The sequence below is a fragment of the Lactuca virosa genome, chromosome 8, assembly GCF_052849685.1.
Source record: "Lactuca virosa cultivar CGN04683 chromosome 8, Lactuca_virosa_CGN04683_v6, whole genome shotgun sequence".
NCBI classification, from domain to species: domain Eukaryota; kingdom Viridiplantae; phylum Streptophyta; class Magnoliopsida; order Asterales; family Asteraceae; genus Lactuca; species Lactuca virosa.
This window is the reverse complement of record NC_136433.1, coordinates 28,400,824-28,472,912: the sequence shown is the minus strand read 5'-3', so window position 1 is coordinate 28,472,912 and position 72,089 is coordinate 28,400,824. Positions and strand designations below refer to the sequence as shown.

Sequence of the window (72,089 nt, the reverse complement as noted above, 5' to 3'; positions counted from 1 at the left end):
ATTACCTAAACCACAATAAACATTCGTGTAATTTACCATTTATATTTTATCATTAAATATTTGATTGTCTTCGATAGACTAGTAAACGTTTTGAAGGGCACGTAGGGTATTAAGCTAAAAGAGATGGACATGTCAATAAAAACAAATGGTCACGTGGATATTAAACCAGTTGTATTAGGTCAGGTGACTAAGGTGCTGTTTGTTTTTTCTGAGGCAAAATGTTTACAGTCTGCGGACCACATCTGTAGACCTCTGCAGTAGAAGAGGCGGGCCAAATGTCTGCAGTCTGAAAAAAGAAGACTGTTTGTTTTTTAACATCTGCGGGCTACTAAAATAAACTGAAATCTAAATAAACTTCAAAGTGATTTTTTAATATTTTTATGATTTTGTTATAAATAATTAACGAATCTAGATCAACTTTTATGTATTATTGTATAAAAAATAAAAATAAAAATGGTACGAATTAACGTATATATTTGATAAAAACCAACAACTTTGGTTGCAAAGTTATAACTAAACATTACAATTAGTGATCGAAGAATTTGATACATAAATAGTTGGAAATAAACTTCGATTTTTCAATTATATCCATTAAATACGTACCATAAATATTTTATCGAGAAATTGACGATACTGTATTAAATAATGTTTTATAAAAATTGGCAAAAAAATATAAGAATATATTATGATTTTTTTTCATATTTACATAGACAACTTCAACGACTATTATATTGTAATAAATCTTTATTTATAAATTTGTCAAAAATATCATGTTTGTATCGTCGAACGTTTTTTTTTATGTTTTGTAATTTTTTTCAAATTGTTTATCATTAATAAAGTTGAAAAAAATATAAATTAAAAAAAAAAACTTAAAAAAATAAAGATATATATGTTTTTTTTAGGCTAGAAGATGTTAGAAGACTCTGGTCCACATCTGCGCTAAGAAGAGGGCGTGCAGACATTTTTAGGTCTGCAGTCTTCAAAAAAACAAACAGTCTGCGAAGGCTAATGTCTGCGCGTGTCTGCGCGGCGCAGACAGAAGAGACCACGCAGATCTGCAGACAAAAAACAAACACTACCTAAATGAACATCTCAAAAAACTATTTTGTTCCCTCATAAATCACGAAAAATTCTTAAGAGACTGAATGACAAATGTGCAAAACATCATAAAGCTAATATGTCATTTTTCCAATAACAAAGTTAGAGATCAACAATGCAAATTACCTAAACCACAATAAACATTCGTGTAATTTACCATTTATATTTTATCATTAAATATAATATTTGATTGTCTTCGATAGACTAGTAAACGTTTTGAAGGGCACGTAGGGTATTAAGCTAAAGGAGATGGACATGTCAATAAAAACAAATGGTCACGTGGATATTAAACCAGTTGTATTAGGTTAGATGACTAAATGAACATCTGAAAAACTATTTTGTACCCTCATAAAGCACGAAAAATTCTTAAGAGACTGAATGACAAATGTGCAAAACTTCATAAAGCTAATATGTCATTTTTCCAAAAATAAAGTTAGAGATCAACAATGCAAATTACCTAAACCACAATAAACATTCGTGTAATTTACCCTTTATATTTTATCATTAAATATTTGATTGTCTTCGATAGGCTGGTAAACGTTTTTCTGTTTTTCTTTACAACATTATAGTGCATTTCAACCGAGTATTGTTGCTAATATCGGATGCCACATTTGTCAAAATATTAACGTTAAGTCGACCTAAATGAACCTTCTCGACTATTGAATGTCATATGTCATAGTGGACAGTTTACTTTGTTTACTTTATTGAAATATATTCAAATTATGTAATAAGAATTATAAACATTAATATCCTATTAAATACAATTAAAAAAATAAACAACTTAATGAACTATTATCGGTTGTTAATGTTATAACAATAAACAAATCAAAAGCTTGTTGCATTTTTAATAAACCTTGAATGTTAAAAATCCCATTAAGCGGAAAAGGACGCCGTTTGTGTTTTGACGACAACTTCTGGCGGGATTACAAGTTTTTCCCGCCAAAATCCCATTATCTTCTACCCCTCTCCTTCACTCGGCATAGCTTCTGTACCCCTCTCTCTCTCTCTCTCTCTCTCTCTCTCAAGAATCAACATCAGTTTCTCTCACAGACGAGAAAATGTTGGAACTAAGGTTGGTTCAGGGCAGTCTTTTGAAGAAAGTGATGGAATCCATAAAGGATCTGGTGAACGACGCCAACTTTGACTGTTCGGCGACGGGATTCTCACTGCAGGCCATGGATTCAAGCCATGTAGCGCTTGTCTCACTCCTACTCAGATCTGAGGGTTTCGAGCACTACCGATGCGATCGTAACCTCTCAATGGGAATGAATCTCGGTAACATGGCAAAAATGCTAAAATGCGCCGGCAATGACGACATTGTCACCGTCAAGGCTGACGACGGCGGTGACTGCGTCACCTTCATGTTTGAAAGCCCTAGTAATACTTCTGTTCTCTAGTTTTTACCTTTCATCTATTCGAATTTAGGGTTTTTTGAAGGCGATTTTAGGGTTTTTTGAATTTAACAAATATCTGCATCAATAATGCGCTTTTAGGGTTTTTTGAATGCATTTTGTTGAATTTACAGGGGACTATTAGTTATTTTTTCAAATCAAAATTAAATATAGAATTGTCGTTTGGTATTTCGTTCGTTACATCTAATTGATAAATCTATTACAGTTATGTCATATATGCTACGATTTTATGATGATTCGCCGCTCATCTTCTGTTTATTTTTTAAATTTGGTACTTGTATGTGCTTTTGATAGTGAATTAATCGACTGAAATGTTTCAGATCAAGATAAGATTGCTGATTTTGAGATGAAGCTGATGGACATTGATAGTGAACATCTTGGAATACCAGAAGCAGAATATGAAGCCATTGTCCGAATGCCATCTGCAGAGTTTGCAAGAATCTGCAAAGATCTCAGCACCATAGGAGACACTGGTATTCTTTTTTTCATCATGGTTAAAACACTCCACTTCTATTTACTTTTCAAAATCTAGTGCTAATTCATGATCAATTTGGTGTTTGTAGTTGTGATATCTGTCACCAAAGAAGGCGTAAAGTTTTCCACCAGAGGTGACATTGGGACTGCAAACATCGTCTTAAGACAAAATACTTCCGTTGACAAGGTACGCAAGACTAATTACAGACCTTTTTTGAAAACAAATGATATGAAATTTTGCTTACTTTTTGTGTAAAACTTATATGCAGCCAGAAGAAGCAACTATAATCGAAATGGAGACACCAGTTTCCTTAACATTTGCTTTAAGGTACATGAACTCTTTCACAAAGGCGACTCCATTAGCAAGCCAAGTGACAGTGAGTTTGTCATCTGAGCTGCCAGTAGTGGTGGAATACAAAATTGCGGAAATGGGTTATCTGAGATTCTATTTGGCTCCAAAGATTGAAGAAGATGAAGAAATGGGTGGTGGTCATCAGGCTGAGCCAGTGGCGGAGCCCAAGAAACAACCGGAGAAGAAGCCAAAAACTGAGCCTAAATCAAATGGAGAAGGGGTGCCTAAACGACGTGTCTTGAAGGTAGATCTTGATGAAGAAGAAGAGGAAACTAAACCACAGGTTGTTAAGAATCCTGGAAGTGAGAATGGTGTTAATGGTGATTATGTTGAAGTTTTGGATGTTAAGACTGGAACTGGTGTTATTGAGCCAAAAACAGAGGTTGAAGTAATGGATGTTGAGTAGGTTAGTGATGAAAAGTCTTATGAAGTTAAGTTGTTGGGGTTAATTTTGTTTATGCAATATGAAAGTATGTATGTAAACCCTTGAGTAGTGTTTTCAAGTAGAAATGAGCATTTGTGTCTTGTTTTAACATTAACTAAATCATTTTATCCAGAAAGGGTTAATGCCACTAAATAGCTATTCACATTGACTAATTAAGTTCATAGTCCTATTTTTGGCTTCATAAACCTGTCATTAGTCTTTCATAAAGTGGTTGAATGGGAAAGATATTTGTCTAGATAAAGAACTGTATAACTTTTGATATTTTTAAGACCAAATAAACTGCTATATAACATGTTTGTTTCTTTTTTAAACCAAACAAACTGTCAGAATAAAACTAAATTACCGTATTACTCTTAAAAGTCAAAGAAATATTATTCAAGATATTCTTTTTTTCAGTTTTAACTTGAAAGAAGCTATGAGGAAAAATAAGTAAAGATATAGCGTCTTAATATAATTAAAGCCGTGTTATTTGTGGCTTAATCCATTAAGTTGTTCTTTTTAGATTAAGTCAAAAAGTTTAATAACTATTAAGTCCCAAAATTACAATAACCGACTAAATGCTATTAATTGACATTAACCCTATAAAAATGTAAGAAGTCACACAATGAAAGGATAAATGGGCATAGCCTTGAATAAATAATCTATAAGAAGTTTGAATATAACATAATTCATAGCAAAATAATTCTACAATTCTTATACTATGAACCCTAAACACAGATGTAACTAATGGCTTACTTTTGATTTTTCATGTAGCTGTTACACATATGCAGCTTCAATGTCCCCAAGCCCAAGGTTTTATGAGCATAAAAAATATGAATTTAGAGGGCAAGATCAGCAGCAACAAGCAACAGCACATAAAGCCTAACCTGCTTCAAGTTGTCCATGGTGAGCTTGTAATCTTTAACTAATTAAGTTATAGTAATTAATAATTATGGGTCTCATTTATTGCTACGCTTCTTGGCTTCACTATAAAGAATAACTCCAATCACTGTCAATGTGTATCCCGCCATCCCAGTCACAGATACCGGATTTCTAAAAATTAGTATCGAAACAACCACTGCAACTGCCCCCTTTGCGTTTCCCAAAACCTAAAATATCAAACCCTAATTTGTTACAAACAAGATCATGTTTTTCTTTGAAGGTAGAGATTGAATAGATAACTACAGACATACCTGAAGTGTAAGAGCGCTGGTGTGTTTTGTGACCAAAAAGTTTGTCAAATTCACGAAATATGCAAGCGCAGAGTTGAAAAGCAATAGCCAAACAATCCCAAAATCTTGTCTTGCAAGTGCTATTGTTATACCAACGACATTCCTTTCCATGTATAATGTTGCAGGAAGCAGGAATACGACAGCAATAGGAGCCATGTATAGAAGGAGATTCATGGAGTTCAACTTCTCCCTGAAGTAAAAAATGACATGTAATGTTAGTTGAATAGATGATGGAAATCTATCATGAATCTCGAATGGTTCCATACCCTTCAGAAGAAAGCAAGATCCCTTGAACAACTGTTTTTAATGCTCTTGCAGCAGTAGCACCAATGCACATTATAAACCCAAACAGATGAAAACTAGGCTCGCCCTAAAACCAAACATGAATAATTAGAAAAAGGAAACATAAACTGGAAACTAATATCTGAAAGAAGCATACCCCACTAGCGATAATAACACCAGTCACAACAGGAATGAGGGTGATATAAGTAAGCCAAGCTTCCTTCTTCAAAGTCATGAGATACGCGAACACGGCAGTGAAAAACGGCGTCGTAGCACCAATCGCTTGATTAAACGATACAGGTAAATACCTAAGCGAAATGTTGCCACTTACAACGGATCCACAGAAGATTAAGCTCAGAGCAGAGATCTTAAAGAACTGAACACGAGATCGGATAGTCTGCATAGGAACCATCTTCAGCCATGCGATAGCGATGTAGCTTAGCAAAGCACAAGCTGTCATATGGCACATAGTGAGGAAGATCGGGTACTTGAAACCGTAATTGCTAAGCAAATACTTGTTGAGCAATAAAACCCCAATGTTGGATGAGTACCACGACGTTACAAGTCCAATCGTGAAGAACCGGGTGGGAGACGGGCTCTTTATTGCCGACATTTCTAAACAAAATCGAAAATGGACCAATTTTTTTCAATCTGATTGATGATAATTGATTCTTCTCCCTCTGGTTCTACAATTAGAACAAGGACGGCATTGGATCTGAGGGAGATCTAGGAAGCATTACGGAATCTGGACAGGGGATGAACTGAATCGAAACAAAACCGCGTGTTTACCAAATTGAATATAGACAAGAAGATAGGTGACGCTAGCGTTCTGAGGAGGACGACCGGCGATCGACACTCGACGATCGACGACCGGCGACTATTCTGCTTAATTAGTCTGTCTCCTAGCACAGGGAAGAGAGAGGGGGTTTGGGAGGAGGCAATTTATATACGAGTGTAATAAGAGCTAACTTATATTTATAGTGCACTAAAGTGTAAATATTAATTCTTCTCTGGTGAATTTACATAACAAGTACTTTATAATTACGAAATTTCATCTAAAATCCCACATGTAATAACTTTTATTTAAGTAGTCTCTAAATAATGAAAAAGTTTAGTCTTGACAACTTCATATTCTATAACTCTTTTTCAAAACAGGCAAATCTAATGTTAAAGACGAACCATTCAAAGGATGTTATACAAAATTAAAGTATTAATAGTACAAAGTTTTGGCAAATTGATGGTGTAGATTTATGTATACTAGATAACTAGATATCATTTTAATGCCATAATAGAAATATATGTGATTCTTCATGTACTTGATCATCGAATGTTTATTAGCATGACACAACAACTAAATACAAACATAGAAGAGTGGAAACAAGGGATACCATCACAAAAAGTTAATAGCCTTTTGTACATTATAGATATGTACATTTGTACGTGTATATAAAATATAAAATATAGGTAAATGGTTTATATATATATATATATATATATATATACAGTCAAGATCAAATAAGAAGGAAATTTTTGGTAGGAAGGTAAAAAGTTTTTTTTCTATATATTTTTTTGACGAACAAACAAAATGAATAATTAGATGATTCATTTGTAAGATGATTCACAAGAAAAAATTCTCAAAAAAACATCTCGATGATTCATTTATATAATGATTTTGTTGTTATTCACTAAAATTGTCATAAAAGTGAATTTTTTCTTAATTTACTTAAAAATGAATCATAAAGATGTTTTTTTGGAAATTTTTTCTTGTGAATCATCTTACAAATGAATCATCTAGTGATTCATTTATTTTGTTCGTCAAAAAAATATATAGAAAAAAAACTTCTTACCTTCCTACCAAAAATTTCCTTCTTACCGGATCTATATATATATATATATATATATATATATATATATATATATATATATATATATATATATATATATATATATATATGTTCAAATGTTTTTAACAACTATTGTGTTCCTAAATGCACCAATCACAAATTAGCAAATAATAAAATAATTAATTAAATAAAAAAGGGTATTTCTGGTTTTTTGCACTTGTAATTAAGGAAACAAGATAAATATATGTTGACCTAATATCTCTTCTTTATAACCATCGACCATTCATCATCGTCCCAGACATACCTGTGTATCCCTCATCTTGCCACTGCCGTATCTTCTTCTTCCTCCCTCTTCTTTCGTCGGCTTCGTATTCCATCACCGAAATCGGTCTATAGCTGACGCCGTACACCAACATCCTAGCCCTGGTATGTTCTTGAACTCAATTTCTAATTTTTAAACCTAATTTCTGATTTTACAATCAAATTTCTTTTGAGAATGATGATGTTCGTTCTATGTTATTACTACGATAAATCAATTTCCCTCTAACAAACGAACGATCTATGTTATGAAGTTCTGTTGAACATTTCACAAACAATTTTCCTAACATTTGGTTCATTTATGTTTATTTTTAACTGAAAGTAGTGCCTTTTGCGTTAATGAAACAAAATCAGAATAGTAATTTTATAAGATAATAAAAATGAATTTTCCTGTGATGTATTTGCCCATTAGTTTCTTGCTTAGGCTTTTTTTTTTATTAATATATATTGCATTTGCTGCTTAAAAATAATGAATTTTAATGTTAAAATAAGACTTGCATACACAATACTTAATTTAAAATTTATCTAAAAAGTAGAATAAAATAAGTTCTAGAAAGCGTAGACAACATAATTGTTTTGGGTTTTCAATGTGAAATACCGATTTCTTGAACAAGTTTCAAGAAAACTTAACAAACCATTTGCTGCTGCAAATTTTATAACCACATTGCACAATATTGCTTTGGATTTTGGTTTTATAAATCAATTTTAAGACTAACATTTTACAAATCAATTTAAAACGAACTTCATTTTCATCATTGTGTATTTGGAATCTAAAATTATATTAGCTGGAAATACAATACTTTTGAATGTATTCTATGTATTTTGTCAATTTTGTCAGAATGTATTCTGACAGAATAAAATCTATGTATTCTACCAGAATAATACATTCTGTCATATTCTATGTATTCTACTAGAATATATAAAGTGCTAGTTAATTGCGAGTAACATGTTTTTAACCATTATTAGTTTTTGTTGTATTTGTGATAGGAATGGCTGGAAGAATGCGTTGAAGACGTAATAGAAATATCTTGAAGAAAGAATAAAGTTCAACCTAATAGGAATATCTTGAAGAATGAATAAAGTTTGATCAGACTCACAATTTAAGAATGTTGTTATTTTTTAAGAATTTTATTCATGTTTATTGATATTCTTTTAGAATATGTATAATTATATTAAAATGTATAAGGTTTTTAGTTTGTAAGAATATATATGAATTTGTATTTAAGTTCGGATGTATAAGAATATGTTACAATGTTGTTATTTTTCAACCTCGGATTCAAGAATTTTGTTATTCTTCAATAATATTTTAATAGAATAAAATTCTGGAAGAACATCATTCTAGAAAAAAAAATATTCTGATAGAATAAAATCGGCTATGTTTACAAATTACGTTAGAATTAAAATTTAATTAATTAAAAAAATTCATATTTTTAAAATTAGGATAATTAATTCTCTCTAAAAATCCGAAAATTTCCTTTTATAGATGTAGTTAATTGTCTAAAATACCATTTTATTAAAATTTGTGCGATTATATGATAAATGTTACCCCATTGTAATATCATACACTCTCAAATCATGTCCATTGATTAATTACATCCGTTGGTCCAGATCTGTGCATTCTGACACACAATAGTTAGTAAAAACAAAATAACCTAAGCCTATATATATATATATATATATATATATATATATATATATAAATATATATATATATATATATATATATATATATATATATATATATATATATATCATACTATCATACTATTATATTATACTATACTTATAAAAGAGATATTTTTACTTGCATCATATGCATTTGAAACTTTCATACCTTTTCACATTCACCTAATTAAGACCAAACAATCAAATAGATTTTGAACTTATGAAACTTACACACAATTTTAATTAACAAGCAATCAAAGAGTTTTTGAATTTATGATAACTATAATTACTAACATCTCCTACTTCTATAAAATCTTATTTCAAACTTCAATGTGGTATTTCATCAATAGCTTCTCCAAACATGACATTTACGTATTTAGTGGAAAAGAGAGAAACCACCAAAGAATTTATCGATTTGCTTTTCCACATTTTCTTCTTTACCTCTTGACACCCTCAGTTCTTCGGCGCCAAACAAATGATCGCTTGCTTATGTGAACTCAAATAAAACGTTGAGACTTTAATCAAGCATACATTAAACAAAAGCTTTGGTACAGAGCATTTGAGTCGACTTAAGTAGAAAACAATGTATTTCAGAAAGACAATGTACTATTTTCATATCGTTGTCTTATTTTATTCGATGGATTAATGTGATTTTTGTTTGAGCTTTTGTAGGCATCGAAGTTGGATTAATGTGATTTTTTTGTTTAAGATTATGTTGGCATCGAAGTTGGATAAATGTTTTTTTTGTTTTAGTTTTCGTAGGCATCAAAATTGTTGAAGGCATATTTGATGACTTTTTTTTATGTCAAATTTAAGAATCATATAGAAGATTAATCCAAGTAAACATGATTGTATGTTTTATTTGATTATGGACCCTGAAGTTTAAAAGACTATTTAGAAGTCTCTCTCTCTCTCTCTCTCTCTCTTTTTTTTTCTCTCTCTCTCTCTCTCTCTATATATATATATATATATATATATATATATATATATATATATATATATATATATATATATAACCTGTAAACTATTTTAATTTTTTATGGTCACTTCTTGGATCTGAGTTTTGACATTTCGATATATTATAAAAAGTGATTCCTATAATTATTATTTTGAAAAGAAAATTTGAAATAATGACATCAATGTGCTAAAACTATTAGATTACATTTAAATCAACATAATTATATTTATAAAACTACATATTTTTTTATTGACTCAAACAATTAAACCCAACAAATAAATATATTTTAATAATTTGTGTATAAACAATTATATTATTATTATTATTATTATTATTATGTCTCAAAATTATAAAAAATATTAATATAGGTCAACATTTCTCTTATTCATAGTGAAAAAAGTAATGTACCTAATACTTTTCAATAAAGATAAATTCTTCTAAATAACTAAATAATTTTTGTTAGAGAAAACAAATTTAACAACCAAAAGCAACTAAAAAAGTGGTTGAGTAAATAAAAAAAATAAAAAATAATTTTTTAATTAACTAAAATAATAATAGTTATCAATAATAAAATCTCTTATCATATATTTTATTACAATGTATAAACATTATGTTAAAAGTTATTATTTCAAAGTTAATGACAATAGGATATTTACTTTTAAGAACACGTATTTTATCTATAATTATATTATTGTATTATGCACAACGCGCATATATTCAACTAGTATATATAAATCAAACATTTTTCTTGAACCTTATGTATTTGAAACTCCCAAAACTATTCAACTTATACGAATTAATTTATGATTATTTGAAATATTATGATTGAACTCCCAAAACTCTTCAAATCATGCTATGTAATTGATGAGTTAAATGAAATATTTAGCCTATATAAGAATTTGTAGATTACATATTGCATGTATGTCAACACAAAATGATAGATTATATTTGTAGGGTTTGAAGAGTTACGTGAGTGGTTCCATGGATATATGAAAACAATTGTAACTTTTCCAAATAGAAATTTATATAAACTCAAATTGAGTGCACGTAGAGATATTAACAAAGGTTCAAATTTAGATATGTTTGTAAATATATACTTGAGATCACTTTTTAGGTTTATGTGTTATGCATCTTTCTATAATCACAGGATGATGAAGTGGAAATGAAAATTACTTCTCATGAGCTTTTGATAAATCAATTTTCAAGCTATTTATCAGTTAGAGCAATGAACTTTGCTTACATGTATGTATCTTTATGTTGTCATTCTTTTTTTATGTTAAGAAAATATAGGTTATGTCCAAGAGAACATTATTCAACATGTATTTTATGCTATTATAAATTATATATTATGTTAGTTTATATCACTTATTTTGTTGTAAATAACATCGATGCAGTTTTTTATAATTGATTTTGATGAAAGGAGTTTACAATTATTATTCCAAATTGTTGGTGATAGTGATGAATTAGAACGAATGATTTTTAATATGACATGACTTTATTGTTGAAAACTAATGATTATGTGTGTTATAAAAATGAATTCTTTATGTTCTACCAAAACTTATATGGATGTATCCATTTTAAATGTTTTTATAATAATAAAAATAGTTATTATCTTATTACATTTGTCAATTACTTTTTTCCCTATTCGTTTTTTATCGTAAAGGAAAAGTAAAATAAATAAAATATTAACATTTTCATAAGAAAATATAAGTGATAAAAATATACCTCAAGTGTAACATTCTTTCTCCGCAAACCCACTCTTAACAAATTTTTTTTTAAGATTGGTCGGTGTACATAACAATTACTATAGTTTTGAAATTCAAATCACCATTTGATTTGGACCGCTCATTCTCTTTCAATATTTCATAACTTTAAGGTCAAAAATGTAAGTACAATACAAAAGTACGATAGTTTTTTTTAAATATAATAATGAAAAAATATCAAATAAGTAGTTTTTAATTAAGTAAAAAATAATAATTGTTTAAAATAACCTAGAACTAAAGAATAGATTATTGTATATTAAAAAATTATTGTTATTTGAAATAATAATAATAATAATAATAATAATAATAATAATACAAAATATTCAAATAAATTATTTATAAATTAGTTAAAAATACCTATTGTTTAAAATGATTTTAAGTCAAAAACTTAACTCAATTTGATTCAAACACAACTTTTTATATCTTTCTTATTGTAAACTTAAAATTATTATAATATTAGTTACAACTTAGTATAAAAATTATTATTTCAATGATAAATGTTTATAATATTGTTTTTATAACATATAAATGTTAATATTTATATTATATTATTGGGCACAACTCAAGAGTTTAAAACTCCCACTACAACTCAATAGTTTTTTAATCTAAATGTAATTATGATTTCAAATTTAATGTAATTAGCCATGCCTTTATATTTTCCACTACATTCAAAAGTTTTTTAAACTTATGGTTATTAATGTTGAATGCCTTTTTATTTTCCATATATTTGTTATATAAATTGTAGCTATATTAGTAGTATATATTTAAGTTTTGATTAAAAAATCATATATTTGAAAAGATTTGTGATTCAAAATGAAAGAATTGAAAAAAATAAGTTTTGTCGCATCTATGTTTATTTAACATGAATTTTTTATAACAATGTTTCTATATATCAAATGTATGTTGATTTCTAAATATTCATTTTGAATGATTTATAAGTGTTTAATAAGTTTTGTTTGATGTAAATGTTATAATAGATGTTGTAGTGTTTTTATTTTATTAAAAACTATAGTGTTTTCCATACTATTTGTTATTTGTTTTATATACAAATCGGCATATATTTTATATATAATTTCCACAACTTAAAACGTCACTACAAGAAAAAGTGGTATCGAAGACTGACATAATCAGTCTCCAATGGTCAATAATCAGTCTCCGATGAGAATCAGAGACTGATTTAGCTAGTCCCCGAGACCTAGTCTTAGATAGTTGATTTTTTATGTATCTGGGATTGAAAATTAGTCTCTAATACATCAAAATATTAAAGACCGAAAACCAGTCTTCATTAATATCTCATTCAGTCTCTAATTTGTTTTTTTTTCAAATCCCCAATTTTATGTCATATCAGTCCCTAATACTATCTTTTAGAGACTGAATATCAACCATTTATAATATATCATTTAGTCTTTAATATGTTTCATTAAAATTTGTATTTTATGTCGTATCAGTCACTAATATTCTCTTTAAAGGACTAAATATTAGTCTTTGATACTATCATTTTCAGTCTCCAATATCATTCCTTTAGTCCCTAACCTAATTCAGTGATTGAATATCAGTCTCGAATATAATGTCATTTGGTCTCTATTCTAATTTTTCAAGATATCAGTCTCAAATACAATGTCATTCAATCCCTCATTTGATTTTTCAGTTGGTGAATATCAGTTTAGGATGCCAAGTCATTCAGTCGCTAATATTCGACTAGCAATATGAACTTCAAATTTTATATCTCTAAATCAAAACATTAACATTCAACTACAAAAATAAATATTAATATTTGACCAGAAAAATGAAAAATCATATTTGATTTCAAAGTATAGAAACTAAATAAAAATAATATATATGAAAGTCTAATTCGGTGGGTAGGTTATTTCCATGGGAGAACTTTATGATTTCGTTATATATCTTGGCAATTTCTTGTTTTTTGGCCTCACTTTCTTCATGTTACCCTAAATCTCTTCTTTCATCTCCTCATGGATTTGATAACCAATACCATACAAAGAAATAATAACCAAGTTTACAACTAATTAAACCTCAAGTAATATCATTCAATTAATAGCAACATACTTTCAACTTGAATAAAAAAAACTATAAAGATATAATAGCAACATACTTTCAACTTGAATAAAAAACTAAAAATAATTAATAACAACATACTTTCAACTTGAAAAAAAGATATAAACAATTGAAAACAACAATAAGTACACCATTTATTGAACTAGTTAAGTTTATGTCACAAAATATCAAAATGCCAAAACGAAATACCAAATTGCTACCTGTGTTGGCAATTGTGAGTCTCTTGAACATGTTACCTATTGATCTGAATAAGATTAAAGCACATACAAGATGAAAGTACAAAAATTTAATGAACCGGATTACGAAACAAAATGTAAACTTAAATTGCCAAAACGATGAAAGGCATAAACTACCCTATTTTGTACACATTTTTTTCTTCTATCTTTTGCATTATCAGTGCCAAAACGGATGAAAAAACCACAAAAGTAGTAGCTCAAAGTAAAGGATAACTTATTAAAATACAAGTACACTTGATAATTTTTTTTTACAAATCGATACCTATGTCATGATTATTGTGAAAACATAAGCTTTGTAACTGCCTGTTTATGCTCCTTTCCAGTTATAACAACGTGAATTTCTATTCCTGTATGGAAGTAGGTTGTATGTAAGCAATATAATTCATGATGCTTGAAGCCAGTAACTACCTGTTACTGAGTATGCATTATATCAATTATTGAAGATAACATACCATATGTGAAAGAAAAGGAATGTAAAGTATGTTACTTGGATAAGGTTTAATTGTGCAGATGCATAAGGAGAGTCAAGAATGAAAAAGCATCAACATAGAGTTGTAATCTGACCTCTTTATTTATAGATTTTCTAGGGTTTCAAACCATGGTTGCAGTATACATAACAAGAAATAAATAAATCCAACCCTTTATTAAAAATCAAGAATGACAGTAATATCAACATAGAGTCGTAATCTGACCTACTTACCTGTAGTTTTTCTAGGGGTTTCGATGTAACGCCCGGTTCCCGATACGTATTTTAAATATGAGTTTTTGCATTTTTACACTAAGACTCGACGAGTTGAGTCCCCAAACTCGTCGAGTAAGGGCGAATCTTGGACGTAGGTGGAAAAGTCTACTCGACGAGTCGGAAGCCCCGACTCGACGAGTAGACCTGTCTGAATGAAACCCTAACTTTTAGGGTTTACACCCTATTTAAACACCCTATATGGGGTAACGCCCGTAGATTAGGGCTAGTCAATTAAGAGACGATAAACATCAAAAATGACTTTTTTTATGGAAGATTATTTAGAAGGATTAATCTTAACTAAGTTGTAGTATATGTTACAAGGATTCCGTACATATAATGAACGTCAAAATCCGAGTTATAACAAAGAAGTTATGACTTGTCGAAGTTTCGCGACAAAACCGGCACGGTGCCGAATGTCGTAAAAAGTGAGTTTTTGATAAACTACTTTTTGGACTTAGTAATCTAAATGAAACTCATAGTATTCGTTAAACCGATAGTAGGTATAAAAAGAACGCACAAATCTGACTTCGTATGAGGAAGTTATGATTTTTCGAAGTTTCAGCTTAGCAGTAGACAGCTAAAAACTCGAATTTTAGATCGAGTGATTTTTAGCCGACACAACCTAAACGAGAATCGAAGGTCTCGTAAATAGTAGCACAACGGTAAAAAGACATACGAAAACGGACGTCGGATGAAGAAGTTATGAATTTTTAACGGATTTCCTGTCCCGGTCTGTTAAAAATAATAATATAAAAATTAAAGTCAAAATTAGCCGACGAAGTCTAAACGAAAGTTGTAGAACGTAATTTTACCTACGCGTGCATATAAAGAACGTAAAAAACGGAGCTCGTATACGAAAGTTATGGATTTTAGAAGTTTTGGCGCAAAAATCGAGAAAAAATCCCCAAAACCGAGGAATCTCGCATACGTGGACTTCGGCCACGTCACCTCGCTCAAATCGTGCCACGTGTCCGAATCGATGATGTGTCCGATGCGCTGGAAGCTTGCATGCGCGCCCCGTGTCGCTTCTGATCCATCCGAGCCTCACATGAGCCACGAGCCCCCCACCTCGGACCCGGACTTCGGTCCAATCAGAGCCCTCCAGCGAGGCCCTCGCATGCGTAACCCACGTGCGAGCAGGTGCTGCCTCCTTCGGATCTGCTGCCGCGTGGCTTCTCTCCTGACCGTCCGATCACCAGCTCGCACACTATAAATAGGAGGGTGCGAACCCTCCCGGCTAGAATTTTAAAATTTGGCAATTTTGGCCCCTTTTTCAATATTTTGGCTATTTTTACGTCCCCCGAAGCCCCGGTATCGATTATAACCCCCGGAATACGCCCCGAAGTGCCCGAAGACCCGGAAAATTTATCTTTTTGGTTTCGAAGCCCGACCTTCGCAGAGCCCGGTTTCTCAATAAAACTCCCGGTTTTATTAGAAACGATCGTTTTAGGAAACGAATTGCTGCCCGATTTTCATTAAATCAAGTGAGTGTGTAGTTACTTTCACCTTACACATAGATATGAAGTATTTTATATAAAATACGTGCTATGTGTATATATGTTGTTTATTTATTTGAAATGGATGTTGAATGGATGTTTTATACATGTTTAAAATAATTTAAAATGTATATATATTTTATCTTCAAATATGTTGGGTAAAACATGGGTAGATAAAGGATGAGGGATAATAGTACAGTATAGATGTACGTTGGTAGCTATGGATTTAGTACGTTGGCGACTATGTGACGTAGTGCCTATTGTATAAACCCTGGCGACTATGAGACTTAGTGCCTATTGTATAAACCTGGCGACTATGAGACGTAGTGCCTATTGTATAAACCCTGGCGACTATGAGACATAGTGCCTATTGTATAAACCCTGGCGACTATGAGACGTAGTGCCTATTGTATAAACCCTGGCGACTATGAGACGTAGTGCCTGTTGTATAAACCTTGGCGACGATGTGACTTCGTCCTTTTTGACATAAATTGCTGAGGGAAAAGCAATGTTGTCACCCTTTTGACATAAATTGCTGAGGGAAAAGCAATGTTGTCACCCTTTTGACATAAATTGCTGAGAGAAAAGCAATGTTGTCACCCCGATGTTTGTTTGACATAAATTGATGAGGAAAGCAATGTTGTCACCACATTGGTTGTCTTATTTGACATAAATTGCTGAAGGAAAGCAATGTTGTCACCTTATTGGTTGTTTTATGGTAGGTTGTTTTGTTTGACATAAATTGCTGAAGAAAAGCAATGTTGTCACCCTGATGTTTGTCTTGTTTAACATAAATTGTTGAGGAAAGCAATGTTGTCACCTTATTGGTTGTCTTGTTTGACATAAATTGTTGAGGAAAACAATGTTGTCACCCCTAATGAAAATCCTTAGGCTAGGTCCCTTGTGATAGTTGTTTTCGGGACGTAAAGTGAGGATAATGGGAATGGGTAATTAGGGTTATTTTTGGTTGATGAAATTAATAAATTTATTGTTGATTGAGAACTTAATAAGTTTATTATTTATTGTGGGTTGAAAACCCTATATGCTCACCAGGCTTCCAAGCCTGACCCACTTAGCTTTTTATATTACAGGTAGTGGACCCCGAGCATAGTCGGATGATGATGAGTGATTTATGGATTATAGGCCAGTAGTTGTAAATAACAGTTGTAAGGCTTATAATGTCTTGTTTATGCTTTTGATCTGTATCGGAACATGACATCCCGAGGTTTTGATATAAAAGGAAATTATATATTTCTTAAAGAAAGGTTTTGATAAATTTTTATCATGTTTTGTTTTGGAAACAAATTCCGCAACATCTTTTAAAAGGGTTTACTCTGATTTTATTTTAAAAAGCATAAACGAAATTGGTCTTTTCTGGCCGTGAAATTGGGGATGTCACATATGGCCTCCACTCCAGCCTCCATCACCCTCAGACCCTATTCTCGAAACCCTAATCAGTTGTGAGTGTTGTTGAGCTATTTTGTGCCATTTTAGTGATTTAAAGGTTGGAGAAGGAAGGAAAGGCTTGGAGGTCCAAGAAGAAGGCAGTAGATCCAGAGTTTTGGTTGCATTTCCAGCTTGTTTGAGGTAAAAAGCTTAAACCTTGGCTTTCCATCAGTTAGATCTCCTTTAGGGCTTGCTTCTTGTCATTTTGGGACCTTTCTAAGTCACACTCGGGATTTGAGTGTATATGAGAGTGATGACTTCAGATTTGGGAAAATTGGAGCTCAGGAAGCTCAAAGTTGCCACCTTTATTGAGCTATGGCCCTATCCCATGCATTAGAACTCCTTTATGGCTTAGTTTTGGTGTTTTAGCTTCATAACACCCATGCATGCACGTAAAGTTTGTAACTTTACGTGTTATATCGACCCTAGGAGGCCAGATATATGCTTTGGATGCAATAAGCCCGACTGAAATCGACTGTATGGACTTGGACTTTGGGGGACTCGGCGAGTCGGGTCATGGCTCCCCAACCTTTTCTGTTTTTGAAGCAATCTGGTTGAGTCTAGAATAAGACTCAACAATATGGACATGAATATGGACTTGAAGATCAAAGAACTCGACGAGTTCAAGACAAATGTCCCAACTGTTATGAAGCAGGACTCGACGAGTTCAAGGATTAACTCGGTGAGTCATGATCAAAAGGTCCCGACTCTGTATGAAGGAGAACTCGACTAGTTCAAGGAGAACTCGACGAGTTAGGAGTAAAAGTCCCGATACTGTTGATAGGAGAAACTCGACGAGTTGTGGAAGAACTCGTCGAGTTGGATCGTGATTTTAGAGATTTCTGATCTATGGAACTCGACGAGTACTGGACTAACTCGGCGAGTTGAGTCAACCAGAGTGTTGACTTTAACCAGGGTGTTGACCTTGACTTTGACTTTGACCTGAGTGACCCTTGAAAGGGTTATGAGTATGGAAGGGTAATTAAGGAAGGTTGTTATGTGTAGGAGTTTTGAGAGGAGTCGATCCCAGATCCGAGGACAGTTCATTTACTGCACGACATTGAGGTGAGTTACCTTTCAGTAGAAGTGGGTCTAATGCCACAATGCTGGCCCACTAGTAGGAGTTGTTTGTTAGATGATTGTCTTTGTGATAATTATCTAGGTTTTCTACTACCTGATATGTTTCATGTGCTAGCCCGATATGATGTTATGTGATAGTGGTAGTAGGGGAGATAGTCCCCGGTTACCGGTCGATAGGACCGAAGGGGTAGTTTAGTACCCAACTATGCTAGACAATTTATGATGTATGTGATATGATATTATGTGGTAGTAGTAGGGGGTGAAATAGTCCCCGGTTACCGGTCGACAGGACCGAAGGGGTAGGCCAGGACCCAGATATGCTAGGCAAGTTACCGGTCGACAGGACCGAAGGGATAGGCCAGCACCCAGATATGCTAGGCAAGTTACCGGTCGACAGGATCGAAGGGGTAGGCCAACACCCGGATATGCTAGATAAGTTATCGGTCGATAGGGCCGAAGGGGTAGCTAGTACCCTGATATGTTAAGCAGTATATGTTATGTATGGTATGTGGTATGATGGGGGAACTCACTAAGCTTCGTGCTTACAGTTTCCAGTTTTGTTTTCAGGTACCTCTTCATCGAAGGGGAAGGAGCCGGCGCGGTAGCAGTGCATCACACAGACACAGGATTTTCCGCATTATGAGATTCTTGGGATTGTACTCTGACATTGTTACTATTTTATGATATGGTTTTGAGACATGTGACTATGGTTTTATGAAATGATGTGACTCGACGATGTTTCCTTATAAATATTTTTCTAAATCGTTATATCAAAATGAAAATTGAGATGTTACATTCGACCATGGCTGCAATATACAAATTTAACCCTTTATTAAAAATAAAAAATTTCAAAAGGGAAATCTCCGGAAAAATCCCAATATTTTACCCTAATTTACGAAAAAGTCTCAAACTAAAATTTGTTTACGAAAAAGTCCCAATTACCGGTACAAACGACGATTTGGCCCTATTTTCCCGGTTTACCTGTTTCATTACTTACCTGGTTTTAATAAAGTCTCATTATTTTACCATAATTTACGAATAAGTCCCAAATTATGGTAAAATAATGGGACTTTAATGAAAATTATGGTAAAATAATGTTACTTTAATGAAACCGGGTAAGTATTGAAACCGATAAACCTGAAAAAAAGGTCAAATCGTCATTTTTTCCGGTAATCGGGATTTTTTATAAACCAATTTTAGTTTGAGACTTTTTCGTAAATTAGGGTGAAATATTAGGACTTTTCCGAAGATTTCCCATTTCAAAATGAAAACCTGGCTGCGAGCATGTGATGAAGAACCTTAATGGCTGGAATCGGTGATGTTGGAACACAGATCTCCTTCGGTCTTTGTTCATAACCTAAACAAAGAAAAGAAAAAAGAAAGCTAAGTAGAGAAATTGAATATATGAATCAAATCTGGAAGGAAGGAGAAACCAAAAGTGCACCCTCTTTGTCGCTCAACGTTGGGGGTGGGAGTGGGCGGAATCGACGATGTTAGGGGTGGGGACAGGTGAAATCTAACCTGGAAGGAAGATAAAACAGGTGATGTTGAATGTTAATGGCAACCGATTGAATTTAGGTTATGAGAATGATATGGAGAAGGGTCTCAATTTATGAAGAAGAAAGCGAAGTTAGGCTGTTTGACATCGGAAAATCGACTATTTTAACGGGTGAAATCTCCATCTCTTATTATCGCGTTTTAGGGCAAAAACAATGATAATCTCACCTGGAATCGAAAAATCGACTATTTTAACGAAGGAAGGCGGCACCGGAGGAGACAGAGGAGGCGGCGCAATCAACGGAGATAAAGGCGGCGAAATCGCTGCTGTAGGAAGGCAGCTCGGAGAGGAAGTGAAAGGGAGAAGTGGGCACCGGTCTCGTGAAGTATAAGGTGAAGGAATGAAGCGTTGAAATTTTGGGGTAGGACGCGTTTTTTTCAATTTCAGACATTGTTCTACATCTGACTTTAAGATGCATTTACAAAATTAAGAGACAAAAAATAATAGGCTACCAAACGGTTTGAATCTTAATTTTTAAGAGACTGCCTCTTAATTTTCAAATTAAGAGGCAAACAAACAGCCCTTTAAACTTTTTGTGTGGAATCAGGGGAATGAAAAAAAATTGGATGGGAAAAAAATAAAATTTTAATTTGCACCGGGGGAATGAAATAAGTTAAGAGGGAAAAAAAGAAAAAACGAGGATTCGCTTCTTAATTAATATACACATAAAATTGCCGAATTTGAAATCATGCTAACTACACCGTCTCATTATGCTAACCTATACTAAATAAATTCAAGTTATAAAAATGTGAATTTATAAAAATGGTCCCTTAATTATCAATTCTTATTCAAAAATTATCTGAGTTTCATTTCATTTAAAATGTGAATTTGTTTTTGTTTTTACATATAAAAATGAAATAATTACATATTTAGTTTATATAGTTTTTAATCTAAAATAACTATCTGTTCCAAAAAAAAAATATAATTTTAATCCTATAGTTTTTAATTTATAATAATCACATGGTTTTTCTTATAGTTTTAATTTCAATAAATATAGATTTAGCCCATGCAACTTTTAATTTCAAAAATTATATTTTTGGTCCAGATAATTTAGAATTTGCATTGATTATAGACTTTGGTACTTGTGGTTTTAAATTTAAGATAATCACATTTTTACTTATGTAGTTTGGGGAACCGAAATTCAGTCTTTAGAAAGTTTCCCGTTCGTAGAACAAATCGGTGCAATTGTATCAATGACTAAAATTTAGTCCCTAATAAGTTCTTTAGACAATCAAAATTGTCACAAGTATATCAGGGACTAAAATTTATCCCCCCATAACTTTCCTTCCAAAGTCACAATTGAGGTTAAACTATTCGAAACTAAAATTCAGTCCCCAATTTGTTGCCTACGAAATCTAAATTAGTGCAAAGAGGTCAGGGAGTAAATTCAGTCTCTGATAAGTTTGGTCAGTCTCTAATGATTCATACAACAAAATCAGTCCTAGATAGTATGTGAGACTAATTCAATAGTCCTAGATACATGATATCCAAGACTGATTAATCAGTCTCTGATAATTTAGTCATAGAAACCCCTTTTTCTTGTAGTGCGTTCTACAAAATCATCAAAAGTTGTAGTATTTTTTTCATACTATTTTGTATTTGTTATATAAAGAAATCAATATATGTTTGATATATAATATTATAATTTACACAACATAAAACGATCTATAAAATTATGAATTAATAGTGGAAATAACTAATGATATAATTTGTTACAATTAATAAAACCAATATGTTAACTGTAGAATTTGTTTTGCTACTGACATTGGTTTTTCATGTATAAATATTAAATCACAATTCATGCATTTCCTAAGTTTACACACATTTCCCTTAACCGGCTTTTATTAGGTTGCATTTCATGCATTCTTTTGCCATATTTAATTTATTATTAAGCATAATTCATATACATAACCATTAATTATTCATGTATTTTCTTGACGACTCGAGAATTGTGTGATCACGACATAACATGTTAAAATCACTAACAATGTTATTTGAACTTAAAATGGTGACAAGTAAAACATATAATCCTTTTAATAGAGATTTTGAAGTTTGAACACTCAATTTCTTAAGCATTATAAATTTATAATATCTCTATATGACGTTATACATATAACATACATGAATCGTCTGAAAAGAGGGGCACCATACCATGTGGTGTCCTCAATTATTTTGACGCACAACGATGTCATTATGCATGGTCGTGACACATTTTTTCTTGTAACGTGACCTTGTGGAATTTGGCTTCACTTGAGATCGTTGGATATTCAATGTAGTATGTATATAGTGACATTATGGCAGTTATTTTGGACTAATTATAGTTGTGTAAACACCTCCGTGGTTTCAAGTGGAAACACCTTCATGGCTTCAAGTGTTTCTTCTTCGTGTTCTAAGTGGTATTCATTAGATCTAATCAATATTCACATGTTAAGTTGGATATCGATGGAGGTGAACTACTTTGGTCGTTGATATTGTGGAAACTCAAACCTATATAAGTTGGATTGCATTATGTATAATTTCCTAAACCTCCATATGGCTTCGTTTTATTGTTTATAACAAATTCCAATTTCATGATTCTTTTATTTCATCTTTACCACTGTTGTTTACTTGTTTTGTGTAACTTTTGATTGTCCATAAACACCAACGTTGATAGCTTATTTTATTTCCTTATTTTTATTAGTTTATTTTAGACTTTTAGCTCTTTTTATTAGTATTGCATTGTATATTCTTTATTTTCTTTATCATGGATCGTATCGGGGACTTTTTATTTTGCATGAGGAATTTTGCAGGATTTTGGAGCTCATTGCGGTTGCGGTTTGACTGGAGTTGGGCTTACTGGGCTTTCCGATGCATTATTGGGCTTGGCGGATCCACCAAAGAAGATTTGGGCTTAAAAAGCTAAAGGCTTGGATAAAGTGGGCTTGTGAAGATGGATCTTGAACTTTTATTTTGGGCTTGGAGCATCCACATTTGAAGCTAAAAGATGATTGGTTGATTTGAATCATGTAGCATATGGAGGGGACCAAGGGAATCTTTGGTAATGGAATTGTTAGTGGAGGAAAAGGGGCCAATAGCAGCCGAGCAACACTTGCGCGGGTGGAATCTCCGTCGCGCGGGTACCCGCGCAACTGTCCAGTTTTGGGCATTTTGGTCATTTGGCTTGCCATTATCTTAGGGGATTGGATCTATCAGCCATCACTTCGGTTTGACACCATTGGAGACCAGAAGAAGGCGATTTTGGAGCTTGAGATTCATTTCTTTTCATCTTTCCAAGTTATTGGTAGTTTCTTTATGCAATTAGACTTTTGTGATTGTTATTCTATTGCCATGAGTGGCTAAACTCTCTATTTTGGTTAACTTTGGCTAAAACCCTTGAATGTTTGTGGGTTTTTGAAGGATTCATGTTTGATTATCAATTATCTCATGTTTATGATTCTAGTTCATATTTCTTATGCTTGTTTGATACTTTGATCATGAGCTTGGTACTTGAATGAGCAATTGTTGGTTTATTTCTTTGGTTTTGCATTGAATCATTGAATTTACTTAGAACAAGAGCTTTATGATGATAGAAATCATCTCTAGCTTATGAATCATAGCTCCTTTATGGATGTGTAAGCATTGTCATCCTCTAGGAATTGGGGATTCCTTCATTCTTAAGGCTAATCAACTTCTTGGGTTCAATTGCTTCAATTGGATCTTTGCTTTTGATTAAGAAGGAGTGTTGTGGGCTTCCCCAACCTCCATACTACCTATGATGAATCTTGGCATATCATGTTTCATGATTGCTATAACCAATTTGGGATGAATGATAAACTTCATGTTGAATCCTAATGATAAACACACAAATGTTCATTGTGTTGAATTGCCTTGGTTAACCAATTCTCACCAATATTTGAGCATCTCATCATCTTGATTAATTGCAAGCTTTTTAGTTATTCAAGTCTTTTAGTTTTTAAGCAATCACAACACCCCTTTTTTAGTTTAATTATAGTTAGTTAGTTTATTTACACTAGTTCTATTAGATTGCATTAGTAATTAAATACAACCATTTCCCGAGGATCGATACCCCTTTTTACCATTATATTACGTTTTATTTGCAAACAAATGGTGTAATTTGTTTGGTGGACTTAACATCCCATCAAACGTTCAAGAAAAATCCAAACATCACTTGACTCATTTATAAATATAAATATCATACTAATTTTTAACATTTTAAAAGAATTAATAGCAACTCATTGTGCTGGTTTCCTAAAAGTTCACTCGATTGAAAACTTTTTTCATGTTTGTGTATGAAATCATCAATCAATTTTATAATCGGTCCTTGCATGGAGAAGTGGAATATTTCCATCACAATAACCCTTTACCTTTTCAATAATCAATATGCACATGCATGTTTGAATATACTTGTACTATATGAATTGTCGATTGTACATTTAACAATTTCAATACATTTTTAATGCAAAATTCTAATCGTAGAATTTAAATATGTTTTGAGATGATTAATGATAACTCTATTTGTGCTAGAACATTTACATAATCACAATCCCTCGTATATGCTAATTACATAGCTGTTAACATGATGGAATATTTCTTCATGAACATAAAGTTTGACACAATAAAATTAATAGATCATGAGGACTAGTGCACTTATGACTTAACCCATATGTTGTAGCAATTTATCAAAGTCAAAGGGTGTGGTTTGCCTTTCTATCGAAGAAAAGTGTTCACTTGATGCATATTAGGCAAAACTTTAACCTTTTGAAAAATCATAAGTAAACTATAAGTCCATAACTTCTAGTTAACGTAAGTGTTAGATCGTGAGTGTTAAAATAATAGCAAATGGGTCGAACGTGTTAATGTGTACCATATAATTATTGAAACTATAATCTAAAATTTTCAAATAAGATAATGGAGTTGTGAGTTGTGTGCATTTTTAGTATAGGGTTGACCAAAACAATATTAGACCTTTAGAGACATTTTTTTGGATCATTCCCTTTTTTTTTTTTTTTTTTTACTTATCTGAAGGTAAAGATAACCAAACTCAAATAGTTAATAAATAAACATATTGAAATTGTTAGTGGTTTTTAGTGTAATCCAATCATCTAGTGTAATTGTGATTTATATAAGTGCCAAAAAAAAATCCAAACTATGGTACAATATAAGTTAGGTGGTGCATTGTACACACTTGTATAAGATGAATTTGATCCGGACACAACAAACAAATGACGGGGGTTTAAGGGGGTCGTGCACCCTTGCGGGTTCCCTTCAAGGATATCAAAAATTATAATTCCAATCACGTTCAAGTATACAACTAAATTGATCAAACTCAATCATACTTCCAAGCATGAATTAGATAGACATTATTAAGTATACCACTTGAAAGACATAATACCAAATGAAAAATATATAAGTCGAGCATGAACAAGTTGTATATCAATCAATTATGCACCAACAATTTTTCAAGGACACAATCATGCTAACATGCAAACATTCACGTGTAAACAAATTACTTACAAAATACCAATTGTTGGAATACACCAATTATTGAAAGTAGTTATAAGAATTAAGTTGCAAATAGTACAAATTACTTACAAAATACCAATTGTTGGAATACACCAATTATTGAAAGTAGTTATAAGAATTAAGTTGCAAATAGTGCATAGAGTTCACTAACACAAATCTCCACTCTTCTCAATCAAACTTTTGTTCTCATCCATCCATATTTCATTAAGTGTACTAAATCAACTTTTACTTAGAGCCATTTCTTCAAATATAAAACATGAAAGATATTATGGATACCCTCGAGCTTTGGTGCAAGGTGAAGCTTGTAAGCTTTATTTCCAATCATCTCCAAAATTGTAAATGACCTGATATAACATATATTCTATTTCCCTCGCTTTTGTTGTTATCAAATTCGTTCTTTGTTTGTCTCGACATTCTCATGCGCTCAATGTCATATCCATTTCAAGGATCTAAGAGTTAACTACAACACGATCAACAATCAAATCTAATGGTTGACACCCCGCAAATTCCTCATAAGTATACCCACCCTTTCTTCACTTCCTCTTATCTAGGATATGTTTTCAAGGTCATGTCTCCTCTAAAGCTATGGTGAGATACCTCATGGTTTTCATCACTAAACTCATTCAAGGTTGTATTAGGGATACCATACAACATTCCACTCAAATCTTCTTTGACCTTCATTTCATGCATTATCAACATGCCTTGAAAATCCATGAGCATTTTTGGCTCTTAACGGGAAGCATAGTTTCCAACATAGATTCAAACACATCAAGAATAGTCAGTTCGGTTGTACTTCAAATTTTTTCACCCATCACATTTTATCCGGTCGTTGGAGTGACACTAGTGGGTTGTCCTTATTGCATAACTTGATTACTTCTTATAGTTACCATATTTAGTGGAAGTTTAAATGTTAATCCCAAAAAATTGATCAGATATTAAGATATTAAAGATATAATACCTGACTAGTCGATGCTAGATAAAGACCTAAACGCATTTTTACTTAAATCTACATATTCTCTAGCATTTGTGGTTTAAGTCTAGCTATTACTCTAAATATTTGCTTTACTTAAACCTAAACTCTTATCAATTGAAAAATCCCTTGTATGGGTAATATGATAGGTTTTAAAACATCATAATATTGAGTTTGTAAACCATTCAACAATAATGTGAGGAAAAAGTCCCAAACTTGAAAATATTTTATATAACAAAGAAAAGTAAATTGCTAAAAAACATATCAATTAATGCAAGAGATTAGGTAATTATATCAAGGTTAGCTATTTCAAACATATCATAAAGTCATCTAAAAATCATCATAAGCTCTTTGATATCCACAATGTCAATATACAATTGCTACTAAATTGAGTACATGACAAAATAGCAGGCTAGACTTGTGAAGCCTAGTAAATAATATCATTTTCAAACAAGTATAAGCAAAATATAAAAAACACCATCTATATATCATAATCAAAACCTTATTTCCTTTAAAACCCCAATAAATAACAAAAAGTTCAATAATTGAAGAAAACATTCAATGAGTAAAGTACATTGTTATTAACTTTAGAACTTCAAAGAATCATAAAAAACGCCAACAATATATATCGTACACAATATGTGAAATGGAATAAGTTCCAAACCCCAAGTCTATAACTCACAAAGTCGTGTCCTTTAACTCTTAAGGGACTCTTAAGGCTCTCGAAGGAAGATGGTTAGTTGAAACACACACATGAAATAACACAATAACAAATTGCTGCCTCCGTCCCAAAATTATTGTCCACGTTTGACTTTTGAAGTCTTTTCATGTCAACGTTGACTATAAATAACTTTATTTGTGTTATATAATTTTTGATGAAACTTATAACAATGAAGATACATTTAAAAAAAACAATTTATTCATATATCTTGCATAAAAAATTATATAACAAAAAATAAATTATTTAATGTCAAAGTTGAACCAAAAAGACTTAAAAAATCAAACGTGGACAATAATTTTGGGACGGAGGGAGTATTATGTAGAGGCTTCAACTTCACGACTTCAAACTCAACATGTCTTCAAACATAAATTCTAACACATTATATATATATATATATATATATATATATATATATATATATTAGAAAAGCAAGATATGCATATAATATTTCACATAAAGGAAAATTTCAAAGTACATTGTTATTTAGGAGGGCATGTACTCATATGTTCATATACTCACCTCAAGTGTGTAAGCAATCTTCCAACAAGTTTTTTCTAAGCTATTAAGGGGTTATGAAACACTTATATGAATATTATTAAGCCATATTAAAACACTAATTAACCATGGAATTTTTAATTAGGTTTACAAAGCTTAAACATCTTCTTTTATATGATATCAAACCATGTTTAATGGGAACCTACATCATCGACCAATTGTACAAAGGATTAATACCAAAATAGTTGGTATTTGAAAACAAACATAAGATCACATGGCATGTGTAAATATTCTCTTCAAAAGCCACAAATACTGTACGATTGACTTACTAGTTCATTACGAGCAAAATCTCACACACAAAAAAAAAATCGCTAAGTTATACAACTAGATCTTAACACCTCAAATTCAAATTCTAATGACTTTGGATGAATTTGAATGATCTAAAATTTTGTTTAAAGATATCATTGCATCCTAATCAACATAATTAACAAAGTTGACAAAACTAATTTGAATGTGGATTTTCTGCAATAATTTGAATGTGGAACACTTAATCCACACTCAAACCACATTAGATCACCAATTCCGTTATCAATTTCAAATTTAGATGAATTAAATGGCGACTCACCATTTTTTAGGGCTCAAAATTCAAATCAAAGCCCCAAAACTTCATATTTAATCATCCAAGATAGATTTACATTAATAAATTGGACATGTAACATTAGAATCCATCTTCAAACACATTGAATCACAAAAATTCGAGATATGTGGATTGTGGATCTACGAATAATTCATCAGTGTTGGCAACTCAAAACTCCTATTAAAGCTTCAAAGGAGTAAGGAGATTACCTTAAGTGATTTGCTACTTGAAATGATGCTAGAAATTGAAAATAATAAAGAATCTATATTTACTGAATCGATTTCTCCTTGGGAAGATGAAAAAAATATTTACCAAATAGGTGTAGTTTCAAATATATTTACCAAAACAGTATAGTAGTCAAAATATTTACCAAAACAGTATTTTTATTAACTTTTTTTAATATTTTCAACTATTGTTTTAATTTTTAGTGTTTCTTAATATAATTTTTGACCTTTTTTTAACTCTTTGATATTAACTTATATAAAAAAATTACAAATATATTATATCTTATTTAATCATCATAACAAATTAATGAAATCTCAACAAATGTCATTAATTGTAAATAAGATTAATTGATAAACAATAATATTAGACATTGTAGATTAAAGCCAACATCAAACGTACGATATATTTTTTGGGTACAAATCCAATAATGACTTCTTACAAAAACGGAATGAAAAAATAAATATTTCTATGGACTGAACCGATTAGCTTTAATGTCTTTGCATTCACCTTGGCTTGGGGACATTTTTTCCGATTATGACCACTTTGCCTACAAATCCCACAAAGGTACCCATTTTTCCCTTCTTTGATGTCCATTCCATTTCGTAGTCTTGTTGAGCGAGGACGACCTTTTTTATTCCGTAAAAGCTCTAAATTTGGAAGCAATTGTCTAGATGAAGATTGTGGCCAATACGCTTCATGAGGAAGTGTGGAAAACTCGGATGCCCAAGTAGAACAATACTCTGCAATGGAGTAACATTTATGAACATATTGCCAACTATTCAAGGATAGTTTGGCACATACACTCAAAACATGGGAACAAAGATATTTAAATATCTCCTACTTACCACATGTGCAAGTTTTTTTTGTCCAAATTAACTACTTGTACATTTTTTCCTCTTTGAGTTATCAACTCAAATATACATTTCTCTCGATTAAAAGATCTCAATGAGTGTGCACTTGCTTTTGATATCAAAGCCACTTGTTTTACAAAAACTTGAGGAGTATATACATTTCCATTAGCTCTAGCACTAGATCCTAAAGGACGCCTCACTTCAAAATAATGTACCAATGTATAGAAAGTAAGTTGGACACAAGCTGTGATTGGTAAAAAAAACGGGCACCTTTAAGTACACTGTTAAAAATCTCTAACAAATTTGTTGTGAGAAGCCCATATATCCTCCCACCATCATGTGTAAGTGTCCATCTATCAAGTGGATGCCTCTCTAGCCACTGTCGAGCTTGTGGATTTAACTTCCCAATTTCTTCCATGATGGAGTTGAATTTTTGAACTTGATTCTGACTCCCGGCACGATAAGCTAAAGCTTTCAATTCTGAATTACGAAACTTGTCATTAAAGTTGTTGATAAAATGTCGTAAACAATACCTATAGAGTAAAAAAATAATGTTACTTATAAACAATAACTATGAAAAAAAGTTATACAAAAAATAGTAATAATACCTATGAAAACTGCGTGACTCTAACCACGGAGATCCATGCTCATTGACTACCTTTAGGATTCCCAAATGACGATCAGATATTAAACAAATGCATTCACGCTCTTTCACCACATGACTCTTGATATAAGAAAGAAACCAATTCCAACTATCATATGATTCATTTTCTACAATAGAAAATGCAAGTGGCAAAATCTGATTATTATCATCAACTCCCATTGCAATCAACATCTTTCATGTGCACTTACCATACAAGTGTGTGCCGTCAATACTAATCACAGGTCGACAATGTGCAAACCCCTTAATAGAAGGAGCAAAAGCCCAAAAAACACGTCTAAACTCCACCTGTTTCGCATCGGTTGATCTCGAAACACACCACTCGACTATAGTCCCTGGATTGAACTTCTGAAGCGCGCCCAAAATTTTTGGTAAAGCAGCATACGACTCTTCCCAATTGCCAAACACTTGTTCAATTGCCTTCTGCTTTCCAGTCCAAAGCTTTTTGTATGAAGGAGTATAGCCTAATTTATCAACTATTTCGGCTCTCAGAGTAGGAACACCAATAGAAGGTTGCTAGCTCTCATAAGTTCTTTATCCTTGAAAGAATCTTGTTCCAACTCCCGTGTAAAATCATTCTTGCTTATTGATTGTGACACAGTCCAATTACCATCAAAAATCACATTTGTTTCCTCTATACTAGTAAACGTTGATGGTACTTGATAGTTGTTGTCAAAAGATGTTTCACCCCTATCTACATGCGGTGGTTCATGTTCTTGAGTGATGTCAACTCCATCTTCTTCATCATATTCTTCTCCAATGTCATCTTCTTCATCAATTTCATTGTCACTAATTATTCCATTACTCACAACAATAACTTGAGAAATTGTGTAGATGTCACACCCCCAAACCGGAATGGCGGAAACGTTCGGGGGTGGATGACGTCATATGTAGTATCTAGACTTGGCAATTTGATACACGACACGATTAACACGACACGAACACGATACAAGTTTTCCGTGTATGTGTTTTAGAAATTCGTGTTTCGTGTTTATTCGTGTCTGACACGTATTTTAAATTCGTGTTTCGTGTCTTACACGTGTCAAACACGAATTTACCTGTTTAGACACGTATAAGACACGATACAAATTCGTGTTGACACGTGACACGTATAAATACGTATATACATATATATACTTTAGGGTTGAATTTTATATTTATAATATATTAGGGATCAATTTCGTAAAAGTCAATAATTAGTTTATAGCACTAGCTTAAAAAAATCATTAAATACGTGTCTATTCGTGTTTTTTCGTGTTTGCGTGTAACACGGCTAAAAACGTGTCTATTCGTGTCGTGTCACGTGTCACACGATTTTTTTACGTGTCGTGTTCGTGTTTGATACCCCAAACACGTTTTATAATTCGTGTCGTGTTCTTGTTTAACAAATTCGTGTCGTGTAAATTCGTGTCTGACACGAATACACGACACGCAGACACGGATTGCCAGGTCTAGTAGTATCACAACAATTGCATCATAGTAATCAAAGTAAACACAACCATTACATTGAATATATATAAAAAGGTATTTACATCTGTTTGATTCATATTCATATACATCAAAAGTAGCAAAATAAAAACGAGACTCAATACGCTCCGTCTTCTCAAAAGCTGTGGGGGTACCTGTCTACTGATTTCCTGATAATACAAGCGGTTTTAAAAAGCGAGTATCAGCATAAAAGCTGGTGAGTTCATAAAAATGTTTTTGTAATCAAAACCTGTCATTGAATCTGTAAAATGTTTGTATGCTTCCCAAGAAAATCCAATATTTTCTTACATATATGATTATTACTGTGTTCTGTAGTAGTGTATAATGTATTAGTTTGTACGCCTGATTACCACCAACTGTATTGTATCATGTTGTTTTGAATGAAAAATCCCTTTGTATGAAAACCATGGCTATCACCAGTAATGTATAGAATGTTCTGTTTAAAAACCCTGGTTACCACCAGTATGCATAGTAGTTTCATTACTTAAAATGAAACCATGTATTTTACATACTTATATTAAATAATCATTGTTCATGTAAAGTATATTACTACGTAAATATATCGTTGTTATCTACTTGCGAGTTTTATGACCATACTAACTGATACGACGTGAATCGGACGCCAATATCCTTTATGACTTTTACACCCGTAGACCTGTCGGTCCTACTATAGTTAACAGCAAGGTGCGGAATTGTCAGTCCCGTATAGAACTATACACAAACTCACGCTCTCCCTCGAGGAGACTCTAATTCATAAGGGTAGTCTTCCACTAGTACATGTAATTGTACCCAAAGACGTGTCTCTCAAACTAGATTAACGACTCTACAAGTAATAATACGGAAAACCCTTTTTTATAAATAACGGATAAGTTTATAAAAAGATACGTTCGTTCCCTAAACTATATTCTTATAATAGTTTATATGTTTGTATATGCAAAATCGTGTATTGAATTCCCAAACTATACCTATTATAGTTTGCATGTATGTTATGTGCTTGGTTCGTGTATTGACTTGAAACCTATGCAATTATGGTTGTATGTTGAAAACGTCCCTTATGCTCAGCATGTTACAAAAGGGATAAAATATCTAAATATTTTATAAAACATGGAAATCTTTTGGTTTTATCAATTACATAAGTTTTAAACCTGTTGAAATTCTTTTGTATAAGTTCACAAAATCATTTGTGTTTGGCTTGTATTCCCCCCCCCCCCTCTGAAAACATGAAAAAAATAGTAAAAGCATAGGGGTATGAACTCACTGTTAATCTTGTGATTAATCGGATAGCGAGACTGGGAGTGAAGATCCTTGGTTGGATGCACGTGGTACTTAACGGGATCCTAATCAACAATTAAATACATAATTGTATTTTATTAGCGAAACCATTATTTATAGTGTTAGAAAAACACTTGTTTTCGGTTTAGGAATGTTACCGGGACTCGATTGAATCGGGGAAAGTGGGTTTTCAGCCAAGATTCACGGTGTGAAGGAGTTTGCGGCCATGAAGGGTTTCCGGCCATGAAATGTTCTCGGCCGTGAACAGCCCCTTGAAGGGTTTACGGACGTGAAGGATGTTCTTGAAGAAACTTTGAAGATTTGAAGGGTGTACGGCCGTATACGGTTTGCGGCGTTTGAAGATTTGAAGTGTGTACGACCGTAAACTCAAGAACAATGATGTTGGATTTGATGAAAAGTGCGTTTTAGATGCTCCAAAACAACCTCCAAAGATGATTCTTGATGATTTTCGGAAGAAAAGAGGGTGTTTTGGTGTTTGCGGTTGAGAGGTTAGAGATAGAATGGGGGAGTTTTCGGCCAGAAAAGTGTAAATGAGGGGTAGATGCTCGTATTTATAGGGGGGTTCCATGGTCGGTGGTGGGGGGCCACCCTTCGCTGGCCGTAAACGGGTGTACGGTCGTAAACGGGTTTACGGCCGTGAACATCACTTAGGCCGAAAACTATTGATTTTTCAAAGGAAACTCGGGTTTTTCGCGTGATTTTGGTTCCGACTCATATATATATAAAATACAATTATATAACTAAATGATTTTCCAAACCAAAGGAATTTGACGGAACTCAATAAAATTCAAATTTTATTAACGGAAATCGACTAACGGTAACGGAAAAAAGTTCGGGTTGTCACAGTAGAAATCTTCATTATGAATCATATCTGATATGACATTAGCATGGTTCGTATTAGGTAATAGTAATTCATTGTTCCTTTGCTCTTCTAGCACAACCGGTTCATGATTTCTGCTACAAATATTACAAAACAAGTTATCACATTCAAAATAAGTAGAAACTTGTAAATCATGTAAACCACAAATGTTTATACCTAGATTCCATCTCTATGTGTCGAATTTGATCAATGTCTTCAACCTCTAAATAGAGATCAATGTGACTTACTTCTTGATGGACACGATGTACATCAAACATGATGCCAACATCATCATTATCTTTGATGGGAAGAGGAATGTATTTTACAACATTTCCAATACCAACCGATAGATATCTACAAATTAAGTTGATGCGGTGGTGTTGTTTATCAAAAGATGTAGCAAGATATATACGGTCGACCAATTCATCAAATTGTATTCTACGGTTAACATTGATTGCTTTTTTTGGAGCTTTGCTATAATTTATACAATCTGGTCCATCACAGGTTGTCCCACCCCAATAACAAAGCATTGTAACAACCTCCATCTAATAAATGAGAACAAAACATAAATTCAATCATAAAATTGCTCTAAAATATGAATGTCGAAGCAAATAACAATTGTAAATCAAAGTAGGAATCAAATGTGGAATAACAATTGCAAATATATATATATATATATATATATATATATATATATATATTAAAGAAGTCTCACCTTAGGAACAATAAAGTTCCTAAGGTGTTGTCAGAAATGAAAATCTTTTGGCTGTATCAATTGCATAAGTTTTAAACCTGTTGAAATTCTTTTGTATAAGTTCACAAAATCATTTGTGTTTGGCTTGTATTCCCCCCTGAAAACATGAAAAAATAGTAAAAGCATAGGGGTATGAACTCACTGTTAGTCTTGTGATTAGTCGGATAGCGAGACTGGGAGTGAAGATCCTTGGTTGGATGCACGCGGTACTTAACGAGATCCTAATCAACATTTAAATACATAATTGTATTTTATTAGCGAAACCATTATTTATAGTGTTAGAAAAACACTTGTTTTTGGTTTAGGAATGTTACCGGGACCCGATTGAATCGGGGAAAGTGAGTTTTCAGCCAAAATTCACGATGTGAAGGAGTTTGCGGCCGTGAAGGGTTTCCGGCCGTGAACTGTTCTCGGCTGTGAACAACCCCTTGAAGGGTTTACAGCCGTGAACGATGTTCTTGAAGAAACTTTGAAGATTTGAAGGGTGTACGGTCGTAAATGGTTTGCGGCCTTTGAAGATTTGAAGATTTGAAGTGTGTACGACCGTAATCTCAAGAACAATGATGTTGGATTCGATAAAAAACGCGTTTTAGATGCTCCAAAACAACCTCCAAAGATGATTCTTGATGATTTTCGGAAGAAAAGAGGGTGTTTTGGTGTTTGCGGTTGAGAGGTTAGAGAGAGAATGGGGGAGTTTTCGGCCAGAAAAGTGTAAATGAGGGGTAGATGCTCATATTTATAGGGGGGTTCCATGGTCAGTGGTGGGGGGCCACTTTAAACGAGTGTACGGCCGTAAACGGGTTTATGACCGTGAACATCACTCGGGCCGAAAACTATTGATTTTTCAAAGGAAACTCGGGTTTTTCGCGTGATTTTGGTTCCGACTCATATATATATATATATATATATATATATATATATATATATATATATATATAATACAATTATATAACTAAATAATTTTCCAAACCAAAGGAATTTGACGGAACTCAATAAAATTCAAATTTTATTAACGGAAATCGAATAACGGTAACGGAAAAAGGTTCGGGTTGTCACATCATCCCCCCGTTAGAGGGAATTTCGTCCCGAAATTCGAACATAGAATACAAATCATGGACTCGGAAAAAGATGAGGGTATTTCTGTTTCATGGAATCTTCTCGCTCCCAAGTGAATTCAGGTCCCCGCTTGGCATTCCAACGGACCTTCACTATCGGTATGTGACTTTGTTTTGTTCGTTTGACTTCCTGATCCATGATTTCGACTGGTTCTTCCACGAATTTGAGGTTCTCGTTGATCTCGATCTCATCAAGAGGGATCACAAGTGTTTCGTCAGATAGACACTTTTTAAGGTTCGAGACGTGGAAGACAGGATGAATGTTGCTAAGTTCTTGGGGTAACTGAAGTTTGTATGTTACAGGACCGATCCTAGCGAGGATCTCGAATGGTCCTATGTATCTCGGATTCAGCTTTCCACGCTTTCCAAAGCATATCATGCCTTTCCAGTGTGGGACCTTCAAAAGAACACGGTTACCAACCTGGAACCCCAAAGGTTTTCGTCTCTTATCACCGTAGCTCTTTTGTCTATCTCTTGAAGCTTTTAGTCGTTCCCGGATTTGTATGATCTTTTCTGTAGTTTCTCGGATGATTTATGGGCCTGTGAGAGTGCTATCGGGGACTTGACCTTTAACTAGCTGCGTGTCACCCACTTCAGCCCAACACAGAAGGGATCTACACTTACGGCCATAGAGGGCTTCAAATGGTGCAGCCTTGATGCTGGTATGGTAGTTGTTGTTGTAGGAGAACTCGACCAAGGGCAAATGGGTGTCCCACGATTTACCAAAGTCTATGACACATGCTCTCAACATGTCTTCCAATGTCTGAATGGTCCTCTCACTCTGCCCGTCTGTCTGTAGATGGTAAGCTGTGCTCATATCCAACTTAGTTCCAAGAGCCTTCTGCAGTGACTGCCAAAATCTCAAGGTGAATCTACTATCCCGATGGGAGATAATGGACACAGGTACACCATTCAGACGAACTATCTCTTGGATGTAGATTCGTGTAAGTCTCTCCATCTTGAATGTCTCTTTGATTGGTAGGAAGTGGGCGGATTTAGTCAGTCGATCGACGATTACCCAGATGGTATCGTACCTACTCGGAGACTTGGGCAACTTAGTGATGAAATCCATTGTAACCATTTCCCACTTCCACTCAGGTATTTCTGGCTGCTGAAGTAGACCTGAGGGCTTTTGATATTCCACCTTCACTTTGGCGCAAGTCAGGCATTTGCCCACGAAGGTAGCGATCTCTGCTTTCATGTTTGGCCACCAATAGAGCTTTTTGAGATCCAGGTACATCTTATCCGAACCTGGGTGAACGGAGTATCTAGTCTTGTGAGCTTCGTTCATGACAACCTCCCTGTAACCGCCGAACTTTGGGGTCCAGAATCGGTCCATGAAATAGTAAACTTCGTATCCTCTGATCTCCAAGTTCTTTTCCACCCTCCCCCCCCCCCCCCCCCCCGCCCTCAAGGCTTCATCCGACTTGTTCTCTGGTTTTAAGGCTTCCAGCTGAGCGTCTTTGATTTGAGCGGACATATGGGAATAGATGGTTATTGTCAGTGCCTTCACTCTACGACCTGAATGCTCTTTCCGCCTGAGGGCATCCGCTACCACATTGGCCTTGTCGGGATGGTAACGTATTTCGCACTCGTAATCACTGAGTAGCTCTACCCATCATTGTTGCCTCATGTTCAACTCTTTCTGATCGAAGATATGTTGTAGGCTCTTATGGTCGGTGAAGACAGTACACTTGGTTCCGTAGAGATAATGTCTCCAAATCTTTAACGCAAAGACCACTGCTCCCAACTCTGGATCGTGAGTTGTATAATTGACTTCGTGTGCTTTCAGCTGTCTTGAGGCATATGCAATAACCTTTCCTCGCTGCATGAGCACATAGCCTAGGCCCTGATTGGATGCATCACAGTAGACCACGAAGTCCTCCGTCCCTTCAGGCAGAGACAAGATAGGTGCGCTGCATAGGGCCTGCTTCAATGTTTGAAACGCAATGTCTTGATTTTCTCCTTAACAAAAGGGTACACCTTTTTGAGCCAGGGAGGTTAAAGGCTTAGCAATCCTGGATAAATTTTGGATAAATCTGAGATAGTAGCCAGCGAGGCCCAAGAATTGACGGATTTCTGTGGGCGTCTTCGGTGCTGACCAATTTTCAATCGCTTTGATTTTGGAAGGGTCCACGTGTATGCCTTCCTCGCTAACCACGTGACCAAGGAAAGTTACTTTTCTGATCCAGAATTCACACTTAGAGAATTTTGCATAAAGTTTCTCCACCCTTAGAGTTTCTTGCACCAGCCTCAAGTGCTGTCTATGATCTTTCTCACTCCTAGAGTAGAAAAGTATATCATCAATGAACACGATTACGAACTTGTCTAGGAAAGGGCGGCACACCCGATTCATCAGATCCATAAATACCACCGGTGCGTTGGTTAGACCAAAGGGCATAACTACAAACTCGTAGTGACCATAGCGAGTTCGGAATGCTATCTTGGGAACATCACTCTCATGGACTCACAACTGATGGTACCCTGATCTTAGGTATATCTTTGAGAAGTAGCCGGCTCCTTGAACTTAATCAAAGAGGTCGTCGATTCTGGGTAGGGGATAACGGTTCTTGATGGTAAGCTTGTTCAGTTCACGATAATCTATGCACATCCGAAAGGATCCATCTTTCTTCTTCACAAACAAGACCGGGGCTCCCCAGAGCGAGGAACTTGGTATGATGAATCCTTTGCTGAGTAGTTCATTGAGCTGGCTGGATAACTCTTGCATTTCTGTCGGCGCTAGACGGTATGGGGATTTAGCTACGGACGTAGCTCCGGGAATTAAGTCGATACGGAACTCGACTTGGCGCTCGGGAGGAATTCCGGGAAGATCTTCAGGGAAGACATCAGGAAAGTTGTAGACTTTGGGGATGCTCTCGAGGTCCTTAACTTCCTGTTTCTCGTTAACAACATGGGCTAAGAATGCATGGCACTCCTTTCGCATATATCTCTGGGCTTTGATGCATGAAATGATACGAACGTTTGAGCTGAGTTTATCACCGTAAATTATGAGGGATTCGCCCGAGGGCAGATTGAGACGGATGGCTTTTTCATAGCAAAGGATATCAGCACGATTGGGGCTTAACCAATCCATGCCGATGATGACGTCGAAGCTTTTTATGGAAACTGGCATAAGGTCGATTGGAAAGGAATGGCCGTTTAGGGTAAGGGTACAGCCTATAAATATGTCGTTAGTGCTCTCTTTCTTTCCGTTAGCCATCTCAACAGTAAATGTTTCAGTTAAAGGTTGGGGTTTATGCTGGAGTAGATGCTTAAATGCATGACTAACAAAACTTCTCTCCGCACCAGAATCGAAAAGAATGCATTCATAAGAGTTGTCGAGGAGGAACGTACCCGTAACAACGGTGGGATCAGCAACTGCCTCCTCTTGGCCCATCGCTAGCACTCTCCCTGTGTTGCCAACTTTTGTTGCCTTGGGGCACTTCCTCTTGAAGTACCCGATCTCCCCACAGCCATAACCGGCTTGACCAACACCCGCTCCAGGAGCCTGAATGGTTGGTTGGGCTGGTGTCTTGCAAAATCGAGCTGTGTGCCCCTTCTTGCCACAGCTATTGCATAACATCTCGCGGCACTGCCCATGATGATGAAAGTTGCACTTGTCACACCTTGGAAGGGTACCATCATATCTACCGGCAGGTGCTTGAGTTGCAGGAACAACAGCAGGAGTGGTAGCAGCATGAACTGCCACAACTTGTTGTTTCTTGGAGGGCTCCTGCGAAGACTGACCCTTTCTCTTGTTCCAAAACTTTTTCTTCCCACCACTTGCCTTTGGTGGTTCGGGAGCGGCTGCCACTTCATCGAGATCAACCCCGTGATCTATCAGGGTCTGCTCCAGGCACTTGACACTGTCAAAAGTGGAGGGTTTAGCAGCCAAAACATTCCCGTGAGTTGGGGGTGTCAATCCCCAAATGTATCTCTCCATTTTCTTGCTTTCCGGGGTGACCATCCCCGGACAGAGAAGAGCCAGGTCGCAGAATCTAGCTGTATAAGTAGCAATGTCGGAACCCTTCATCTTTAGATTCCAGAGCTCGTGCTCCAATTTCTGCATTTCGCCCCTTGGGCAGTACTCCGCAAACATGAGTTCCTTTAAACTCTCCCAACCCATGGCGTTTGCTACTGGTAGAGCTAGGGATTTGACCCGGCTATTCCACCAAGTCAATGCTCTATCAGTGAAACTGCAGGCTGCAAACTTCACCTTGTTTGCCTTAGAACATGCACAAATCTCGAAAATGGATTCGATCTTCTCAAACCATCAGGTTAGGGCAATGACTCCTCCATTACCATCAAAAAATTTAGGCTTGGCATTCATGAAGTCTTTATAGGAACACTCCTTCGGGTGTCCCTGATTGCCGTCAAGATTCTGGGAAAGGGTACCACTTCCTGATCCGCTAGCACCACCAGGGTTTATTTGCAACATCGCGGCAACCACAGCGGCTGTAACTGCTGCCTGGAATATGGCAGGATCGAACTGAGGAGGTGGTGGCGGCGGAGGGTCGTTGTTCTTCCTGTTGGGTCTCTTTCTGGGAGGCATCTTTTTCTAAAAGATACAAGGGGAAAATGACGATAAGCCTCCTATATGATTATGAATTGAATACTTTCGAGCAAGATATACAATAATAAAGACCTATAATGATAGCTACTAAAAATAACAAGGAATTGCAGGTCTTTCGTTTATAAGGATTTATGCTACTAGTGATGACTCTATGCAGTGTTATAGTACCATAAAATACTCCTATAGTATTTTAACTATGTGCTTCATTTGTATATGATTTGGTGAGTTTTAGACTTGTTGCGACACCACTGTCACTCCCAAACACATGTTGATCATATCTCGAACAAATATAGTTGATCAGGTTATATTGGCCCCACATATGACTACATAACTATCCAGGTATAACCGCAGTGTCCAACTCGTCCTAAATACTTTTATGTAGTTCTTACTATGTTAGCCTCTTGTACGTATGTATACTTGTATACTTCTTGTAAAAATACTTGTATTTTTAAAGTATACTTTTAGTTTCAGAGCACTTCGGCCCCTTTAGTGTTTATAGTTGTATACCATGTAAGGTTCGGTATACTTAGTTCACTATAAACAATAGCTCTGATACCAATCTGTCACACCCCCAAATCGGAACGGTAGAAACGTTCGGGGGTGGATAACGTCATATGTAGTATCACAACAATTGCATCATAATAATCAAAGTAAACTCAACCATTACATTGAATATATATATAAAAAGGTATTTACATCTGTTTGATTCATATTTATATACATCAAAAGTAGCAAAATAAAAACGAGACTCTATACGCTCCGTCTTCTCAAAAGTTGTGGGGGTACCTGTCTACTGATTTCCTGAGAATACAAGTGGTTTTGAAAAGCGAGTATCAACATAAAAGCTGGTGAGTTCATAAGCATGTTTTTGTAATGAAAACCTGTCATTGAATCTGTAAAATGTGTGTATGCTTCCCAAGAAAATCCAATATTTTCTTACATATATGATTATTATTGTGTTTAGTAGTAGTGTATAATGTATTAGTTTGTATGCCTGATTACCACCAAATGTATTGTATCATGTTGTTTTGAATGAAAAATCCCTTTGTATGAAAACCATGGCTATCACCAGTAATGTATAGAATGTTCTGTTTAAAAACCCTGGTTACCACCAGTATGTATAGTAGTTTCATTACTTAAAATGAAACCATGTATTTTACATACTTATATTAAATTATCATTGTTCATGTAAAGTATATTACTACGTAAATATATTGTTGTTATCTACTTGCGAGTTTTATGACCATACTAACTGATACGACGTGAATCGGACGCCAATATCCTTTATGACTTTGTCACCCGTAGACCTGCCGGTCCTACTGTAGCTAACAGCAAGGTGCGAGATTGTCAGTCCCGTATAGATCTACACAAAAACTCACGCTCTCCCTCGAGGAGACTCTGATTCGTAAGGGTAGTCTTCCACTAGTGCATGTAAGTGTACCCAAAGACGTGTCTCTCAAACTAGATTAACGACTCTGCAAGTAATAATACAGAAAACCTTTTTTTATAAATAACGGATAAGTTTATAAAAAGATACGTTCGTTCCCTAAACTATATTCTTATAATAGTTTATATGTTTGTATATGCAAAATCGTGTATTGAATTCCCAAATTATACCTATTATAGTTTGCATGTATGTTATGTGCTTGGTTCGTGTATTGACCTGAAAACTATGCAATTATGGTTGTATATTGAAAACGTCCCTTATGCTCAGCATGTTACAAAAGGGATAAAATATCTAAATATTTATAAAACATGGAAATCTTTTGGTTTTATCAATTACATAAGTTTTAAACCTGTTGAAATTCTTTTGTATAAGTTCACAAAATCATTTGTGTTTGGCTTGTATTCCCCCCCCCCCCCCCTCTAAAAACATGAAAAAATAGTAAAAGCATAAGGGTATGAACTCACTGTTAATCTTGTGATTAATCGGATAGCGAGACTGGGAGTGAAGATCCTTGGTTGGATGCACGTGGTACTTAACGGGATCCTAATCAACAATTAAATACATAATTGTATTTTATTAGCGAAACCATTATTTATAGTGTTAGAAAAACACTTGTTTTCGGTTTAGGAATGTTACCGGGACTCGATTGAATCGGGGAAAGTGGGTTTTCAGCCAAGATTCACGGTGTGAAGGAGTTTGCGGCCATGAAGGGTTTCCGGCCATGAAATGTTCTCGGCCGTGAACAGCCCCTTGAAGGGTTTACGGACGTGAAGGATGTTCTTAAAGAAACTTTGAAGATTTGAAGGGTGTACGACCGTATACGGTTTGCGGCGTTTGAAGATTTGAAGTGTGTACGACCGTAAACTCAAGAACAATGATGTTGGATTTGATGAAAAGTGCGTTTTAGATGCTCCAAAACAACCTCCAAAGATGATTCTTGATGATTTTCGGAAGAAAAGAGGGTGTTTTGGTGTTTGCGGTTGAGAGGTTAGAGATAGAATGGGGGAGTTTTCGGCCAGAAAAGTGTAAATGAAGGGTAGATGCTCGTATTTATAGGGGGGTTCCATGGTCGGTGGTGGGGGGCCACCCTTCGCTGGCCGTAAACGGGTGTACGGCCGTAAACGGGTTTACGCCCGTGAACATCACTTAGGCCGAAAACTATTAATTTTTCAAAGGAAACTCGGGTTTTTCGCGTGATTTTGGTTCCGACTCATATATATATAAAATACAATTATATAACTAAATGATTTTCCAAACCAAAGGAATTTGACGGAACTCAATAAAATTCAAATTTTATTAACGGAAATCGACTAACGGTAACGGAAAAAAGTTCGGGTTGTCACAGTAGAAATCTTCATTATGAATCATATCTGATATGACATTAGCATGGTTCGTATTAGGTAATAGTAATTCATTGTTCCTTTGCTCTTCTAGCACAACCGGTTCATGATTTCTGCTACAAATATTACAAAACAAGTTATCACATTCAAAATAAGTAGAAACTTGTAAATCATGTAAACCACAAATGTTTATACCTAGATTCCATCTCTATGTGTCGAATTTGATCAATGTCTTCAACCTCTAAATAGAGATCAATGTGACTTACTTCTTGATGGACACGATGTACATCAAACATGATGCCAACATCATCATTATCTTTGATGGGAAGAGGAATGTATTTTACAACATTTCCAATACCAACCGATAGATATCTACAAATTAAGTTGATGCGGTGGTGTTGTTTATCAAAAGATGTAGCAAGATATATACGGTCGACCAATTCATCAAATTGTATTCTACGGTTAACATTGATTGCTTTTTTTGGAGCTTTGCTATAATTTATACAATCTGGTCCATCACAGGTTGTCCCACCCCAATAACAAAGCATTGTAACAACCTCCATCTACTAAATGAGAACAAAACATAAATTCAATCATAAAATTGCTCTAAAATATGAATGTCGAAGCAAATAACAATTGTAAATCAAAGTAGGAATCAAATGTGGAATAACAATTGCAATATATATATATATATATATATATATATATATATATATATATATATATATATATATATATATATATATATATATTAAAGAAGTCTCACCTTAGGAACAATAAAGTTCCTAAGGTGTTGTCAGAAATGATCCCTCAACTTTATTATATATTATACTAATTCTCAACTTTATTATATATATGCAAGATAGGTCCCTATAGTTCAATATGACAACATTTTCTCTCCCCTTTTGTTATGTGCAGCTTGCTAAATTTATGGGTCGTTTCCACTGGTTAACATGTCCCAGAAAGGTAGCTTTCTTTGTTTGTAATTCAGGTTTTTTTTTTTTTTTTAATTGTATGATTTGGTATAATGGAATAGGGGATGAAATTGTTCATTTCATTACAGAATGGAATGTATAAATTGCAAAACAGTACATTTTTTACTGTGTAATTTTTAATGACAATTTTGTTAAAATAAAAGTAATAAAGATAATTAATTGGCCAATTTGCACCATATATAAAGAACACTTCACAATGATGTGTAATGCGGTAATTATACTTACTTTCTTTCGATTAATGGCATATTTTTTGTGTAGGGTTGAGAGATTGCAAAAGAGGGTGGTCGTGAATTTTCTCACAAGGGTAAAGGGATGTTGGATCGATTGGAGAACAAAGAGGTTGTAGGGTTACATACACATTATTGAATCAACGGTTTTATTTGCTCATTCATGAACTGCTAAGGGACTATAGTTTTTTTTATGTTTTTCATTACTATTTGTGTATGCTATATCTTTGATATGGTATGTTAGGCTTTGAATTTGGTTTCCGGTTTCTTTTGAAAAGAAATTGAGTTTTTACTCTGCGGTTGACAGAAACGTGGTAATCAAGCTAATGAATATTAAATGTAGTACCATTTAACTATAACAAAAAACCAACATTGAAGAATTCCGGAAAAACGACATTAAAGGCTTCCGACCCCCGCAAAGCGGGGATACTTTTCTAGTTAAGTTATTAAAAAACACCAATGTGGTAAAAAAACTCCTTTATTCCCTCTCTTAAAATCGTTAGTTGAACTACGTCTTTAAATCTTTCAAATTTTGACAAGACTAGTCCCTCAACTTGAGTATTTTGCACAGTATACCCTAGTTGAGATTTTGTAGGAATTCAAGTTCCCTAATTTCTAATTTAACCCCAAATATAAAAGATTTATACAATCAAGTTCTAACATATGTTAAAGAAGGTTATGTCAAATTCAAGTATCTTAACCCCAATAATTGAAAGGTCAAAATCTAACTTCAAAATTTAAGACTTCGACCCTAACCCTTCAAATTACTTATAAATATTTAGTTATATTGAAGAAAAACTTACACCTAAAGTTAAAAAAGAACAACACATGCTCACAAAGACTTTGATACATGATATCACGATTACATGTGCAAACCAACCAAAGACAAACACTCCAATCTCAAAAACCACAAATGTTAAAATGTGATAAGGCGATCTAGCTAGAATGATATTTTTCATCTTCATTGTTTGCTAGTAGATTACATAATCCATTTTGTCTCATTATAAGGTGTGCTTTTAGTAGAAATAGCAAATGGAAGTTCATGTGCCATGAAGGAGCATTTGAAATAGAAAAAAGCCCAAACAAAAGACTTGTTGCTCACTGTTTTTGAGTATTGTTAATATTCTAAATGAATGCTTAAACGTCAAACCCATCCATAAACTTGTTCCATTTAAGATCAATGGACATGAATCTGTGAACTTTATAGGCAAAGAAGGGTTTCAAATCCACAATTACCAAAAATAAAAGGCTTCGGATTCACACTCTACAAACAGAAGACAACCATGGTGACAAAGCTTTCTAAAAGACTAAAACTCATTCCAATGTCTGTTCAATTACCAATTCCAACATAAATTCAAATAACTTGAACAAATAGAAAATATCACAAAACATGTTAAACACCACCAATAACATTTTCCTTCTTCTCCCTCCCTATAAACTGCAACAAATAATGTGAAAAAAATTCAGATATTACAAGAATTAATATGAATGATCAGATTGGTATTTCAAATGGCATTTTACCACAAAAATTAATGTAGCAAACAAAAGAAAAGGTCCCAAACAAATATCTTGCAATTTTAGGGAGTAAAAGACATGGCAAATAAAGTCTCAAAAGTCACAAAGAAAGCAAATTCCATTCATCAGAAGACTTTCAAATTATGCTCATATTCCATGATGCGTAACCTAATAAACTAGGTGGATTCTTGTATAACATAGCAATACCTTAATATATATGTTACAACAATAAATGTATTACCTTAGATGTTGCTTGGGTACATGAACACCCTAACCCTAGCTCCCTACAAACAAAAAAGCAAATTTTTTAAAAAGTTCACAAGCAACACAGAAACAAAATGATGAAACTTTCATATATGGTTGAATACTTACCATGGATTTAGGAGGAAGATTGGACGTGAACTTAGCACGAACAACACCAGTGTTACCATGAGGCCTGGTAACTTTTCCCCAAATGCATCGATAGTGTGATCCATCCCTCTTCACCTTAGCTTTATAGATGTAAGCCAAGCGCTTTCCTTGATACCAGGCTACCTCCTCTTTCGTGTTAACTCCTTCGATTTGAACCAACGATGTGTTCGGGTACTGGTTCGACTTCGACCTAACCAAAATCGTCAAAAAAATCAGCTGATTTCAATGTTATAGAAACACAAACAATAACAATAATGATGATCCGAACTTTACCTCTTGTACCCGAGAACCGTTCCTCTAGTGTAGAGTCTGAAGAAGAAAAAAAAAAACAAAAACAAATGTTAGCAAAAACTGAGTTTTGTTAAACACAAAGGATTAGGCGTCGGTATTCCTGGAGAACATTATACCTGACACGTTCTCCCTGGCGACCCTTCACCATTTTTGCTTCACCAAAGAGTAGCCGACGTCTGCGGTGAAGAGGAAGAAGAAGAAGATGATTACGAACCCTAATCTTGCATCTGTTACGATTCTTTGATATATTGATGGATGAGAGATGGGCTGGGATTGTTAGATTTATGATTTGAGATTTGGGTCGAACAATGATAGGTACTATTTTTCTTGGCCCACATCACAATTTAGTGGACTTATAATTGATGACAAAATTAATAGTTCCTATAGTTTTCAAAATTATAAATTATGTGGTTTTGGTAAAAAAAAAAAAAGTTTAGTAGTGTCATGGTCCAATTTCGGATAATTTAAGTGATTTTGATTCTTATACTTACAAAGATGATTATACTCCTTATATTTGTTTTATTTATTTATTTATGTTATTTTTTTATTAATTAAAATTAAAAAAAAGCTCACCTCTCTCTCTCTCTCTCTCTCTCTGAAGAAACCCGTTTTCAGCCACCACCACCGGAAAACGTCTCTATCGTCGCGCCAGACGCCGCCACCTCCCCTGCCGTTTTCGAATCACCTATAAAAATACATCTCTCTTTCTCTCTCCCTCTCTGCACCGTCATCGACTAACGAACACCTCATAACTTCTCCTACCCTCGCTATCGTTCTCTACCACCTGAAAGGTCGTCCTCATCGGTCGCCGCCAAACGCCGCCTTTTCTCCTCGCAGTTGTTAGAAGTCTAAAAAAAGTTTATGGGCTTTAAAAAACAATCCATTTCTACAAATCGATTTTCATATACGTATGTTCATATCATTTCTAGGTTTAGGGTTAATGGAATCAAATAAGTATATTGTGGCGCTGAATCAAATCATAGCTAAAATCATCCCATAAATGGAATTTTAAACTGTGTGTGCCTTGTGTTCTTGCATTCTTGGAGAAAATCACCAGTCATGGCCACCGCTCTTGGATCTCTTTGAGCCCATATGGAGGAGACAAATTGAAATAAACGTGCTCTAATTTTTCTTGTGGTGGTGTTAATCGATAGTGGTGGGAAATGAAGTAGCAATGATGACTAAAGCTCCAAGGGTGTTTTCGACGGTGTTCGCGACGACGATAGGTGGGATCTTCGTTTTGGGAGAGATACGAAAATAGAGAGGGGGTGGGTGGTTGGTTAGAATCTTTTTATTTTATTATTATTTTAATTAAAAGGTCATAAAAAGTAATAAAAGAAATTAAAAAGGAATTACTAAAGAGACATATCAATCATTTTAGGTTGATCGATGACCAAAACCACACAAAAATCCCAACCATATGGACCAAAACCATAGAAGGTATCCAAAAATGGACCACTAATGCACCATCAATTTTTTTAAAATGAAACCATATAATTTTAACAACCACAATGACCATTTTTACAATTTTGTATAATTCAATTCATTTGAGTTATTATAGTAAATATAGTTCACAATAAAATGAATAAAATACCAAAAATAAAAAATAAAAATCTATTTTTAACATATACTTTTTAACCTTTTATTCATAACATTAAATCACAATTGCAATTAAATGGTTGTTTTACCATATTTAATATATTATATATTTATTATAAAGTTTAAAAAAATAACAAATTATTTTGATTCGACACAGTTAGATATTGAAAAAATACATGTTTTGACAAAAGTTGTCAAGATCGGGATCATATGTATGATTGTTTTTAAGTTTGCATGATCGGAATCAGGATCCTAAGATCCCATAAAATAAAACATAATTTTAATTTATAATTTTAAAACATGAAAAATATTTCAAACATTCAATTTTTCGTTCAAAAGTTATAAAATTTTTAAAATAATAGTCATAACTCGCAATACAAAATAATAAACGGTAAATTGGTAAAAGGTAAAGGTAAAAAAATCATTTGGAAAAAAAATTCTACGATCCTACTTAGGGTCTTACGATTCTACTTGTGATCCTACTCCAAATACGATCTATTTATGATTCGATTCGTTTTTCATACTTAGGATCGTAGGATCGTACGATACTACGATCAAGATCGCGATTGACAACCATAGTTTTGACCCATAACCTAATCAACTCATTTTAGTTTGATTAAAAATTAGATTGACATGTTTATCCATGTTTACTATTTTCATGAACAACAAATTTCTTATTACATCTAAAATGTTAGAGATGTTTCTATAAAGACTTACAATTCTTATATATGTTACGAAGATTAAAATATTTCCATTAGAATTAGACTATTGCAGATCAATGATATCCATATTTCCAAGATTCATGATTTTTTAAATAAAATAATCTTGAATTCAAGAAATTATCAAAACAACTAAGCACAGAATTGAATCATACAATTGTTGTTTCATGAAAGTAATGAAATAGCTAATTGGATAAAAGGACGACCAAATGGACATAAATATGATTTAGTTACAAGGTGATCACAAAAATAACCACAGCTAGAAAGATCATATTCACGATCATAGTTTCAACGATCACAAAATCACAAGTATGTCTTTGACTATTGAAATATGATGTCAATGACTACTGAAAAAACAAAATTTAAACATTATTTTTTACAAAATAGATGATTGAAGATGAAAGTGATTATTTGATATTATATCCGTGCATTTTTTTTTTTGGCCATTTCTCAATGCAACATATGTATATTTCATTTCAGTTAACGTGGTAGTGAACAAATTAGAAGATCTAATAGGTTATTTTACTCCAATTTTATTATTATTTTAGATTGACATTATGCAGTAAAACACATAATTATAATAAAACCAATAGGACATTATAGTTGCAAGGAGTAACAACCCTGTCCTTTTTTCCACATTATAATTTTACACGATTCATGAATGCTACTGAAATTGCAAAAACAAAAAAGAAAGAAAAACATAATTCGTAAGTTAAATGATGGGTCCCTTGATTTAAGTATTTATTAATTATACCAGTCAAGAAAAAAAATAGTAAAATTAAAAACTATGAAAAGCAAAAGAAAAATTTGCTTCTGGTGTTGTTTAGTGTTGTTCTGTATGGCTTGAGTTAGTTCCTTGTTGCCTATCTCAACATTCTTTGTTGCTACAATCGCGCGCGTGTGTCTATATATATATATATATATATATATATATATATATATATATATATATATATATATATATATATATATATATATATATATATATATATATATATATATATATATATATTTATAAAGCTAGAATTTTTACTTGAACCTCATGCATTTGAAACCCCCATAAAAATTTGCAAACACCTCATGCATTTGAAACCTCCAATTTTAATGAATACCACTCAAAAGTCTCTTAATAATGATTAACAATTCAAAGGTTTTATAACTTATATAATATATTTAATAAACAATTAATGGATACTCTACTATAAAAATGTCAATCTTTTTGAGTAGACACACAAATACTAATCACATACAAAAAATTCACAAAGAAAACAAGTTTAAAGTTTTTTTGTTGGTTTGAGGGCTTTGAACAATTTTTTGAGCCATGTTATTATGTTGAAGTTTTTAATTTGTAAGTTTGTTATATACTAATTCTTTTTTGTATTTTCTTGATTTAAGTATTCTTTTAAGAATATCATTGTATGTTGTGGTTGAAATTTTAATGTAAATTAAATTAGATTCATGTTATCGATCATATGTTATGGAAGGTGATATATATAATATTTAATTAACTATTGTATACATGTTTGTATGTTCATGTTGCTTCAAAACAATAATTAATTAAAAATAATGGGTATGTCATATTATCCATATTATCCATGTAAGCCTTTTTTAAAATGAAAATTGTCTATCTTATCACTTTATATTTTAATATATGTTTAACATTTTAATTATAATAATAAGTGATTTTTAAAAGTTTCTTTCACTTATTAATAATAACAAGTGGTTTTAAAATTAATAAGCAATAATTATAAATAATAAAATCAAATTACATGGATATGTCATATTATCCATGCAAGCCTCTTTTGAAATGCAAATTGTCTATCTTATCACTTTATTATTTAGTGTATGTTTCACATTTTAATAATAATATTAAGTGTTTCTTATAAGTCTTCTTTAACTTATTATTAATAATAAGTGTTTCAACATTAATGAATAACAATTTTAAATGATAATAAGATCAATATATAAATTACATTTAGCTATAAATAAATTGTATTTTAAATGAACATCGTTATTGAAATTAGAAAATGATTGCATAAGTAAAAATATAATTAATCAATAATAATAATTGTTAAAAATAATACTAAATAGATAATTATATTTAATTCTATTAATTAGGAATGTGGGTTGATGTCAATGAATATTACTGGTCAAAATAATTGAGATTATATATATATATATATATATATATATATATATATATATATATATATATATATATATAAATATAAATTAGTGTAAAAATATTATCTGAAAGTTAATGTCAATAACATAACCATTTTAAACATATATTTTTCAATATTTTAACAATATATTTTTAATCTTCGTTGCGCAACGCGCGAGAATCGTCTAATATATATATATATATATATATATATATATATATATATATATATATATATATATATATATATATATATATATATATTCTAATAAATGAAAAAATTTATTCTCCTATTGACAAGTGTCACAATATAAGAAATCATCATTAATATTATATGTCACCTTACATGACACATGTCAACCTATTAATTCTCCATTTAAAATTTAAAATTTAAAATTTTCCACTCTAATTAGATTAAATTATGAATTGATTATTCATTTCAAATTTCAAATTTTAAATTTTACATTCTAATTATATTAAATTAATAAATTAGAATAAAAAAATAAAATAAAATTAATATATATTATAAGATGATGTAATTTCATGTATTTATTTAAATCAACGATTATAATTTTATATAACTAAAAAAATATCTCTTAATTAATAATTTATTTAAAAATAATTTATTTGAAATAATTGATTAATAATTTTGAGTTTTTAGTAAGAAATTTTAATTAATTTTATAACCGTGGTTCTCACGGGTTATAAAGTAGTGTATATATATATATATATATATATATATATATATATATATATATATATATATATATATATATATATATATATAGTAGTTTATAACCTGTGGAAACCACGGTTATAAATTAATTAAACTTTAATAATAAAAATTTATAATTATTAATCAATTATTTTAAATAAATTATTAATTAAGAAATGTATCAAAATTTTAAAGTTATTATAACTTCAAATTTAACATATAATTAGAAAATGTAAATTTGAATTTTAAAATGAGTTGCCCAATATATCTACCCAGAGCCACCATAATGCGTCGTTTTATTTGATATATTCATTATAATTCAACCACTAACTTGATTTACTTCAAGATTTTCGAAATTTCACTATTATCTTCCTCTTACATCACATTTTTTGTCGAACACCTACTAAGTTATATATATTATAATTGAAAATGAAAATTATGTAAGAGGAAGATGAATGTGAAATTTATAATAATCTTCGAAGTAAATTAAGTTATAAGTTGAATTATAAGAACATTAGACAATTACAATGTATATATATGATACAAAATGATATAGTATGTGAGTTTGGGTACCTAAACTTATATACCGTTAAATATATATATATATATATATATATATATATATATATATATATATATAAATTAAAAGTGGAAGGGATTAGCTAAGTAACACCGACCATCCACCGCACCACCTCTATCATCCAATGAGATGTTGCATAGCTGAAACTCCACCGACCATCCATCGCCGCCTTCTTTTTATCTCCTCCCAATTTCATCTGCACCTGAAACTCCACCGACAACCATTTCTTACGTCTTTTTTGTCGTTCTTCCACTTACTCAGGGGTGCTTTTCACCATCGGGTTTTCTTCTCCTTTCTCTTCTCTATTTCAACGATTTTCTCTCTTTGCAAACGCTTCAATTCCATCATCGAGCAACACGTAAAACGATGGACGCTCAGCTACGTTGTCAGATTGCTTTCCGGAATGTGCGACATCTCCAGGCAGTCATCGATCCTCTGATCCGTCCATGTCCTGTTTGGCTTTTGGTGGCTGGATTCGGGTGGTCGGCGACAAATTTCTATTATATCAACACTCATTTAATTCTTCGTGATTGCAGCCAAAACAAGGATTTCAATTTACAGGTAACTCATATCTTTTTCTTTTTCAAAATTAGGGTTTTAATTTTTTTGTTACCGTTAGTTTCTTTGTAATGGGGACTCTTTCTGATATACAATTTGATACGAACCCATACCAGGATGATGCAGGCCCACAATTGATTAAACCTACTGGTACTTATGCGAGGCCCAAAAGAAACATTTGAAGACCTGCAAGGTTCAAAGACTAACAAGGAACACGTGGGAAGAATGAGTCTCTTAACTGAATTAGTCAATCCTTTATTTTAGAGTCAGTTGCATGAGTCTGTAGAATGTTTATTTTCCATAAGGTCCATGACCATTCTGTTCCTAGTTTATAGTAACTGCATGCATATTTAAATTGTCTATAAGCGTCTTTTTTGGTACGAATGAAAAACCCCAGAAAATTGCTCCATCTTATTGTCTTCTTCTGTGGGAGATTTGCCTTCTCGAATAGGCTTTATCAATTGGTGCTTTCATCCAGCTTACCATGCCTCCTAAACCAGAAAACCAGCCTGAGGAACCTCTAAATGCCAATGATCAGATGACTGCCATGATCCATCTTAGCACAACTACCAACCACCGTCTGGATACCCTCACCACCAACATGAACAACCTCATTACCAATCAACAACCACCCCAGCAGATACCCCCACCGCCACACCACCACCCTCGCCCCCCAAAAATTGCCTTGCCCACTTTCGATGGCACGAATCCGTTAGATTGGGTATTCCAAGCAAACAATTATTTCACCTATTACAACATTCCCAACCACCAACGTCTCGATATGGCGATTTTTTATTTCTCTGGTGATGCCCTCGGTTGGTATAAACACTTAGCAAACAATTACCTTTTAGGTACTTGGCCGGAGTTCTGTGAGGCTCATGAACTCCGATTTGGTCCGTCCACCTACGAAAACCATCAAGCTACACTATTCAAACTCAAACAGACAACGACAATATCGGCCTATCAATCAGAATTTGAGAAAGCAATCGTGTTGACGGACTTTCCACAGTTTCCCTTTGTAACTGTTTCATATTCGGGCTCCGCTCCGACATCCAAAACGAAATTGCACTTCAAAACCCAACCACTCTCCATCAAACCTATGGCCTCGCCAAACTTATTGAAGAGAAACTCGCCTCCCCTAAACCACGTTACCAACCAACCAAACCATACACTTCCTTCACCACCTACGCCAACCCATCCTCCTCAACAACCCCTCCAACCAAAACAGCCAACACCACGCCACTCCTCCCTGAACCACCCATCAAAAACACCCTACAATTCAATCGATTATCTCCATAAGCTCTTCAAAAACGACGTGCAGAGGGCTTGTGTTTTCGTTGCCCTGAGAAGTATAGCCCAGGTCACAAGTGTAACCCTCCCTAATTCCTCATGATTGTTGACAACGAGGCTGACCTAGAATTAGAAACTCTAGCCCTCACGGATGATTCGGTCGTCCATACAGCACCAAAACAAACCCAATATCACTTCCTTTCCCTGTCATCCGCCGCCTACTATGGATTGGCATCCCCCCAAGCTCTTTGCGTAACAGGACTCATCAACAATCAACCGCTTAAGATTTTGGTTGATTCAGGGAGCACCCATAATATTATCCAACCCTGGAAATCCACCTCCAAAACACGTCGTTTCGCCTTCCGTTCTTTATCCTCCCTGTAGAAGGAGCCGATGAGATCCTAGGTTTGGTCTGGCTTAACACTTTGGGCCCTATCTTATCAGATTTCTCCATTCCAAAACTTACTTTCAAGGTTGGGCCCAAAGCCATCACACTTAAAGGAGAGCCCATATCAACATCGACATCCCCAACTTAAATCCAATCCCTCATTCACAAACATAGTGTTGCTTCCCTACATTCCCTTTATTTCCATTTTCAGCCTCACCTCACAGATACACCACCAGCTACCCTATCTCACTCGAATCCCACCATCGCCCACCTCCTCCAACAACACCAAATAATCTTTACGATTCCCTCCAACCTTCCTCCCCCACGACCTAATGACCACCATATCCCCACCTTCCCATCCGCCAACCCAATTAACGTCAAACCGTACCGGTATCCTTATTACCAAAAACAGATAATGAAAACACTCATCAACGAGATGTTACACGATGGTATAATAAAACCCAGCAACAACCCTTACTCCTCCGCGGTGCTTCTGGTTTGAAAAAAGACGGCACATGGTGGTTCTGTGTCGACTATCGCGCCCTAAATGCGGTTACAGTTAAAGATCGTTACCCTATCCCAACTGTTGATGAACTTTTTGATGAATTACATGAGGCTAAAATCTTCTCCAAGATCGACCTTCGAGCGGGATATCACCAAATCCGGGTTAGTCCGACCGATACGCACAAGACAACATTCCACACAGTCGATGGTCATTACGAATTCCTCGTAATGCATTTCGGGCTTTCAAATGCCCCCTCCACCTTTCAAGCGACAATGAATGATTTGTTTAGAGATGTCTTACGACAATATGTGCTCGTTTTTTTCGACGATATATTAGTCTACAGCCCCTCCCTTGAACAACACTACTACCACCTCGGAAAAGTCTTCACCAGACTCGCACAACACCAGTTCCATGCAAAGTTATCCAAGTGTATGTTTGCCACCAGTACCATCGATTACCTTGGTCACATCATTTCCGCAGCAGGCGTCCAAGCAGACCCATAAAAAATCACTGCTATCCAACAATGGCCAACACCCACCAATTTCACTACCTTACGAGGTTTTTTAGGGCTTACTGGTTACTACCGACGGTTCGTCAAGCACTATGCCGCCATCGCAACAGGACTCACAGATATCCTTCGCAACCCTACCTTTGTCTGGACCACCAACGACACGACATCTTTTCAACAGCTCAAGGAAGCAATGATAAAACTCATAACTCTTACCTTACCTGATTTCACTAACAACTTTGATGTTACTACAGATGCATCCAACATGGTTATTGGTGTTGTTCTTTCTCAATCTGATCGCCCTATTGCTTTCTTTAGCAAGCGGTTGTGTTCTCGCATGCAGGTGGCGTCGGCTTACGTATGTGAACTATTTGCCATCACCGAAGCTGTAAAGAAATGGTGCCACTATCTCATTGGTCGAAAGTTCCGTATCTTCACTGATCAACGAAGCTTAAAACACCTTCTCTCCCAAGTAGTCCAGACAAACCTGAGCAATATAAATGGGCCACCAAACTGTTGGGTTACGAATTCGAAATCATTTACAAACCAAAAAAAGGAAACCTCGTCGCCGACGCCCTTAGCCGCATTGAACAACCCCAGTTACTCGCTCTCTCGATAGTTGTGACATCCCCAAAATCTCGGCCAGAAAAGACCGGTTTTATTTATGCTTTTAAAATAATTTCAGAGTAAATCCATTGATTTAAAAGAATTGCGGAAATTTGTCCCCAAAACAGAATATGATAAAATAAAGTTTATCAAAGCATTTCTTGAAGAAATGTATTTTCATTATATATCAAAACTCGGGATGTCATGTTCCGATACAGACCAAAAGCATAAACAATACAAAATAGACCTCACAACAGTTACATATAACTACTGGTCTATAATCCAAAAATATCTTAACGATGTCATCCAACTTATGCTCTCGTGCCACTACCTGTAATACAAAGAAAAACTGAGTGGGTCAGGCTTGGGAGCCTGGTGAGCATATAGGGTTTTCAACCCACAATAAATGATTATATTAATTTTGTCAATCAACAATAACCCAATTACCCATTCCCGTTATCCTCACTTTATGTCCCTAAAACAACTATCACAAGGGACCTAGCCTAAGGATTTTCATCGGGGCGACAACACTGCTTTGGGGGGGTTTCCCAGCAATTTATGTCAAATAAGGCAACCATGGGGGGGATGGAGTACAGCAAATGAACACCCAAGTTCATTAACACCTACAGGTAATGAGCCTGCTAGCGTTCAACTGGACCGTCTAGAAAAGTCTGTGGTCGTCATCTAAACTCCGCTAGATGACTGAATCAGCAACAACAACGAGGCCTCTCATCATTTTATCTCATCACACACCAACTGTCTACCCATGTTCTACCCAACATATTAGTAGATAAAATATATACATTTAAAACCTGTACAAAACATCCATTCAACCACTAGTTCAAATAAACAAATAATATATAAACACATAGCACGTATTTTATAAAGAATACTTCATATCTATATGTTAGAAGAAAACGAATATACACTCACTTGATAACACGATGATCGGACAACACCTCGTTTCTTAAAATAATCTTTTCCGATAAAACCGGGACGTTTTCTCCAAAACCGGGCTTTACGCGGGTAGAGTCTCGGCTCGGAAACATTGCTTCTCAGGATCTTCGGGGCTTCGGGACTTGCTTCGGGTCTCGGGAATAATACCGGGGCTTCGGGGTATTTCTTGCACGCAAAACGAGGAAAATATAGGAGGAAAGAAAGAATTGGGAAACAAAACTCGGCAGCCCTTGAGTTCTATTTATAGGGTGCTGAAACTAGGATTACGCTAGGCGTAATTTCGGAGTACGCTGGGCGTACGCTTCGGATAAGCTTTGGTATGCGTGCCACGATCTTCAAAAATTCATAACTTTCGCATACGAGCTCCGTTTTCGACGTTCTTTATATCCACGCGTAGGTGAGACTATGCTCTACAACTTCATTTAGACTCCGTCGGCTAATTTTGACTTTATTTTTATTATATTATTTTTAGTAGGCCGGGACAGGAAAACTCTGTTATAAAATCATAACTTCTTCATCCGACGTCCGTTTTCGTCTGTCTTTTTACCGTTGGACTACTAACGACGAGATCTTCGATTCTCGTTTAGATTGTTTCAGCTAAATATCGCTCGATCTCATATTCGAACTTCGGGTTGTACACTGCTAAGCCGAAATTTCGAAAAATCATAACTTCCTCATACGAAGTCAGATTTAGACGTTCTTTTTATGCACGCTCTCGGTTTAACGTATTCTACGACTTTCGTTTAGATCGCTAAATCCAAATATCGCTCTATCGTAAATTCACTATTTACGTCGCGCCGTGTCGTGCCGGTTCTGTCGCGAAACTTCGACAGGTCATAACTTCTCCGTTATAACTCGGATTTCGGCATTCTTTATATTTTCGGAAACCTTGTGACATATACTTCAACTTGGTTGAGATGATTCATTCTAAACAAACTTCCATCAAAAAGTCATTTTTTGATACTTATCGTCTATAAATTGACTAGCCCGGATCTACGGGCGTTACAATAGTTGATCCCACTTGGGTTTCTGATTTATGAATCTTCTATACAACTACAGATGGGCAAAACCTAGTACACCAGTTGACAGCTGGCAACGACAGCTTTTGTTTTCGCGACGAGTTGCTTTTTCACGAACACCGCATGTTTATACCCGAAGGATCTCCTGTTCACAGCGTCTTGCTACAAGAATACCATTCCTCGACCCTCGGAGGACATTCTGGCATATTACCCACCATACGTCGCATATCCTCTACCTTCATGCGGCCAAAACTCAAAAAAGATGTGATCACTTACATTCGCCAGTGTGAGGTCTGTCAACAAATCAAATACCTAACCCATAAACCATACGGACTACTACAACCTCTTCCAATACCAACATCCGTGTGGACCGACATATCCATGGATTTCATTACACACCTTCCACTCCCAGCCGGCAAAACAACAATCTAGGTTGTAGTTGACCGTTTCTCCAAATACGCTCATTTCATCGTTCTACCCAATAACTATGGTGCAGTGACCTTGGCCACCCTTTTCCTCACCAACGTCTACAAACTCCATGGCGTCCCAAAGAGTATTGTATCTGATAGAGACCCCATCTTTATGAGCGCCTTTTGGAAGGAACTCTTCAAACAACTAGGAACACACCTCCGCTATTCATCAGCTTATCACCCACAATCGGATGGCCAAACGGAGGTCGTCAATCGTTGCCTTCAAACCTATCGTCGCTCCTTCGCCAGCAACGAACCGCGTAATTGGACCAAATTCTTGTACTTGGTAGAATTCTGGTACAATACGTCCCATCACAGCGCACTCCAGATGTCCCCATTTCAAGCATTGTACGGAAGACCTGTTCCTGATGTCAATCACTACCGTGGAGGCACATCATCAACAGCATCTACTGATGCAACCCTTCAGGAACTCCAACGATACTATGGCCCTTTCGAGGTCCTTGAACGAATAGGACCAGTTGCTTACCGTATTCAGCTACCTCCAGATGCACGCATCCACCCGGTCTTTCATGTCACGTTGTTACGACAGGCTCATGGGAATCCCGCCATTGTCCCACTTCTAGTACCAACTCGAACGAGGATGCTACACCCCAACCAGATTCCATCCTAAATCACCGCACACAAAATCAGCAACTCTTGTTTGGGAAAACAAAGTTGTTGAAGAAGCAACTTGGGAAACATATACGGCTTTTTGTCTTCGTTATCCTGAGTTTTGCAGCACTGACCCCTACACCTCCAAGCTCGAGGACGAGCTTAATGTTAAGGATGGGGCAGTTGATACGAACCCATACCAGGATGATGCAGGCCCACAATTGATCAAACCCACTGGTACTTATGCGAGGCCCAAAAGAAACATTCGAAGACCTGCACGGTTCAAAGACTAACAAGGAACACGTGGGAAGAATGAGTCTCTTAACTGAATTAGTCAATCCTTTATTTTAGAGTCAGTTGCATGAGTCAGTAGCATGTTTATTTTCCATAAGGTCCATGACCATTCTGTTCCTAGTTTATTGTAATTGCATGCATATTTATATTGTCTGTAAGTGTCTTTTTTGGTATGAATGAAAAACCCCAGAAAATTGCTCCATCTTCTTGTCTTCTTCTTTGGGAGATTTGCCTTCTCGAATAGGCTCTATCACAATTGTTGGCAAAAAAGAATTGCATCTGGAGGTGTGATGGAGAAGACTGGAAACGAGGCAAAAAAAAGAATGACCAAGAATATGGAATCTGTTGCACGCTCCCTAAGAATCAGCTTTTTTTCATTTTTTTTGTTGCTGGTGTGGAACACCATTTGCAACAGACAATACACAAGGTATGTTGCTTTTTATTCTATTTTTCATCTTTTGTATACAAAGCAACATTTTTAACAATTCATTTGAGCGGTTTGTGTAGAGACCCACAAGTTTTATTAATCAAGTTGTTTCATATGGGCCTGGAGTAAATGGTAAAAATGCCTTCATGGAATTAGATAAATAAAGTAAGTGTTTTTTTCCATTTGTTTCATTCAATTCCAGTATGCATTTTTTTATTTTACTTTTTCTCTTATTAATCAACTTTACTAATTTTTTTTTTCTAATATTGCTGTGTATGTAATTAATCCTCTTAATTTACACCGATTGAAAATAGGGGTTATCAAAATTAAAGAATATTCGGTTGCAAAACAGAAGAGTGATTCCATGTTTGAAATATTGAATCTTTTGAAAACATAATATGTATCCATTGACACCACTTCAAATCAAGAATTCATAAAGGTTAATTTTTTTTTTTTGTAGAATTAATGGAACTTTTGAGTTGCTGATATATTTAGTTTCAAATGATAGGACAAATACAAATGTCTAAGTGAAAGTATAAAGCGTGGAACCGTGGATTGATAAATAGGTTGAAAGTTAGGGGCGGCAACAAAAATACACGACACGAAACGAAATTGGAACGAAACTGAAATTTGAATTCGTGTTCGTGTTAACTGTAAAAAACACGATGTCGTGTCGTGTCGTGTTCGTGTTCAAAATTCGACACGAAATTGACACGATTTAGCAGTTCTTTATCGTGTTTTTCGTATTTGTCGTGTTTTTCGTGTTATATTTGATAAAGTATTCATTAAATAAACTAGTTTTTAGTATATGATATATTTTTCGTGTAGTGTCGTGTTTGTCGTTTTTTAATTCGTTCGTTTTCGTGTTAGTTAAAAAAAACACGACATCGTGTCGTGTTGTGTTCGTGTCACATAAAACCTTGTCGTGTCGTGTCGTGTCAGACAGAAACACGAAGCGATAGCACGATTTGCCACCCCTACTGAAAGTGGTATGTTTTTCTTTTTTCTTTATATAAATAAAAAAGTCTTTACATTGTTCTAATCTATTTGGTTGCTTGTATGCAAACATTTTGGATAAAGCCATGGAACTTCACACTGCAAGACTAGATGATGTAAGTTATGTAATTTGATTCTTTAAAAATCTAATAGAAATGATCAGAACCACACAAAATGAACATATAGACATTTGGTATTTACACCGACACATTTAGTTTTGTGAAGTTAAACCAATAACAATAGATACGATTTAGATGATTATTTCAAAATTTTGTTGCATGATAATTTGATTGGTTTCTTGATGATAAATATGCTAATGCACTTTTTATGTCAATTTTTATAAATACGAGTGCCTCTTTAACAACAAATGGTTAAAAGATTATTGTCTACACGATGTTAGCTCTTTGTAAATGTCACTTTATGTAAAGAGTAAAGACAAATATTTTCAAATTTAATTGGTTCGGTTAAGTTAAACAGGTTAGGGTAAGGTAGTTATTTTTTGTTTGATAATTGTGTTCATGTTTACTAAATCCTTATTGATTTGGTTCATGAAGCCAAATTTTCAATGTCTAATTATTTTAACAGCAAAATAGTAATAAAACATGACTTATGATTCTAAAAATTATAAATTACGTATGTATACTAAGACAATTTTTTCTTTAAACTACTAATGTTCAAAATTTTCTTATCATTGATAAAAGTGTAATCACATAATAAAATAACTGAAGTCATGAAACGAATCATTTGTAGAACAATTTGACCTTATAAAAACAAGTCAAATATCGAAATACATCAGTGTGCTAACATTAGCATATTTTAAATCATGCCCTTATAAAGTTAAAAGCAAATGGCCTGATTATTTATCTATACATGTGTATTTTTGCAGGTTCAAACCCTTCATCAACAGATGGTAAGATACTAAGATGTCTCTATTTTATTTGTTGTTTGGGATGATATTTATATTGATTGTTCTAACTTATAGAAATATTGTGTTATAATTATTACAGCAAAGCAGATTTCAGACCATGTCCGACTCTACATGAACATATAGACATATGGTATTCACTAAACTTATCTTTAAACATACAGTTTTGCTTCTAAATACTACCTGATACTCAATTATTTTCGTGACCTGCATCTACAGTCCTTCAAACTACTCTTATTGCATTTTCTCAGTCTCTTCTTGCTGATGCTATTTAACTATTGTTATTAATTAACTCCTACTGAGATTTAAGAAACCAACAACCCTTTTACATATGGTACATATAAAAAGAATAATAAGGTAAAAAATCAATGATATGGTACAAAAATATGATCACTTTGCTTGCATCTGTTACCAAATTTAATAATCATAAAGAAAAAAACTATACTCAAAACGTTTACATTCAAAATGCAAATAAAATAAACAGGAGAAAAGACATCCCAAATATCCAAGTTCAGTTAATGTATCCAACTTCTCACATAAATAAAAAACTGATGTTGCTGTTTTTCTTCTCTCCACATAGAAATAGAAAGAGCAGCAGCCAAATTAACCCAAAAAATTAACAATAGGGCACCAGGGGCAAAATAGTCTAAGACATGAAAGACTGCAACATGATTATATCAGAAAAACAGCAGCAACAACAAAACAAGCCAAAAAATCAATAATACAGCACCAGGGGCAAAATGGTCAAGAATTGAAAGGTTGTAATATATAAGATTATATCAGAGTACTGATCTGGAACATTAAGCAACATTTTTACATCTTTAAAGACATTAAATACAATAAATAAATAACAAACCTAAATAGCAACATACTTTCAAAAGGTGTTTTTTAACTATTAATTTTTTATGTCCATTGTTAGCAAAGGGCTTGCGGAAAAAAATGAAGAAGATCCTCTTGGTATTAGTTCTTCACCCTGGTGCTTATGAAACATAACTGTAGGTGGGCTTCGGTACTTCTCACTTTTTTCCTAATCTACTAAATGCAAGAAATAGCAATGTAATTTAATCGATGAAAGTCCATTACTATTTTTTGCATTTAACCCTAAAGTTTAAGAAATAATATGGCTCACACATAGTTGCATTTCCATTTTGTGGGACAAACATGATTCATAATTTCAAGTTCTTTGTTGTTTCAAGTTGTAGCATAATGACATCCGATATGATGCTAATATTGAACCTTAGAGGCAAAAATGGAAGGGATGAAACACTAGCAATGGTAATATTGGTCAGAGTAAAATCTTTTGCTATGTGAATGTTTTGCAATGCCCAAAACAATGCAAAAAAAAAACCCGTACGGTCGGGTAATAATGTAGCAATTTTGAATTGTGCATATGAAAGTACATTGCTTTATTGGACAAAACATAAAAGTCAAAAAAACAAAAGTGGATTGCCATTTCTTGCATTTAGCCTTGGATTTTCGTGTACCTGACATACTAAACATCAACAAAAAAAATTTGACCCGTGCAACGCACGTGCCTCTTCCCTAGTATATATTAAAAGTGGGTTGGATTAAGTACAATAAACTTTTGATGTTTTGGAGATTGGCCACAAAATATTCACGTTTTGGAAATTTTAGTACCATCCGTTTACTGTTTCTCACTTTCAACACACAACATTCACCTTATCAGACTTTAGCCCCTGATATTCCTTTAACCTTCATTTTTCTTTCCGTTGATCTTCTTTCATTCACGTCTCTGCTTACTCATCTCCTTCGTTTCCCGTTCTTTTTCCACGTGTTCTCCACCTGTCCCGATTATCTACCTATTGATCGACTATCTTCAATTTTTAAATCCCCTTTCTTCCAACCTATTCAGAAAAAGGTTGTCTGTGATTTTGTTATCCTCGACCATCGGTTCTCGATTTGGGAGATCTCAGATGTTATCGTCGAGATTCTAAAAGAGTGAATCCTCAATTTAACGTTTTTCTTCTGCTTACGTGATGAGGTCGACGCCTACTACAACGAAGGATCGTCGTAGGGAGTTATCGCCACCGTCATCCCCGGGAATCGATAGTCAATTTCGGTGAAATCCCAGATGTAGCCGTTCATATTTCCTCCGGAAATGCGTGGACTGTCTCTACTCAACTTGTAACACCGTAAATTTTCAAACAAATTCTTCATTTTAAAAATCACGCAATTCTCATAAACATAGTTCACAAAACCCCAAATGACAATGTTTTCAAAAACACATATTCAGAAAAATGTTTTAAACACAATCCAGGATCCTCAAAATGTAACTCCGCCTCGTGTGTACAATCAAGCCGACGCCTTCCCGTGATCCTGAGAAGTACCTGAAACACATAACACATAACACGGTAAGCACGAAGCTTAGTGAGTTCCCCAAAATACCACACACATCTCATTAGCCTCTCATGGCTATACTCGAATAAGACCCTCCGGTCAATGTGTCTCAGTGGAACCCTCCGGTCCCACAACTCGGGTGGACCCTCAGGTCCTAACTCAGTAAGCTCAGAATAATACACAACATAAATAACAAAGACATAATGCAAGATATCACAATACCCGATATAAGCACAACTTAAAACTAAATTCCCATTCTAATTTCACAATTTCTACACCAAATCGGCTTTTCCTATTTCATTTTAGGATGTTTACCCTTTTTCTTTATTCTTCAGTCTGCAAATCGACTGTTTCCTTTTTCTGTTGGGGTGAATTTTGTTGTTTTAGTGCCCTGGATGCCATCAAAAATTACTATATAAGTAGTTTTTTTTTTCATCTTTTTTATCATTTCATTTCACTTATCATGTTTCAGTTCCATGAAGTTCTTGAATACCTTGGATGTACAACTTTTAGTGCTTTGGATGCCATGAAGAATTATCAGGTAAGTAGTTTTTTCTATCTTTTTAATCATTTATTTCGTTTTTCACGTTTCAATTCTATGAAGTTCTGCTCAAGCGACAATGGATTAATTTTTAGAAGGATTACTACTATGGGATAGACTTCGTCAAATTCTCTTGCCTGATGATGTCGTCCGACTGATGAAAAGTGGCACAAATTCTTTGATTTTTTATTTCAAAGCAATTGTAAAGGTATCATGATTTTGATCGTTTTTTTTAATAGTTTCATCGGCTTGTCTATAGTTGTGTGATTGCCGTCATTTTTAGGGTTTAATGAGTCAAATGAGAGGGTACCAAAAAATATATAATCTGCAAACGGGCTTTTTGTCACACCCCCAAACCAGAACGGCGGAATCGTTCGAAGGCGGATGACTTCATGTAGTATCATAACAGTTGAGTAAATAGTAAAGAAAGCAAACACAACCACCATAAATATAATTTAAAAAGTTACATTGTTGCTTGTAATACATATTTCAAAATAAATTACATTATGATGATATAATAAGTTTTGAAATTGATGCCTTAGCGTCCCTTCCCCAAAAGCTGTTGTTTACCTGTATTACTGAATCCCTGAGAAATACAAGTAGTTTTGAAAAAGTGTCAACAATTAAGTTGGTGATTTCATAAGCGTTTTTGTATAAGAATCGTATGCCTTTTTGTATAAAGTAACTGAGTTTGTTTCTAAAAAATCCAATATTTTCCATAGATGAATGGTAGTTTTAAAAGTTCCAAAAACCGGAATGCATAAGTATTTTCCATACCTAATATAGTGTAAGTAGATTTATATATGTATATATAACCACTAAGGCGTTTGATAGCCCGTAAACCAAAATGTTTTAATACTTAATGTGAGTTTGATAACCGTACTATTGACCCAGACTGCCTGTAACAACATTCTTCAGGCGTTGGAGTGTTATGACGTTTGTCACCCCAGACCTGCCGGTCTAACTGTAGCTAACAGTTTAGGTGCAGGATTGTCAATCCCGTATAGATCTATACACAAGTATCACGCTCTCCCTACAAGAGATTATGGTTTATAACACATGACTTGAAATGCGTACTTGAAAGTGCGTGAAGTCAAATTGTCTCACAAAAGTTAGTATCAAATAGATTTACGTATGAAAAGTCCATTTTTCTTGTAAATGTAAGTATTTCCTCTTTATAGTGTTTATAGTATGTAAAATATCATTAATATCTCGTAAACTATACCTATTATAGTTTTTCAAAAGGTGTGTTTCATTTGAATGATAAACCTTGGTATATTACCAACTTTGCATGTAAGTATAACATTTGTAATAACATTATTTTACTTATTTAACATTTATACACAAAATGTAGATAAAGCATTAGAAACTGTATGTAACGATTTGCATTTTAACATAAGTTTTTCTTGTGTTTCACTTTCATTTTTCCCCCTAAAATATAGTAATGACGTGAAAATATAGGGGTATGAACTCACCTGGTAAACGTGATGATTTGAAGAAAACGAGACTTTTCTCGGCCAACACTTCGACTGGAAGGAAGCAAGTTTCTCGGGAATTTCGGGGCTTCGAACTTCCGTCAGAGCTTGGATATGAAACCGGGGTGTCGGGGTAGTCTCGAGAGGGTAGAAGTATGAAAATATGGGAGAGAAGTGGTGAATTGGCAACTGAAACTCGGAAGCCTCGCACCCTTTTTATAGGGCTGGAATGAACCTCGAACGCGGGGCGTTCCTGCGAAGAACGCTGGGCGTTCCGGAGCGCAGGGCGCTCCCTCGTACGCAACGCGTTCCGGAGCCCTCACGCGTCACTACTTACGAACTTCGGACTTGATGGGCGATGGGACTGGCTCTGGGGTACGAACGTTGGGCGTTCCCTTCGGACCAGCCTTGAAGTTTGAGCCCCGATCTTTAAAAATCCGTAACTGTCACACCCCCGGACCAGAACGGCGGAAACGTCCGGAGGCGGGTGACTTCTTTGTGTAGTATCATAACAATTGCATATAAATGAAACATAGCAAATCCAAACATCATACATCAATATATCAAGCTTACATTGTTTTACATCATGTTTATGTTCCTAAATTTACACAAAAGAGACATCAGTAATCAAATTCCAAAATACGGCAAAATAGTCCTGAGTCCGCAATCCATAACCTGCTTATTGATTTCCTGAGAATACAAGTCGTTTGAAAAGCGTCAACATAAAATATGTTGGTGAGTTCATAAGCATTTCCATATAAAACTTCGATGATAGTTTAGAAATCCAGAAAATCCAATATTTTCTTATCAAAATAGTTGTAAGTCTTGTTTCAAATCGAGTATAGTTGCATGTGTGTCTTAGTTCGTCGTATAAAATCGTTTTCCCCAGAAAATCCTATATTTTCTGATGCATAAAAATAGTAGCTTTAATAAAAAACATAACACTTGTGTGGAAAAGGTCTCATTGATGTAATCAAAACATAGTTGATTGTAAACCGAAGGTGAAATTTGTATAAACATATTTCTGATATATTCTAGTGAGTCGTTATAACCATACTAATATGACGGAGTGCCTGTTATGACGTTCTTCAGGAGTCGGTTTTGTTTAAGACATTTGTCACCCTAGACTGGTCGATCTAGCTGTAGCGAACAGAAAAGGTGCGGGGTGTCAACCCCGTATAGATCTATACACAAATTTCCGCTCCCCCTCAAGGAGACTCTAGTTATAACTATTACAGGACTTTGCGTACACTATTATATATACATATATATACTGTGAAGATTTGTCTGACTAGAATACTAACAGTTTTCTGAGCAAATCGTGGAAATCCATTATTTATTAAATAAATAATGTTAGTTGTAGTCGTTGACTAGATATTTCGTTTAGTTTCGTTTCGTTTGCTAAAATAATCCCCTTTGAATATTTATCAAATCGACCCAATATTAGCAAAGTCGACAAGACGGATCCTCCCTTTATAAAATACTAAGTGAGAACCAATTTGTCGGAAAGTGTCAAGTTATGGTTTGTATACAACTTTGACTTGTGTGAATTTATGACAGCGGCTTTATGATATGCAAATATTTCTGTCATAAAGGCTCTATTTGTACATTTTCTTGATGAATTTATTTATATCAAATATTTATGAAATACTCCCTGATAGTTCGCAAAATGTCATTAACAGGGCATAAAGTTCCAAACTTTGAAGATTCTAGAAATAGTGTCAACTTATAAAGGTCTATTTCAGCAACTTTTATTTCTAGACATGGAGACATGGAATAAGGGGGTATACTGGACACACCCAAAAACCTTGGGAGGCTCTTTTGTAAACAAAGTATTCTTTATGTGTTGATTAAAATATTTGTCTGATTTTCATGAGATTTGTGAAATCTCACGTTCATGAAAAATTATAATAAAATAATAATACACACACTAAACATACAAATACATGCAATTATCCAAGGATTTAGACAAGATTTGACTTGTATTCTCCCCCAAAAACAGTAAAAACTTAGAAAAAGGTGGGGTATGAAGCTCACATTGGTTAACTTGGTGGGTGATTTGGAGAGATGATGAGGAGTTTCCAAGTTTCAACACTTGAAAGATTCTTTGAACTTTAGAAATATCCTAGTAATAATTTTATGTGTATATATAATAAATTCTTAGGAATAATGTGGAGAATCACTAGTCAAAGAAGATGAAATACTTACAAAAAGAAATCTGGAAATTTTCTTTGAAGGAGTGAGACTTGAAGCTTGAATGAGTTGAGAGCACTTCTTAGGAGTTTACTAAGTATGAAAAATGAGGAGTGGAATATGGGGGAAAGGAGTTCACGTATTCTAAATGGGGAGGATAAGGGATGACTTGACATTTGCATGGAGGGCTGGTTGATAAACCTTATTATCTATGGATAATGTGTGTTTTACTGAGATTTGCATGAGGAATGAAGGATTTATATCACATCACAAAGTCAAACCCTTTATCTACTTAGAATCTCTTTAAAAATCTTGGGTATTATTTTATATAAATATGTTTAAAATAATCAATTTTGGCATAAAATAGGGGTTTAAGATATGAAAGTTACGAGTATGGGGGAATTCCCAACGTCAAAACGCCTTAAAATGAAGAAAAAGTCCGAAATGGACAAAAATCTGGAGTGTAGCCTTGTTCCTGCGAGGGTCCGAAGTAGGAAGGGAAGTTTCAGAGCCTCTTAGGCTCTTAGCAAAATCCGGAGTCAATTGGGTCATTTCCGAAGCTATTTCCTCAAATCCGGAGTACATCCTCGGATCCGAAGGCACATGTGAGATTCGGAGGTCCGGACCGGAGACACGAAGCGGGCAGGAAATTCCGAAGCGGGGCGAGTCTTCCGGTGCGAGGTTCCGAGGCACTGAAGGCTCCGGAATGGTGTGGTCCGGATGAGAGGCTTCTCCTGTTGGGTTTTGAGCATTCTAACACTCCTATGGTGTACATGCAACCCTATAAACCTTGGATCTATGTTTTCTCTATTATACATGCAAATATTAACTATTCCAAGGTTTCATCATAACTAGCATATTATGAAGCACCTATACTACAAAGTTCTAGTTAGATGACATACCTTTTGATGTAGCTTGATGTCTTCAAGCTTTAAGAGCTTAGCCCCAATAGTGTGGAAGCCTCAAATGGAATCACAAATCACCAAAACACCTTGGAAGAACTTGAGAGAATATGTATGCACACTAAAATCGGCCCACTCTTATTTTCACACACTTGTTCCCATTTTGTGAGCCAAAGACCCCTTTATATATTATGGAGGATTAGGGTTACATCCATGTAAACCCTAATACCCATGACCTTTATTTACATAGGATCCATGGGTTAAAAGCTCCATGGACCATCCATGAAAGCTTAGCCCAACCTAAATAAACTTGGCCCATTCCATATATATAAGAGTCCATATTTAATTAGTTCTTTTTGATCACTTAATTAATTCTAAATTAATTCTTGATCAATACTAATTAAATAATATGATTCCATATTAATATATTAATATAAATCATAAATATACTATTCTCAAAAGACTATCCATATAAATTGTGCCGGTGAAGTGCAACCCAAATGGACCATGCCGGGTCGGGTCAAGTACATACCAAATATAGTTATGGACTTAGACATTAATCCAACAGACCCCACGTTATTTAGAAAAGCAAATGGTAACCACCTTATGCTCGTTCAAATATATGTGGACGACATCATCTTTGGATCAACTGATCAAGAAATGGTGAATGAATTTGCTAAGCTCATGACCAACAAGTTCAAAATGAGCATGAATAGAGAGATTAACTTCTTTCTAGGGCTTCAAGTGAAACAAGTTCCGCAAGGGATATTCATTCATCAAGAGAAATACACCACCGAACTGTTAAAGAAATATTCAATGGACAATTGTTCTTCGGCTAAGGTCCCCATGGCCTTCGGTTATAAGATCTCTGCTGATCCTTCAGGAGAACTTGTGGATCACAAGACTTAGACGTTAATCCAACAGTCTCCCACTTGGATAAGTCTAAAACTATTATTGAGTATGACTTCAAAACCTAACTGGCAATCGTAGCTCTTAAAGCCGCTGTCGAACTCTGACCTTGTCAATGACTTGTCCATTAGATAAGGGATCATATATTCCTCCATTCTAGATATCATATGGACTGAGACATGGATTATAATCATTCTCTCTGTCCATTTGTTGTTTCCCGATTTCCGATTTATGATGACTGACTGATTGAACAAATCAAATCAGTCCTGGCTTGGCCAAGCACTCACATGTGTCATCGCTAAATCATCGAGGGCCCCACAGATATCGCTTTTATCCCGAAGGTAAAAGGAATGGATAAGCTTCGACTCATATGGCTTGTTCTACTACTTGTTGAATCATACACAAAGGCACGTTTTATAACATCGAGTTACCAATGCGTTTTCGTGCAATCAATGTATAACCAACTCATAGTAACAACTCATATCTCTAGGTTTTAAGAATATAAGATATTATCGTCTCATGATCACTCGTGATAAAATCCATGAAGTGATTCAAATGAGCGTGGGTTAAATCCAATACTCAGAACTTATGAGCACTCATGAGTGTTGTAGCACCGCTTTGTCCAATATCTTAGACCTCTACAAGCCAGCCCATGACAGTCTTGATTCATATCTACTTCCAACATATGACCGACTGTGGATAGTTTGAATAACTTAGTCATTCAGGAAGAATGACCTAGTTTATTCTGGAAGTCAAAACATGCAAAATGAAACACAAGAATAAATGAATCAAATATGGTATCAAACCCTATGAATATAAATAGACCACTTTTATTTATCACCATACTGATTACTCATTATTTCATTGTTTCGGTTTTATCAACTTTATACCTGAATTAAAAACACTAGTAGTCCCATGCTCCAAGCATGTACACTATGTTTTTCTAAACAATAGCTTTGCCATACACCAAGTATGCACTCTATGTTTATCTATGATCCTTACTTTGTGAAATAAACCAATTGAACATAATTTCAATGATTCTAATTTCACACTCCCAAATCCTTATCGAAAAATGTGAGAATTTCAAATTCCTATCATTTATCGAAATCTGTTTAGATTTTAAACTTATATGCACTGATCCTCCTGTAATGAATATGTACAAAGTCACAAAGACTTGTCAACAGTCATTATAAGGTATTCCAATGGAGATCAACTCCATGGAAACTAAGTCTCATATTCAAAGTACATTGCTTTGGACATGCTTCTTGTATTAAGTTTTCTAATCTTACACAGATAACTTCCACCTATGGAGACAACTCCATATTCTCATTTTGACTATCACTTCTGAACAAGAGATGCTTCTTTTCAGAATATGTCAATATGGTCCTTCCAAAATTAGCACTATACTTCCAACTGTCCCTGAGCAACCAATCTTTGGTAAACTTCAGATTGTCCTCGACAATTGCTTAATCATTTTAGTCATATCCAATTCTAGACCTTTTCCCTTCTTAATGCCTCTAGGCATTTGGAAAAAT

The 72,089-nt window shown here is 34.4% G+C and overlaps 3 protein-coding genes and 1 long non-coding RNA gene across 4 annotated transcripts; 2 read left to right on the top strand and 2 right to left on the bottom strand.

Moving 5' to 3' along the window:
• Positions 1–2,046: 2,046 nt before the first annotated feature.
• On the top strand, positions 2,047–3,913 carry LOC145128870 (DNA sliding clamp PCNA-like). The gene is made up of 4 exons (XM_079063649.1): positions 2,047–2,475; positions 2,831–2,983; positions 3,074–3,171; positions 3,254–3,913. The coding sequence occupies exons 1-4, from the start codon at positions 2,157–2,159 to the stop codon at positions 3,740–3,742; spliced, it is 1,059 nt and encodes a 352-aa protein (XP_078919775.1). The 5' UTR covers positions 2,047–2,156; the 3' UTR covers positions 3,743–3,913.
• Positions 3,914–4,386: 473 nt separating this feature from the next.
• Positions 4,387–6,015, bottom strand: LOC145132767 (Nucleotide-sugar transporter family protein). Its single transcript, XM_079067667.1, has 4 exons — positions 5,432–6,015; positions 5,259–5,362; positions 4,954–5,182; positions 4,387–4,869 (listed from the first exon to the last, which is right to left on the bottom strand). The coding sequence occupies exons 1-4, from the start codon at positions 5,885–5,887 to the stop codon at positions 4,720–4,722; spliced, it is 939 nt and encodes a 312-aa protein (XP_078923793.1). The 5' UTR covers positions 5,888–6,015; the 3' UTR covers positions 4,387–4,719.
• Positions 6,016–45,859: 39,844 nt separating this feature from the next.
• Positions 45,860–47,107, bottom strand: LOC145134322 (large ribosomal subunit protein eL33w-like). The gene is made up of 5 exons (XM_079069185.1): positions 46,961–47,107; positions 46,827–46,862; positions 46,515–46,743; positions 46,384–46,426; positions 45,860–46,065 (listed from the first exon to the last, which is right to left on the bottom strand). The coding sequence occupies exons 1-4, from the start codon at positions 46,990–46,992 to the stop codon at positions 46,385–46,387; spliced, it is 339 nt and encodes a 112-aa protein (XP_078925311.1). The 5' UTR covers positions 46,993–47,107; the 3' UTR covers positions 45,860–46,065; position 46,384.
• Positions 47,108–52,697: 5,590 nt separating this feature from the next.
• Positions 52,698–53,588, top strand: LOC145129272 (uncharacterized). Its single transcript, XR_013717427.1, has 2 exons — positions 52,698–53,182; positions 53,296–53,588. It is a non-coding gene; the product is annotated as an uncharacterized LOC145129272 (long non-coding RNA).
• Positions 53,589–72,089: the final 18,501 nt, after the last annotated feature.

Excerpts from the sequence above, each read along its gene's own strand:
- LOC145134322 (XM_079069185.1), bottom strand. The coding sequence starts at position 46,992 with ATGGTGAAGGGTCGCCAGGGAGAACGTGTCAG. Across the intron at positions 46,863-46,960 it reads CGCCAGGGAGAACGTGTCAG|ACTCTACACTAGAGGAACGG; the intron begins GTATAATGTTCT and ends TTTCTTCTTCAG. Across the intron at positions 46,744-46,826 it reads ACGGTTCTCGGGTACAAGAG|GTCGAAGTCGAACCAGTACC; the intron begins GTAAAGTTCGGA and ends GATTTTGGTTAG.
- LOC145128870 (XM_079063649.1), top strand. The coding sequence starts at position 2,157 with ATGTTGGAACTAAGGTTGGTTCAGGGCAGTCTTTTGAAGAAAGTGATG. Across the intron at positions 2,984-3,073 it reads CAGCACCATAGGAGACACTG|TTGTGATATCTGTCACCAAA; the intron begins GTATTCTTTTTT and ends TGGTGTTTGTAG. Across the intron at positions 3,172-3,253 it reads AAAATACTTCCGTTGACAAG|CCAGAAGAAGCAACTATAAT; the intron begins GTACGCAAGACT and ends ACTTATATGCAG.
- LOC145132767 (XM_079067667.1), bottom strand. The coding sequence starts at position 5,887 with ATGTCGGCAATAAAGAGCCCGTCTCCCACCCGGTTCTTCACGATTGGA. Across the intron at positions 5,363-5,431 it reads GTGTTATTATCGCTAGTGGG|GGCGAGCCTAGTTTTCATCT; the intron begins GTATGCTTCTTT and ends GTTTGGTTTTAG. Across the intron at positions 4,870-4,953 it reads CCAGCGCTCTTACACTTCAG|GTTTTGGGAAACGCAAAGGG; the intron begins GTATGTCTGTAG and ends TTGATATTTTAG.